This window comes from Camellia sinensis, chromosome 2 (genome assembly GCF_055761805.1).
Source record: "Camellia sinensis isolate YWXY chromosome 2, ASM5576180v1, whole genome shotgun sequence".
NCBI classification, from domain to species: domain Eukaryota; kingdom Viridiplantae; phylum Streptophyta; class Magnoliopsida; order Ericales; family Theaceae; genus Camellia; species Camellia sinensis.
Genome location: NC_138962.1, coordinates 45,149,680 through 45,221,768, shown reverse-complemented (window position 1 = coordinate 45,221,768; position 72,089 = coordinate 45,149,680). Strand labels below are relative to the sequence as shown.

The 72,089-nt window shown below is 40.2% G+C and overlaps 1 protein-coding gene and 1 long non-coding RNA gene across 4 annotated transcripts; one reads left to right on the top strand and one right to left on the bottom strand.

Moving 5' to 3' along the window:
* Positions 1-34,798: 34,798 nt before the first annotated feature.
* Positions 34,799-36,080, top strand: LOC145819533 (uncharacterized). The gene is made up of 2 exons (XM_082913514.1): positions 34,799-35,725; positions 35,833-36,080. Exons 1-2 carry the CDS (start codon positions 34,927-34,929, stop codon positions 35,859-35,861), a joined length of 828 nt encoding a protein of 275 aa, XP_082769640.1. The 5' UTR covers positions 34,799-34,926; the 3' UTR covers positions 35,862-36,080.
* A 23,316-nt stretch (positions 36,081-59,396) lies between these two features.
* LOC114284685 (uncharacterized) lies at positions 59,397-62,273 on the bottom strand. 3 transcript variants are annotated; one of them, XR_014360292.1, is made up of 4 exons: positions 61,579-62,273; positions 61,223-61,425; positions 60,640-60,762; positions 59,397-60,456 (listed from the first exon to the last, which is right to left on the bottom strand). It is a non-coding gene; the product is annotated as an uncharacterized LOC114284685 (long non-coding RNA). The 3 variants fall into 3 exon arrangements; XR_003636985.2 differs by having other exon boundaries at positions 60,637-60,762; positions 61,223-62,272; XR_003636986.2 differs by having other exon boundaries at positions 61,223-62,264.
* Between the last annotated feature and the right edge of the window lie 9,816 nt (positions 62,274-72,089).

Genomic DNA, 72,089 nt, shown 5'->3' with positions numbered 1-72,089 from the left:
CATTTCTTTCTCCCTTTTATTTACCAGCTTACGATGGTTAGTTTTAGGGCATGTTTCAATTAGCATCCTTATGCTCGCATGTTTGCATCCATTCATCTGTCTTGCATGCACCGGGCTCAGTGCATCATACTAACTGCATTGTATTTCAATTCATGTTTGAATACATGTATCAAATTTCATTTCACATGACATTTTAGAATAGCCGAGCCTATCTTAGTTGCATTTTGTATGTGTTGCATTAGGCATTCTTGACATAGCTAGGATCATGCATTGATTTCTAACATAGCTTTTGTTTTGGCTCGGAGTACTCGATAAGTGTTTGTACTTTAGCATCCTTGCATGTGTGTGAGTGACTGCCATGATAGCATGCTTGCCATGAGGCTAACAGCTTATGTGATATAACTGCCTGAATGCCTGTGGGTGAAGGTTGGATTATTTGAATTGGAACAATTCATTGATTGCGAGTTTTAAGCCTACTTGAGAGTGGCAAATCACCATGTTTTCTAAGCCCACTTAAGGGTGAAAAAATCCACATTTTAGCCTACTTGCGAGTAGCAAACCGCCTTAAAAAATAAACATGAGATGTTTTGTTCCAACTTAGGCGATCTAGTCTATACTTGTATGCTGTGTGCAGCACATAGTAATTCTAGGTTAATAACCGAAATAAGAGCACATGTGTTTTCAAAAACAAGATATCATGTTAGTAAAGGCCGATCTTTAATCGGACGAGCGGGGGTGCTCATTGCATGACCTTCCTCTCTCGTACCCAAGTTCCCGAGCTGATGCAACTTTTGTGATGACGGATACGTGGCTTTAGGCACGAGTTAGGGTTTCTTAAATTTCTCAAAAATAAAATATTTGGGTGGTGACTCTGTATTTGGCAAAGCAGTCCATGTTTGACACTTCTTTCTAAAAATCAGTTTTTCAAAACAATTTGCCGAATTTGGACTCTTTGGTGATTTATCAATCTCGCATTGCACTTTGCAAGATCAGATTAAGAACCGTAACATTGAGTCCGAACTATAATGAGCCCAATGAACAAAACGGGATTTTCCCAGGACATTCGGGCGCGTCTACACACCCCCACTCGCCCAATCAAAGATCGGCCTTTACTAACATGATATTTTGTTTTTGAAAACACATGTGTTCTTATTCCGGTTATTAACCTAGAATTACTATGTGATACGGACCACATACAAGTATAGACTAGATCGCCTAAGTTGGAACAAAACATTTCATGTTTGTTTGTTTGAAAACGATTTAGAGGTGCTACTCGCAAGTAGGCTAAGTCGCAGATTTTGCCACCCTCAAGTGGGCTTAGAAAACATGATTTTGCCACTCTTAAGTGGGCTTAAAACACACATTTCGATGAATTGTTCCAATTTAAACAATCTAACCTTCACCCACAGGCATTCAGGCAGTTAATCACTTAAGCAGTTAGCCTCATGGCAAGCATGCTATTATGTTAACACTTACACACATGCAAGATGCTAAAGCGTAAACACTCACAGTGTACTCCGAGCCAAAACAAAGAACTAGTTAGAAATCATGTATGATCCTAGTTCGTGTTAATATGGCTAATGCAACACATACAAAATGCAACTACAATAGGCTCGACTATTCTAAGATGTCATGTGAATGCAACTTGATACATGTATTCAAATTGGAATTGAAATACAATGCAGTTAGTATGATGCGCCAAGCCCGGTGCATGCAAAATAGATGAATGGATGCACGCATGCAAGCATGAGAATGCTAATCGAAATATACCCTAAAACTAACCATCGTAAGCAGTTAAGTAAAAGGGAGAAAGAAATGGGGATTGGAAGACATGGATCACACACACGCACACTTATTACAACAGTACGTCCTCTCGACGGAGGGTTCGAATAATAAGCTAACTAGCTAATCTAAGCTAATTAAACTAATTATTACAAAACAAAACTAGCTAATTAACAAGCTAACTAATTATTACAAATAAAGCTAATTAGCTAACAAGTTAGTTATTACAGCACAAATAAGTAGTTAAGCGCAATAACTACTTAAGTACAGAAACAAAGCATTAGCTAGCTAAGGAAAGCAGTAAAACAGGAGCCTTGAGGTGAGAAGTGTATGCATGCCCGGTCACCTCGCTCGGAAATCTATCGCGATGCCCCAACTTGCCTCTGCTTTCAATTGTTCTCAGAAACTTGCACCAAGCTCCAGATAGCTTCTAACTCACCTTGGGGACCCTCAGGAGCATGGCCGACCAGTTGTTGATGTTGTAGACCACCAGCCGACCACTTGCCTTTGCTGCAGACCAGAAAAAGTGGTCGGCCAGCTAGTTTTTCTAGTCAGCCGACCACTTTTTGCTGCACTTCTCTAGTTTGCTGCAACAGAGAACAAGAAGGGGCATGGCAATGTATTTGCAACATATGTGTGCACAACCACCCTCCCTATCATTTCATGAGTACAAGAGAGTGCGGCTCTCGACCCTCGGGCCACCAATCACGCATCTCGATGCATGATGGCCGAGAACCCAAGATTGCACGAATCAATGTGAAATGAATGCACACATAACACATAAAGCCTTAAACTCTATCATGCTTGATCAAGAGTATCGGCGACCGAGAATTGAGGCACGTTTCATCACTTCAAGTATGAAACGTCCCTCGTTTCTCGTGTTCGGATTAACACCTAATCCAAACACATGCAATGCAACAACAAGCATGTTAAACATAATGCGAACAGCAAGCATGCAAACAACATGCTATCCTACCAATGCTAATGGCATGCATACACAATGCAAGGTAACATGGCATACACAATGCAAACAACAACATGGCATGCACAATGCAAATAACAACAAAGCATACACAATGCAATGTAACATGATTCAAACAACATGCTCAATAGACTTACGCTGAATATGGATAAACCTCAATCATGCCCAAATCAGTGGTCATAATGCTGAAATGAAGGCATCAAATGCAAGACAATTCATGTACATGCATTGGCCTATCAACTAGGCCTAAGAGCACAACTCTCAAGAGTGCTCAAGGAGTGACAAATGTGGAAGTGTAACAACACTATAAGCGCTGAAATTAGATATGAAATGATGCCAAATCATTCAATCAATACAAGCAAGGCATGCAAGAGTCCTTAAGGCACAAAGCTACCAAGGAGGACTACTCTAGAGACATGCAATACATGGCACAAATGCATGAACCAAACATGGACAGAGCTCAAATGGGTCAAGACAATGACCAAAACATGCTGAGATGGGATCTCAAAGGCCTAAGCATGCATGTATACAAGCAAGGCAACAATGCACAACCCTTAGAGGCACTCAAAGGGTGAAAGAAATGGGAACATGGCAATGCTACATGCTCTGAAATACCATGATAATTGATGCCAAATCATGTACATGTTACAAATGAAACATGCTATGAAGCTCAAAGCTTGAAACTAGCATAGGCATTTGTACTATAGTAATGCAAAACATGAAGCATATGGCCAAGGTAACCCAAAACAGTCCTAGAACATGCCAAAATGAGTCTAAAACATGCATGAAATGAAGCCAAAACAAGCTAGCATGAAGGGCATAAGGCATGATGTATGCAAGGCCAAAAAGGAGGAGTACACTACACCTACTAAGACCAAGTATGAGATAGCTTAGCCAACAAAAATCAGAGTTATATCATGGCAAAATAACCCAAAAAACACACTGAAATGATAGCTCGCAAGCTTAGGCATGAAGGCATACACAATGACTCATGTTTAAGGTATAAAGCATAAACCTTCCAAAGCATGGAAAGAGTGACAAATACAAGTGCATGAACATGAAACATGGACTGAAATCACATAACAAATGATGCCAAATCATGTAAATAGCCCAAGCAATGCATGCTAGTGGCTTGGAAACTCGAAGCTAACAAGCTAGAATGCACTATGGCTATACAAAGCATGGCATGCATGACCAAAACAACACAAATCAGAGCTTAAGCATGATAAAACATGCACAAAAGCTTCTTAGAGTTGAGCCAAAAGCATGCTAGAATGATGGTCTAAAGCATGATACATATTAGGCTAATGAATGGAATTGCACTACAAGTGCATGGAGCATGCATGGGACTACCAAACCAAACTTTAACAGAGGTATATGATGGCAAAACAACACCAAGAACATGCTGAGATGGACTCAAAACATGCTAGAAAGACATGCTACTTCATGAAGCACACAAAGCTAGTTTGTGAGGATTACACTACAAGTGTAAAAGCCATGTAAGGGGTGACAAAACCAAGTCAAAATAGTGGTATGCCATGTCAAAATAAACCCAAATACATGCTAAGATGGAGCTAACACAAACTTAACAAATATGCTCAAACATGAGGCAAATGAAACAAGCATCCAAGAAACAAGGAGAGGGGATGACCCTCTCCTATTTGGGACCTCAAAACACCATTTCCACCACTAAAATTCCTCTAAGTTTTAGTAGTGAGAAGGTCAAGAAGAGGTGGTCCCAATAGCTTAAAAGAATAACACAAAAACAAGGCCAAGCAAGGCCTAAGAGGGAGTAGACCACCCCCAACACAAAAGAGACCTTAAACAAATATTACAAGAATGCAAAATTAGAACTTTTTTGTAGTTAAAAGTTGAGCCTAAATAAGCATGCAAATAGGTCCAAAAGCTTAATCAAAATGAAGCTTTAAAGGGCTAGTTGACTCACCCTTGTAGAACCACTTCAAAGCTACAACTCCAGTAGCTTTTCTAAGCTCAAACCAATCCAAAAACTCCAAAACCAGCTCCTAGGTACCTCAGCAACCAAAGGGTGGTGTTTCACTATGTGTTTGTGTGCAAAAGTGTGATGAAAATGCACTTTAAGGCACAAAACAAGAGAGGAATGGAGGATTATAGATATAGATGATATGTATAGCTCAAGCACAAAATTCTGAACCTAAGGCATGAGGGAGGAGGCTCCCTTATATATATAAAAAAAAGGTTCAAGCTTGTTGGACAAGCTTAAGGCTCTAAGCAATCCCTCTATACACTGTATGGAGCATGCTTTCTGTGCCCAACAGCTGGCACAGTTGGCAAGAAAAAATCTTCAGGAAGCTGAAAGAAAGCTGCCGACCAGTTGAAGTGGTCGGCCAGCTACTTGCATTGGTCGACTAACTACTTTTTCTAGTTAGCAGGAAGAGCAAGTGGTCGGCAGGTGGCTGCCAAGGCCAAAAAGTGGCTGGAAAGTTTCCAAATTGAAGCCCCAGAAGTTAGATTTCTAATGGCGCCAGCCTTCCATCAAAATTCTAACCATGCAAAAAGTTATGCCCGTTTTGGTGAAGCCGCGCGGTTTCAATCCAACCGGATTGATGCCCTACTTTAACCGACCATATCTCCCCCATTCGAACTTGGCTTTAGGAGATTCTTGAGTGCAAAATGAAGCCCCAGAAGTAATATTTCCAACGGTGGTGGCCTCATAACTGAAATCCAAGTATTCAAAAGGATAGGCCTGACTTAGCGAGGACTGCTCGATTAAAAAAACTAGCTGGCCGACCAGAAAACTGGCTGGCAGGGAGGAAAAGTGGCCTCCAAGGGGAAGAACTGGTCTCCCACCCTTATTCCACCCTCCAAGAAAGGAAAACAAGGTTTGTACTAAAAACAAATGAAAAAGGATGCAAGATAAGAATCCGGGGGACAAGGCGCGTAGCCGGAAGCCTCAAAAACTAGTCTACGAGCACCAAAAGTGGTCTACGAGGGAAAAGTGGTCTACGACCAAAAAAAGTAGTCTCCCAGACCTCAGTGTTCCTCTAGACCAAGGCAACAAGGCGTGGTCCGAAAACCAGGCCAAAAGGAGAACATTAAGCGGTCCCGAGACAAGGCGCGCGACCAAAGACTCTGGAAACTAGTCTCCAAGAGGGAAAATTGGTCTACGACCACAAAAAGGTGGTCTACAGACCTCCTTCTCCTTCCAGGGTCGGGAAACAAGGCTTGGTCCACAGACCAAGCCAAAAACACAAAGAGTTCAGAGGCCTGGAGGCAAGGCACTCAGCCAAAAACTTCGGAAACTCGAAACGAGCACAAACATGCACTATTACCGAATGCTCAATCGATGACGTCTGAGTCTTAAGGTCGGTCAAAAATGGGGTGTCTACACCACCTTTCAAGACTTACCATTTACTCCAAAAATCATTTCATGAAAACCCGTTTCCCAACATTCTTTTCTCAATGCAAGGTTTTCAAATCAACATTCAAAGCTCAACATAATCAAATGAATTGATATGCCTATGAAATGATTAAATGCAATACAACATTACTTCCATTTTCAATACTTCCGCACAATAATTCCATTGTGAACAAATCTCCCATTTCTCTTTTAAAACAATAATATCACAAGATGAATATATAAACTTTGATTTCCAATCCATCCAAGAAATAACATAATTTCCACATTTAGAGCATTCTCAATAATTTAGTCATTTCAAGACTACAACAACATTTCGAATAACAACTTCCAAAATCAAACTCTTCATATTTCATGAAACTCGTCATTTGTATAAATACAAATCAAGCTTTTCAAAAACATTCCTTCATTTTAACCTCTAACGAAAATATGGCTATTTTATTTATAAAATCTCAACATCTTTTTAAAACTCAAATTTCTAGGTTTTCTCACCAAAACCAACCATCTCCAAGATATTTGAAGAAATCTCCCCAAAAACAACTTCCATCAATCGTTATAGTTCAAAACCATAAATTTCTATTTTTAGAAGGAAAAAGAAAGTAAACCCACTTTCAAAATCACTCATCTTCTTGAATTAACAATCAATTTTCAAAACTAATCAAAGGATGATTTCGAAAATCAACTAGATCTTGCAAATATATATATATATATAACTAAAATAAAATCCCTACCTCAAGCTTAGAAGAGAAGATGAGCAAAACAAGGTTGAAACTCCAAAGATGTCCAAACCAACTTCTACTTTGATCAAAACAAAGCTCTTGACAAGATTTACACTTAATCTCAAAAGAGCAAGGCAAGGAGATGCTTCCAAGTGAGTAGATCCAAAGATCTTTGAGCAAAAAGTGATTTTGGAGAGGGAGAGAGTGACTCACAGCTTGGAGAGGGAAAAAGATAAGAAAAAGCAAAGAAAAGGTTAAGTGAGGAACCTATTTATAGTGCTAGGTCAAAATAAAATGAAGTCCCAAAGTCAACCCAAAAGATCAAGTCAAAATCTCCAAAAAGTAGGCCCAAAACCGGACTAAAATATGGAAAAAAATTTTTTTGCAGGGGTCGACCCTTGCAACACAGGGGTCGACCCTATGAAAAAAAGCTGGAACACTTATGTTTGACAGCAACACAGGTGTCGATCCTTTCCAGACTAGTGTCAACACCAAATTTCAGCAAGCAATTTCAGGACAAGGGTCAACCCTTCTCACACTGGTGTCGACCCTTGTGGCCAATAACAAAAGGAAGGTGTCGACACCACCAAGACCGGTGTCGACCCCAGAACAAGAAAACATAAACAAGCGTGAACGAGAAATCCCAACAAGTTTAAATCGATTTATACTCCTCCAAAACTAAGATACAACAACACTAAATATTCCCAAAATAAAATAAAGGATTCAAATACAGTTCCCAAAAGCTTTGAAGGACACAAGTGTTACAACCTCCCCACCTTAGGAAATTTCGTTCCCAAAATTACGAATCAAGCTCTAAAACATAATTGAACTATTCACAACCATGCTATTCTTACAAGTTCATCACTATGACCCATTCTCCGATCATTCATTTTCATCGACTTGATGCATAAGTCCCATACAAAAAATGGAATTTACAATTTCCCAAAACATTTACGATGTTTAAATCAAGTCCGAGTTTTCAAAACCTATATAGTATATACAATGCTTCGAAAAATGATTGAACATCACCACTATTCCATATTCTCAAAACATATGCAATGTTTATACTTTTCATTAACATAATCAAAATCTCAATACGTGTTCATGCATCAATAAACAAGTCCGAATATTGCTCTCGGACTCCCAATTCAAGTTCCCAAGTCGCTTCCTCGACCCCGTGATATTTCCACAATACCTTTACCAAGGGAATTGTCTTGCCTTGCAAGACTTGGTCCCGTCTATCCAAGACTCTCACTGGTCTCTCCTCATACAAGGCATCCTTAGCTACTTCTAAGTCGGTCCAATCCAACACGTGCGATGGATCCGGCTCATATTTCCGAAGTATACTAATATAAAACACGTCATGAACCCTGGAAAGTTATGGCGGCAATGCCAAACGATAAGCAACCTCTTCAATCCGCTCAAGGATCTCAAAAAGGCTAATAAACCGAAGGAACAACTTTCCACTCTTTCCAAGCCTCATCAAATCCTATCTAGGTGATATTTTAAGAAACATATGGTCACTAACTTCGAAAGATAAAGGTCGTCTCCTCTTATCGGCATAACTCTTTTGTCGGCTTTGGGCCGTAGGTAACCTCTTCCGAATGAGAACAACTTTCTCAGTTGCCTCCCTAGAAATTTATGGACCCAACAACGGTGCCTCCCCTACCTCGGCCCAACAAACCGGTGATCTACAAGGCCGGCCATACAAGTCCTCAAATAGTGCTATCCCAATGCTTTATTGGAAACTATTGTTATAGGCAAACTCCACTAAGGGCAAGTGCCTCTCCTAAGAACCCGTAAAGTCAAGGACACAGCCTCGAATCATATCCTCAAGGATCTGAATAGTACGCTCGGACTGTTCGTCAGTCAGAGGATGATATGCAGTACTAAAAGTCAATTTAGTGCCCAAGGTACTCTACCAACTCTACCACAACCAAGCAGTGAAACATGGACCTCTATCTGAAACAATTGTCACAGGGACCCCATGCAACCTCACCATGTCCCTAATATACAGGTTGGCAAGATAATTTACCAAGTCACTTACACGCATAGGAATAAAATGCGCCGACTTAGTCAACCAGTCAACGACCACCCAAATGGCATCACTACCCCGTTGAGTCCTCGGAAGGCCTACAACGAAGTCTATCGTAACATGTTCCCACTTCCACTCAGTTATCGGTAAGGGTTGTAACAAGCCTGCTAGCCTTTGGTGTTCAGCCTTCACTTGTTGACAAGTAAGGCACTTTGATACAAATAAAGCGATATCTCAGTTCATACCCCTCCACCAAAACTGACGACTAAGATTATGATACATTTTAGTGCCTTCCGGATGTACTGCAAGGTATGAGTGATGGAACTCCTAGAGTACTTCCTCTCTACAAGATTCTGGTACAAACAAGCGGTCTAGATAACCTACACTCATATCCGAGTGGACGTTCAAGCCTTTCTCTTCCTTCCCATTGGAAATTTTAACACGGATTGACTCCACCTCTTGGTCCTTTTTTTGTGCCTCTATGACCTTATTAATCAAGGTAGGTTGAGCACTCAATGTGAACAAGGTAGCACTCTCTCCGGACTCACCCAAATGCAAATCAAACTTGCCAATAACACCCAGCATATCCCATTCCCAAATGGCCACATTTGCCAAACTACTCACAGATTTCCGACTCAATGCATCGGCCACTACATTGGCCTTCCCCGGATGATAGTGTAACTCAAAGTCATAATCTCACCTCCGTTGATGCAAATTCAATTTTTAAGAAAAAAAATATTTTAAACTCTTATAATCTGAGAAAGCCTCAAACTTCTCACCATACAAGTAATGCCTCCAAATTTTCAAGGCAAAAATTACGGCCACTAGTTCCAAATCATGGGTGGAGTAGTTCTTCTCATGAGTTTTCAATTGTCGTGATCCGTAGGCCACAACCTTTCCCTCTTGCATCAAGATACAACCAAGAAAGACGGTGTAATCCAAACCCCTTTTTGGAATTATCAAAACCGGTGCGGTAGTCAATCTAGTCTTAAGTTCTTGGAATGATTTTTCACAAGTTTCACTCCACACAAACTTGACACCCTTCCTTTCAATCTAGTCAAAGGTGCGGCTAGTCTAGAGAAGTCTCTTACGAAACGTCGATAATACCCCACTAATCACAAGAAACTTTTGATTTCAAAAACATTTTTGGGTTATTCCCAATCCTGTATGGCGCCTATTTTTGAGGAGTCTATAGTCACCCCCTCGCTCGACACTACATGCCCCAAACACTTTACCTCGGTTAACTAAAACTTGCATTTCTCAAATTTGGCATACAAGCGGTGCTCCCTAAGTAATTCAAGCACTACCTGCAAGTGAGCCTCATCTTCCTCCTCGAAGGTTGAATAAATTAAGATGTCATCCACAAAGACGACCACAAAAAGGTCCAAGTATTCTCGAAAAATTCGGTTCATCAAATCCATAAAGGAAGTCGGTGCATTAGTTAACCCAAAAGGCATTACAAGGAATTCATAGTGGCCATAACGTGTACGAAAGGCCGTTTTTTGATTGTCCTCCGCCCGGATTAATGATTTGTTCCAATTCAAGTAATCCAACCTTCACTGACAAGCATTCAGGCAATTATATCAAATAATCAATTAGCCTTATGGCAAGCATGCTGAACATGGCAGTCAATAACAAACATGCAGTATGCTAAAGCGTAAACACTCACAGTGTACTCTGAGCCAAAACAAAGAACTGGTTAGAAATCATGCATGATCCTAGTTCATGTTAAGATGGCTAATGCAACACGTGCAAAAATGCAACTAAGATAGGCTCGACTATCTGGAATGTCATGTGAAATGCAACTTGATAACATGCTGTTGAACACGTATTCAAGTAAATGTATTGAAAAGTACAATGCAGTTAGTATGATGCGCCGAGCCCGGTGCATGCGATACAGATGAATGGATGCACGCATGCAAAGCATAAGGTATGCTAATCGAAATATGCCCTAAAACTAACCATTATAAGCGGTTAAGTAAAAGGGAGAAAGAAATGGGGGTTGGAAGACATGCATCACACACACGCACGCTTATTACAACAATTGGCCCTCTCGACAGAAGGTTCGAATAAGAAGCTAACTAGCTAATCTAAGCTAATTAAACTAATTATTACATCACAAAACTAATAAACTAATCCTAGTTAACTAGTTAAGATATTACAACACAAATTGAATAGCTAAGCGCATTAACTAATTAAGTACAAACCAAAGCATAACCTAGCTAAGAAAATTAGCTAAGTAAAGCAGTAAATCAAAGTCCTCAGAGGGAAAGGACTGCGTGCATGCTCGGTCGCCTCGTTCGGAAATCCGTCGTGATGCCCTAATTTGCCTCTGTTTGCAACTGCTCTCAGAAACTTGCACCAAGCTCCAGATAGCTTCTAACTCACCTTGGGGACCTGTGGGAGGGTGGCCGACCAGTTGTTGATGTGGGAGACCACCTGCTGACCACTTTTTGTTGTTGCAAACCAGAAAAAGTGGTCGGCCAACTAGTTTTTCTGGCTGGCCGACCAGTTGTTGCTGCACTTCTCCAATTTGTTGCAACAGAGAGCAAGAAAGGGCATGACAATGTATTTGTAAGATATGTGTGCACAACCACCCTCCCTATCATTTCATAAGCTCAAGGAAGTGTGGTTCTCGACCCTCGGGCCACCAATCGTGCATTTTAATGCGTGATGGCCGAGAGGCGAAGTTGCACAATTCAATATGAAATGAATGCACAAATAAACACATAAATGCCTAGAGCTCTATCATGTATGATCAAGAGCGTCGATGACCGAGAATTGAGGCACGTTTCATCACTTCAAGTATGAAACGTCCCTCGTTTCTCGTGTTTGGACTAACACTTATTCCAAACACAATGCAACACATAACATGGCATGCACAATGCTATGAACATGGAGCATGCAAAAATGCAATGCAACACAAGCATGCAAATATGCAAAATGACTTAAGCATGCAAACATGCAATGCAACATGAACAACCTAACAAGGCTAATGACATGCATACAGAATGCAATGTAATATAAGCATACACAATGCAAAGAACATGGCATATACAATGCGATGAATCAACATGCAAACAACATGGCATACTCAATGCGATGAACTACGCGGCATACACAATGCTAAATGGACTTAAACCAAAAGTGAACAGACCTCAGCCATGCCAAAATTAGTGGCCATAACACCAAAACAAAGGCACAAAAGGGCAAGGCAAACATGCATATGCCTTGGCCTATCAAGTAGGCCTAAGAGCACAACCCTCAAGGGTGCTCAAGGAGTGATAAACATGGAAGTGTGACAACACTAAATTCACTGAAATAAGGTAGGAAATGATGTCAAATCATTCAAACAAAGCAACCATAGCATGCAAAGGTCCTTAAAGCATGAAGCTAGTAAAGAGGACTACAAAGGGGGCATGCAATACATGGCACAAGTGCATGAACCAACCATAGACAGAGCTTAATTAGGTCTAAACAAAGACCAAAATAGGCTAAGATAGAGGCTCAAGGACCTAGGCAGGATGGCATACATGCTAGACCACAATAAGGCAACAATGCACAATACTCAAAGGCATTCAAAGCATGAAAGAAGTGGGAACATAGTCATGCTATAAGCTCTGACATGAAGTAGTAAATGATGCCAAATCATCTAAAAAGATCAAAGATAGCATGCATGAGTCATCAAAACACAAAGCTAGCAAGGCTAATTGCACTACAGCTATACAAAGCATGAAGCGTATGGCAAAGGTAACCCAAAACAGTCCTAGAACATGTCAAAATGATACTAAAACATGTATGGAAGGAAGCCAAAACAAGCTAGCATGAAGAGGATAAGGCACGATGAATGCAAGGCAAATAAGGTGGATTACACTACACCTATTAAGACCAAGCGTGAGATGACTTAACCAATAAAAATAAGAGTTGTATCATTGCAAAATAACCCCAAAAACACATTGAAATGATGGCTCGCAAGCTTAGGCATGAAGGCATATGCAATGACGCATGTTAAGGCATAAAGGGGGAAACCCTCCAACGCATTGAAAAGTAAAAAATGCAAGTGCATGACCATGAAACATGGACTGAAATCACATTATAGATGATGCCAAATCATTCAAATAGTCCAAGTAATCCATGCTAGTGGACTTGATGCACAAAGCTAACAAGCTAGAATGCATTATAGCTATACAAAGCATGGCATGCATGACCAAAACAACACAAATCAGAGCTAGAGCATTCTAAAATATGGACAAAAGCTTCTTAGAGTTAAGCCAAAATCATGCTAGAATGACATGTTAAAGCATGATACACATTAGGCTAGTTCATAGAAATGCACTACAAGTGCATGGAGCATGCAAGGGCCAACCAAACCAAACCGTAACAGAGGTATGACATGACAAAACATCACCAAAAACATGCTAAAATAGAAACAAAACAAGCTAGAATGATATGCTACTTCATGAAGCATACAAAGCTAGTTTATGAGATTTACACTGCAAGTGTGTTAGGCATGCATGGAGTGACAAAACCAAGTAAAAACAGTGGTATGCCACAACAAAGTAAGCCCAAATACATGCTAAGATATGGCAAACATAAGCTTAACAAACATGCTCACACATGAGGCTAATGAAACAAGTATTGAAGACACAAGGAGAGGGGATGACCCTTTCCTATTTGGGACCCCAAAACACCACTTCCACCACTGAAATTCCCCTGAGTTTCAGTGGTGAGAAGGCCAAAACAAGGTGGTCCCAAAGGCTCAAAAAGAAGGCACAAAAGCAAGGCCAAACAAGGCGTAAGAGGGGGTAGACAACCCCCAACACAAAAGTGACCTTAAACAAAGATGTTAAGCATACAAAAGCAGAACTTTTTGTAATTGAAAGTTAAGCTTAAATCAGCATGAAAATAGGCCTAAAAGCTTAAGCAAAAATAAGGGTTTAAGGAGTTAAAGGCTCACCCTTGAAGACCACCTTCAAAACTGCAACTCCAGCTAGTTTTTCAAGCTCAAACCAAACCAAAAACCTCAAAACCAGCTCCTAAGCACCTCAGCAACAAAAGGATGGTGTTTGAGTGTGCGTTTTTGTGTTAAAGTGTGATAAAACTACACTTTTAGGCACAAAAATGAAACAAAGAGAGAGATATAGAGATAAAGGTGTATCTATCACTCCCTCACACCAAAAACTCAACCTGGAGGAGGGAGGGGGAGCCTCCCTCTTATAGAGAACAAAAGCTCAAGCTTCTTGAAGAAGCTAAGGGTCCAAGGCCATCCCTCCATACACGTGTATAGAGGATGGTTCTGGTGCTTTCCAGCTATGCCAGCTGTAAAAAAAATGTCTTCAGGAAGCTAGTGAAAGCCAACCAACCACTTGAAGTGGTCGGCCAGCTACTTCTACTGGTCGGCTGACCAGCGGAAGTGGCCGGCCAAGGCAAAAAGTGGTCGGCCAGGTGGGAGTGGTGGTCTGCAGCATGAGACCAAGGTGGTGGTGTGGTGGCGGACCAGAAAAGGTGGCCCAAAGACCAAGAAAACCAGTTTCCCGACCAGAAAACTGACTGGCGGGAAGAAAAGTGGTCTCTAAGGAGAAGAATTGGTCTCCCACCCTTGTACCATTTTCCAAACAAGGAAAACAAGGTTTTTACCAAAAAAAAACCAAAACGGATGCAAGACGAAAGTCCGGGAGGCAAGGCGCGCAGCTGAGAGACCCGAAAACTAGTCTACGAGCACCAAAAGTGGTTTACGACCACAAAAGTGGTATCCCAGACCACAGTGGCCCTCTAGACCACAGTGGCCCTCTAGGCCAAGGCAACAAGGTATGGTTCAAAAACCACGCCAAACAGAGAACGTTAAGCAGTCCCGAGACATGGCGCGCGGCTGAAGGCTCCAAAAATCGAAAACTAATCTCCAAGCGGGAAAAGTGGTCTACGACCACAAAAGAGTGGTCTACAAGACCTCTCCTTTCCTTAAGCAAGGAAAACAAGGTTTGGTCCGCAAACCGAGCCGAAACACAAAGAGTTTAGAGGCCCGGAGGCAAGGCACTCAGCTGAAAACTCTGAAACCTCGAAACGAGCACAGCATGCGCAATTACCGAGCGCTCAATCGATGACGTCTGAGTCTTAAGGTCAGTCAAAAATGGGGTGTCTACAGTGACCATTTGCTAAACTTATGGCTTTTAATTCCTATTGGAAGTATTGTCTTCCATACCAAATCACCTTCATCAAAGCTAATGTACCCGACTTTCTTATTATAGTTATTAGCTGCCTTCTTGTTTTAGAAAAGAATACTATTTAATGCCAAAATTCTAACTTCATCCATATTCTCTAATTCCAAAAACACGCTTTAATGGTATTGCTCAGAAGTTAACTGGTCCTAGCCTTTTACCCTTAAGGATTTAATATTAATCTCCACAAACAACACTACATCATGTCCATATTCTAAAGCATAAGGAGTGATTCATGTACTTGACCTTGGAGAAGTTCTATAGTCCCACAACACATCTAACAACAAGTTATGCCAATCCCTAGGATTGTCTTCTACAACTCTTTGTATTCATGTTTTCAAGGATTTATTAAATTATTCAGCCTGACCACTTGCTTGTGCATAATAAGGAGTGAAATTAACAAGGCTAATTCCAAACTCTGTTGCGAAAGATTTTACCATCTTTCATCAAATACAGTCTCATTATCTACTGTTATGGTCTGTGGGATGCCAAACCTATGGATCAATTCCTTGATAAATCCTATAACTTCAGTCTGATCCACAGCCTTATAAGGCTTAGCTTCGACCCATTTAGTGAAGTAATCTGCGGTCACTAGAATGAAACAATGTTGCTTCGAAGAAGGTGGATATATTTTCTCTATCATATCCATTGTCCATCCTCTAAATGGCCATGGCTTTACTACTGCATGCAAATCAGCTATCAGAACATGTCTTATCATGCCATGCTTCTGGCATGCCTGACATCCTTTTGCAAACTTTATGCAATCCTTTAGGATAGTTGGCCAATAATAGGAATGCCTTCGAAGCAACCATCTCATCTTCACACCAGGCTGATGGGCACCACAAATTCCTTCATGTACCTCAGCCATAGTAGTCAATGCTTTCTTTGGCCCTAAACATTCCAGTAGCAACCTATCTGCTCCTCTATTGTAAAGAGCATTGTTATACACTATATATTGCATAGACTGTAATTTAATTTTCTTGTTGGCTTTCAAAGATGGGCCAGTTAAGTATTGAATGATTGGATATCTCCAATCATGCTATTCTAAGTTATTCTGGTTAACTTCTACCATGATAACCCTTTTAGCCAAGGGTGGTTTTAACTTCTAGTATGTTGCTTGACTTATATCCACTTGAGTATTCCCCTTTCTTTTGAAGTTCGAAGCCTTTTAGGCCACATCATTGGCCTTATAGTTCATAAATCTTGGGACATAAGTCACATTGGCTCTCTGAAATTGAGAAAACAAATGCAGTGCAACAACATAATATGGTAACATGCATGCACTTTGACACTTGAAGATTTCTTTTTCTTGGTTGATTACCAATTGGGAATCCCCAAATATATCAACTGCATGAGCTTGTAATCCAATAAGTATCTCAAGTCCCATTATTAAAGCTTCATATTTAGCTTGATTATTGGAACAAATGGTTTCATCTACTTTGAAACCATGTGTGGTTTCTACCCCCTGTGGTGATTTAATTATAACACCAATTCCAACTAAACCACTACCTTTTGATCCATCGAACCACATTTCCCATGGCTCAACATTGATCATACCAAGGTCCATTATCTCCTGACTTTCTATTTGACATGGATGATCTGCCAAGAAGTTAGCCAAAACTTGTCATTTTACTGCCTTCTGGGGGACATATTCCAGATGAAATTCTGACAAGGCTAATATCCATTTGTCAATTCTTCCTCTCACCATAGGTCTAAATAACATGTACTTAACCAAGTCTGTGGTTGCAATTACCAAGACAACAGTAGGCAAAAGATAATATCTTAATTTCATTGCTGCGAAGTACAATGCAAGACACAACTTTTCTACAGCTGAGTATTTACGTTCACAAGAATTTAAAAACCTACTAAGGTAATAAACTTCTTGCTCCTTGCCTTCTTCATTGTCCTAGGCTAGGAAAACTCCCAATGAATCTTCTGCTGCAGCAATGTATAACTTCAAGGGCTTGTCGCTCCTTGGTGGCATCAACACTAGAGGCTTGGCCAAGTAAGCTTTAATTCCTTCGAAAGCAACTTGATACTCTGTTGTCCACACAAAATTCTCTTCATCTTTCAACTTTAACAAAGATGAAAATACTTTAGTTTTAGAAATAAATCTTCGAAGAAAATTAACCTGACCAAGGAACTTTTGTACTTCTTTCTTACTTGATGGAGGTTTGGCCTTAATGATGGCTTTGGTTTTATTCTGATCAATCTGTATTCCCTTCTTGTGCACTACATACCCCAAGAAGTTTCCAACTAATACACCAAAAGCACACTTGAGAGGATTAAGCTTTAACTTGAACTTTCTCATTCTTTCGAAAGCTGCTACCAAGTGAACCAAGTGTTCTTGCATGGACTGGGACTTTACAACAATATCATCAATGTAACACTCTAGGTATCCTCCAATAAGATCATGAAAGATAGTATTCATTGCCCTTTGATATGTTGCCCTAGCATTCTTTAGACCAAATGGCATTTTTACCCATTTGAAGGTGTCAATATTCCCAGAACACCTAAATGCTGTCTTGTGGACATCCTCCTCTACAATACAGATCTGGTTGTAACCACAATGCCCATCTATCATAGACAAAATCTTGTGTCCTGCTGAACTGTTTACCAATAGATCCACTATAGGCATAGGGTATTCATCTTTTGGAGTTGCCAAGTTTAGATTTCAAAAATCGATGCATACCCTCATCTTGCTATTCATTTTAACCACAGGCACAATGTTAAACAACCATTCAACATACCTGGTTGTTCTAATGAAGCTTGAGAATTTTCTCCTTCACTTTCTGAACCACTTCAGGACTCATCTGTCTTGGTTTCTGCTTGTGTGGTTTGAAGTTAGGCTTCATAGTGAGCCTATGTTCCACTAATGACTTATCCAATCTTGGCAGTTCATTATAAGACCACGCAAAACATTCCTTATATTTCTTTAGGACTACCATCAACTGGTTCCTGTTAATAGAACTTAACCAAGCACTAATATAAGTGGGTTGTTGTGTAGAACCTTCCCCTAAATTGACTTCTTCCAAGGGGTTTTGTATTTGAGCACTTACTAATGCTTCTCCTTTGACTTCTTCTTCCTTGGAAGCAACTTCTTTGCTTTGTTCTGCTCCCACCTTCTCTGGTTCAATATCTTTGCCTTCTTCCTCATAGACAAAATCTGTCCATAAGGCTTCTTCTTCCTATGTTTCCTGGACTTTTGTTTCGATGTCCAATGTATAGTACTTATCAAGAGCCAAAGGCCTAACCTTTTGTTGCTCCTGATTACAGCCAACTATCATGGCTTCTCTCTCTTGTTTCTGAACTTTCTGGACGATTGACTTTATGTCCAATGCTGAAAACTTGACTAAGGCCAAGGGTCTGGCTTCTTGGGTCTTATCTTTTTGCCTACAACCAGGTATCATTGTCATCCTTGGTGATGAACTCTTCATCAACAATCTCTTGCACTAAGTGCTTTACGTGTGCTACTTCTTCATCAGCCATTACTTCAGCTGTTCCATCAGGTTCCTCAATATACTGAGTTGTGTCACTCCTTCAGCATATAACTTGGCCTCTGCAAAATTAGCACAAGCGATAAAGGGTTGAGGGTCTACGTTCATCTCCTCTGTCTCTCCATGGCATAGGGCCATCATTATTTTCAGATGTAGAAAGGAAGACACACATTTGTTGGTATGGATCCAATCCCTGCCAAGTAAAGCATTATACTTGGCATTACTATCTATAACAAAGAATGTTGTTATGCAATCTCTAGTTCCCACACTCAAGCTGATGGGTAGGATGCCCTAAGCCATCTGCTTATCCCCAGTGATGCCAGCAATGGCTGTGCTGGTTGGTATTAATTTGGGGTTTCTTTTTCCCAATTTCTTCAAAGAGGACTTCGAAAGTAGGTTCACTGCTGCCCCATTGTCCACTAACACCCTGTTCATTTGTATCCTATCGAAATAAGCCTTAATATACAGGGACTTAACGTGCTGCGTCATAGATGTTGTAGGGTACTCGAAAGGATACAAGAGATTAATACTCACCTCCTCACTTCTATCTTCAGTTTCTATTGGTGTGGCCACTTCAGACTCATCTTGAATCATGCTAACCTGTGATTCTTCACTAGAAACTGGAATAGGGTCATCTTCCTGACCTTCTTGGTTTCCATCTTCAGCCTGGAACTCCTGTGGTAGTATATATACCATGTTTACTGACACTGGAGGAAATGAGCCAAACTGAACTGCTGGCTGCACTTGTTTCTCTACCAAACTAACTTGTTCAGTTATTTTGGAAGCATCTTCCATGTTGTACTCCAGTACCTTTGTGCTAGCAGGTTCCTTTGAAACAGTCTGTCGGTGATTTACCTCTGTTGGCTTGTCAACCAAAAAGGTTTGTCAGCCATGAGAGCCTCAAATATTCTATCTTCAGCCAATATTTTCTCTTGGTCTAGTTCAGTCCCTTCATCCGTTTCATTGTCGCTTTCCATTAAAGCCTTTTCAAGGCCTGCTAAACTGGATTTTTCTTTGGCCCTTAGTTCACTATGAACTTTAGCCAACTTCTCCATGCTGGCACTCCTCTTGATCTTAGGAACAGGCTTTGAAGCTATCCCTCCATCTGTTTGATCCTTTGCTTGTGCCATGGAAGTGCTCTCTCCACTTTCTTTCAAATCCTTCTGATACTTGGTGTATCTTCATTGGATCTTCCTTCTTTGAGACCTAGAAATTATAGAAACTACATCTGGCTCCCTTGTTTTTGGATTCTTTAATAACACCCAGTTGTTTGGAGCCACCAAGAGAGGTTTGATCATTCTTCCCTAGTCTCCAAAACCTTTCTTTGAGTTGACATCTCCTTAGGTTTATTTTGCATGACAAACCAATCTGGAACTCCTGGAACCCATGAGCCCATTGGTCTGGCTACTGGATCTGCTACCCCACTTTTTGAAGCAGTCTTTGAAGCAATCTTTGGGGGCTAATTATCAATCCTGGTCCCACGCCTTGTACTGAATCCATGCCTCATTTCAAGTTGGTTATCTACTCTATAATAATTGGGTAACCTAGTTTCATACAAAAGCCTCTTTCCTTTTGACTGCATCCTGGTGTTTGGTGGGGTTACCAAAGACGAATGCTGTTTGATGCCAGTTGGATATAGCCTCTTGTTATGGGTGCTGGTTATTCGGTCCCTCTGCACCTCTTTGTAATGCTATTTCCCATTAATTGGGAGCCCTTTCAGCCACTTTTAACACATCCTGCACCTGGGGCACATCCTCTGCACTATAGTAGCTTCAAGAGAGTCCCCATCTAACATCTCTTCACTAAAGCTTTCTTTTATGATTGCAGAGCTTTGTTCATCAGCTAGTGAACTTCTTGTGTTCTTCCTGAGAGTAGTCTAGCTAGCTACATGCATCTGCACAATGACTTCCTCCAATTCTTCCAAGGATAGGTTTTGGAAATTTGGCATGTTAACATAGGCTGCAGCCTCTCCAATTTCTAGAAATGGGTTGGTGTCAATTCCCATAACCTTCTCAGATTTGGCTGGAAACGTTAGCCTCCCCTTCTGAATCCCTTCTTGGATCCTGGCTCGGATAACAACATAGTTTTTAGTTGAATGAGACCAAGAATTGTGCCATTTACAGTATAGTTCTCCTTTAAGTTCTTCAAGGGTAGGAATTTTGACTCTCTATGGTAACTTTAGGAAATTTACTGCAAGTAAATGATCAAAAATGTCATCTGCCTTTGTTAAGTCAAAAGAATACTTCGTATGCAGGTCTTATTTTTAAACTGTTGGTCTATTGTAATGTTTTTTTGAATTAATGCCTCACAAGACATAGGTTCTTTTCCTACTATCTCTGATGCATCAATTTCATAATTAGGGTCCCTATAGTAGGTCTTATATGATGCATTACTTCGATCTTGTTCTTCCTCAAGTAAAGTTTCATATCTAGACATCTTATATATTAACCCTACTAAGTCTCGAAACTCTGTTGAATCCAACTTCTTTCGAAGCCTAATTCCAAGCCATTCTGAGCCAATCTTACAAATTCAGGCTCTGGTAGCATGACCCTGTATTTGTTCCGTGCCCTTTTAAATCTGGCAATAAACTAAGCAACCTTTTCATCAGGCCTTTGGCTTAATCTTGCCAAGTCTGTTAGAAACTTCAGGTTCTGTTTGGAAAAATTGGGCATGAAAAACTTCCTCTATTTGTTGCCAAGTTTGGATAGAGCCAAGTGTAAGGTTTATGTACCATACGAAGGCTACTCCAGTTAGAGAACTTGGAAAAAGTCTCAGTTTGATGTAATCGTTATTAGTAAACTCACCACACTATCTTATAAACCTAGCAATGTGTTCTACTGTTGACTGATTTCCATTACCATAAAAGATGATAAAGTCTAGTATTCTAAACCCCCTAGGATACTCGTGTACCCTATTTATCCACTCTGGGTAAGGTTTTCTATATACTGGTGTCTGGACCCCCCGAGCCATAGGTCCACACATTTCTCTAACTATATCAACAATTTGGTCCCTTGGAACCATATTTTGTGCTGGTTGAACCACTACTGGAGGGACAAACACAGGGTTTGAAGGAACACCATGTGCTTGTCGGCCTCTTGGTCCATATACGGGTACATGCAGGGGCTCGTTGTCCTTGTTGTACTAGCTGTTATTGAAGGTATAGCTGGCCTCTTGTGGCCTGCCCTGCAAAAGGTCCTGCGAAAGGTACCACATGAAAAGGAGTAGGTGTTGCTTCTCTTCCAATTGTAGAAAATCCTTCTAACCCCCCGGGTGCAAACTCAAACACAAGGTTGGTGAAACCCCTTGTGCCAGGCATGTTCTCAAACATAGGATTTGGAAATGCCCTCATGCCATTACCCTGGGCTGTCCCAGACCCACCAAATTGTATGGTTTCGCTGGTAGAAAATGGCACATTTTGAGTGGCTATTGGTCTCGAAAGAGTTTCACACCATGACTGAGGCACAGGTGCTGGCCTCCCATGGTTGTGACTACTAGTCTGACCATTGATTTGTCCATTATTTTGCATAGGCTGTTTATCTCGAGCCAATCGTTGCTGAGGACTATTTACATTTTCTTCAGTTTGTCTTACAGCAGTTGGTTGATGAGAATTCATTTGATCTAAAAAGGTTGTTGCCCATCTTTCCATTGTATACATTAGTCTTTGTCCCATAACATCTACTAAACCTCCCACGGATTCAGTGGTTGGGTAGAATGAACATTCGAAGGTCCAATCTCATGGCCCTGTCTAGTGTGTTGGACATGTGTTGTATATTCTAAATTGCTGGTCTGTTCGACCATTTGCGGAGGATTTGATGGGATAGGTGCATCCATCGCATTATCTTCTGGGTTAGGTATTTCTACCTTTCCTTCCATACCCACTTCCAGTCGTTCATTTTCTCCTCTTGCTCTACATCTAGCCATTTTTAATAGTTCCACTAGGCGTGCCAAAAATATATGTTGGCTTTTTTGGCTTTTGAAGGTTAATAATGTAAATTTAAGCATGCCAACAAGGATTAATTGGTCCTTACAGAATATTAATTGCCAACCAGTTATCAGACGATTGCGTTATAGTTCTTTCAGCCTCAATGAAGAGGACTTTTACTGCTGGCTTGTTTAAGAGAAATTAGTAAATAATAATAAGTGAAGAACAATTTCACAATCTGGATTTCATTAAGTAAATGAAAACTTACAATGATCTGACTCAACCTTACAATTTCATAATCTGGATTTCATTAAGTAAATGAAAACTTACAATGATCTGACCCAGCCTTGTAGAGGTTCATAGCAACAAACTATTTGAAACTACTCCTAGGAAATGAAGTGCAATGCAGGAATTGAAGTACTGGAAATGTAAAGAACTAAAAATGTAAAACTGGAAAGAAATATAAAGTAAATGAACTAGTTTCTGGATTTGAATCTGAGTCTTTTTCTCTTTAGCCTTCTTTGCTATTTATACTCTTTAGTAATAACCGTCAAAGTAGCCTTCTAACCGTCAAAATACATCTCCATGATCTTTGGTCATGGCTTCGCTCAACTAGCTCCCACTACGACTTTTTTGCATTTAGGCTTTCCTTTTGAATTTGAATTTGAATTATAGGAAACCGTTAGACTATGTCATCTTGTGCCTCTTGACTATTTAGATGTCACGCAGATCCGATACTACCAATATGAACTGCCACGTGTCTGTCTTTGATTGGAGACTTGCATTAATTCTTCAAATTGCCCTTTAGGTGCCACGTGTCACTTTGCGATTGACTTTTACAAATTATATAGCCAACAGTTGTCCATTCGTCATGCGTTGTTAACATTTTGAATTGGAAAACATTACGTGCAAATCTAGATGGACCGAAACAAAATTCAAAAAAACTTACAAGGACTATTGGTGTAATTTATTCATTACACCGGTGGTCCCTATAGTTTGTTTTGAATTCTACATTAGTTCCTTTAGTTTTTTACGCAATCTTTTTTTGTTCAAAATTCTAATGGTCGGTAACAGATGGACAATATTGCAACGTAATTGAAAGTCTAAGTAGAGTTCAAATTAAAACTACACGAATTAATGTGACACTTCATTTAAATTACAAGGACTGATGTTATAATTTAATTATTTGTAATTGTGGGGATATATTTTCTGAGTACCAACACGTGGCCAAGGTGACGCCGACGTGTCAGCCGAGGTGCCATGTGTCCTGGTTGTTATGCCGAGGTCATCTCGGATAGGCCGAGGTTACCTCCGAAGATATCGGAATCCGAGATAAGCGGATGAGGGGCAAGAGGCCTAGAATGAGAGAAGACTTCAGTTTGTATTAAGATAAGACTCTTAGAGAGTTTATCCTAATCTTACTGGGAGTCCAAGATTAGCAGTAATCCTGAGTCCATAGAAGTTAGGCTTCTATTGGGACTAGGTTTATGTTGGCTATAAAAGAGAGGCACCCCCATGGGTCTAGGGTATGCTTTTGATACTCAAGCTTGTGAGTTTAGCACTTGATTTATCTTTGAGAGATATACTGACTTGATCGTCGGAGTGCTCCCAGGTGGACGAACCACCGCCAGAATCTTCTCTTTCTGTTGTAGGTCAGCCAAGTGCCATCTATTCTGCTGGTGCTCTCCAGCTGGTTACTAAGCGGGCAGTGTGGTCAGAAAATCACTCACACAATTTGGCGCCGTCTGTGGGAAAGAAAGAAAAATAGATGGCCAACGACGGACAAAAGGATCAGATTAGAGACAACGCTCCTGCTAGAAGTGGGAGACCTATTAACCTCGACGTTGAAGTGGATGACCGCAACACAGAAACTCGTGGCCAGAGTCACGGAGTGAAAGACGCCGGCCAAAAAGGTGACACACCAAAGACAATAGATCGAAGTGGATACTACAACGAAGATGACCTCCAGGTATGGAAGGATAGATACCTGCGGAGGAACGAAGACCCTTCCATAAGGGATGCAAAGACAGGAGGCATGAGTGCTCCCAAGGAGATAACATTCAAGTATAGAAGAACTCATCCTAAGTGAGTAGATCCCGAATTCCAGATCCTGGATCCTAGATCCTAGAAGACATGATCTCGGCCTAGATGAGTAGGTCCGAGAAGAGAAGAGCTCAACCTGAGTGAGCAGATCCAAGATTCTAGTAGACAAGATCTCGGCACTTAAGTCCGAGAAGAGAAGAGCTCAGTGAGCAGATCTCAGATCCCAGAAGATAAAAAAAGAAAACACACAAGGTTGGACTGCAGTTAGCCAGGTTGAAAACCTTTTATAAGGTTCGCAAAGGAGTATGTGGAAGCCATGCAGGGGGCAGAGAGAAGAAGAATATGTTTACCACTTGTTAAAATTTGCAGCAATTTACAAGTTGGTTAAACCGATATGATGTTTACCACTTGTTGAAAGTTGTAGCAATTTACAAGTTGGTTAAACCGATATGACGTTTACCACTTGTCGAAATTTGTAGCAATTTACAAGTTGGTTAAACTGATATGATAACGATGTTTACTACTTGTTGAAATTTGTAGCAATTTACAAGTTGGTTAAACCGATATGATGTTTAACACCTGTTGAAATTCTGTGTGGATTTACAAGTTAAAGTTAAACCGAGATGATATTTAACACTTGTTGAAATTCTGTGTGAATTTACAAGTTGAAGTTAAACCGAGATGATGTTTAACACTTGTTGAAAGTCTGTGTGAATCTACAAGTTGAAGTTAAACCAAGGTCATATAAAACACTTGTTGAAATTCTGTGTGAATTTACAAGTTGAAGTTAAACCGAGATGATATTTAACACTTGTTGAGATGATATTTAACACTTGTTGAAATTCTGTGTGAATTTGCAAGTTGAAGTTAAACCGAGGTCATATAAAACACTTATTGAAATTCTGTGTGAATTTACAAGTTGAAGTTAAACCGATGAGATGTTTAACACTTGTTGAAATTCTGTGTGAATTTACAAGTTGAAGTTAAACCGAGATGATATTTAACACTTGTTGAAATTCTGTGTGAATTTACAAGTTGAAGTTAAACCGAGATCATATTTAACACTTGTTGAAAATCTGTGTGAATTTACAAGTTGAAGTTAAACCGATGTGATATTTAACACTTGTTGAAATTGTGTGTGAATTTACAAGTTGAAGTTAAACCAAGATGATATTTAACACTTCTTGAAATTCTGTGTGAATTTACAAATTGAAGTTAAACCGAGATGATGTTTAACACTTGTTGAAATTCTGTGTGAATTTATAAGTTGAAGTTAAACTGAGGTCGTATCGGAAGAAGATTGGTTTAAACACTTGTTGAAATTCTGTGTGAATTTACAAGTTATAGTTAAACCGAGGTCGTATCGAAAGGAATATGGTTTAACACTTGTTGAAATTTTGAGAAAAATTTACAAGCTGAAGTTAAGCCGAGGTTATGATAAAGGATGATGGTTAAAACACTTTTTGAAATTTTTGAGAAAAATTTACAAGTTAAAGTCAAGCTCAAGCAATATCTGCGTACTTGCCGAGACTACCAAGTTGTCAAAATTTGAAATATGGAAAACTGAAGTCTTGATAGAAGACATTGAGAAAGTGACAAGTCCTAAGCAACACTTGTGAAAATATTTGTTCCAATATTTTCAAGTGTTAGGACAAGGCCGAGACGAGCAAGATTAGAAGTTGTGGCAGAGGTATTTTACCCGAAGAGATTGCACAGTCAAGGTGTACTTTGAAGACATGCAAATTATTCTAACTGTAGAATCATACAAGAGCAGAAAAAATTCATTCAAAAAAAAAAAATTAGAGAAACGCGTTTAAAGAAGAAAGAAGGCACTTCGGCCTGAATATTGAAAAATAAATTATTCAGACTACAAAAATGGCACATCGGCCGGATTAAAAGCATACAAAGAAGGACAAAGTACAAGGTGTAAAAGAAGGAAACAAAACTACTCGGCATCAATGGCAGGATATAGAAGACAGTTGGGAAGACTTTTCAGCAGCCTTCTCGCCCTCGAGCTCAGCATCGATCTCCCGAAGAGTTTGATCAAATCTCTTTTCGGCGATTGGCACCTCGGAGTTTGAAGGCAAGGATTGAAAGCAAGAATCTGAAAAAAGACATAGAAAACATAAACAAAAATATAATTCGTAATCAAGAATGATGATGAAGCTATCAAGAAATCAAGATAAAAAGATTGCACAGGTGTGTCAAGCCAAGAACAGTGGTAGAAATCAACAAATGTGTGAACAGTGTATATTCAAGAAGATGATTTGGAAACAACAGGTAAAACAACAATGGTGATTAACAATGAAGCAGAGCTTCTTGGAAAGCAACAAGAAATAAAACCAGGAGGAACAATGGCTTACCAGAAAGAGGGAAACCGGAATAAGAATTGTCGAAGTCTGATAACGGATGCGAAAATGACAGAATGACGTAAGCTTCACCGGAGGAGAGGAACGAAAACAGTTGCAGAGCTTGAAAGCTTCGAACAATGACGGATTTAAGCAAAAGAGCTAGAAAGAGAAAAAGTCTGAGGATTGAATGAAAAAAAAGAAAAATCAGAGTCAAGAAGACGACAAAGTTCAAGAATAAAGCCAAGTGCACAGGCACTAAGTAAGTATGTGAAGAACAAGAAAGTAATAACCTAGACACAATGCTAGCAACAGAAAGCGGATATGGCAAGAACAGTGCCAGGCGTTCAAACAATTCAAAACTTGAAAACAGACGAAAATAGAAGACAACAGAGGGCAAGTAAACGGATTCAGAAAAGTTATGAAATATTGAGCTTAATAAAAGAGTTTATGAACCTACCAAGAGAAATGAACGTCGATATGAAGATCGTCGGAGTCAAATAGATGACTGGAAGTCGGGAACCCACCGAAGTATGTGAGTGGAGCAGTTGCAAAGCTCTTGGAGTTTACGAATTAATGGAACAAGAACCTCGGCTAGGAGGTGTGATCTCGAGCAGCTTGGAAAGCATGAAGCTTGATACTTGATAGAAGTGGACAGTAAAGTCTAGGGAACTTTGAGGTCGGCGAATTTAATCTCGGACAGAGGGGCACAAATGAACGAATAGTGTAGGTTCCATCACCTCAGAATGCCGAGGTAATAGAACCTAGGGGACAGTTGTGGGGATATATTTTTTGAGTACCAACACGTGGCCAAGGTGACGCCGACGTGTTAGCCGAGGTGCCACGTGTCCTGGTTGTTATGCCGAGGTCATCTCGGATAGGCCAAGGTTACCTCCGAAGATATCGGAATCCGAGATAAGCAGATGAGGGGCAAGAGGTCTAGAATGAGAGAAGACTTCAGTTTGTATTAAGATAAGACTCTTAGAGAGTTTATCCTAATCTTACTGGGAGTCCAAGATTAGCAGTAATCCTGAGTCCATAGAAGTTATGCTTTTATTGGGACTAGGTTTATGTTGGCTATAAAAGAGAGGTACCCCCATACGTCTAAGATATGCTTTTGATACTCAAGCTTGTGAGTTTAGCACTTGATTTATCTTTGAGAGATATACTAACTTGATCGTCGAAGTGCTCCCGAGTGGACGAACGACCGCGGGTATTTTCTCTTTCTGTTGCAGGTCAGCTAGGTGCCATCTATTCTGCCAGTGCTCTCCAGCTGGTTACTAAGCGGGCAGTGTGGTCAGAAAATCACTCATACAGTAATTAATTTTGATCAAATAAATTCATTTGTAATTGTCCAAGTTTTTTTTTTTAAAAAAAAAAAAAAACTTCTATTGTCAAAAAATAAAAGACTTTGAAATATAGACTGTCTTGTCTCACAAATACATATGATAATAATGCGAACATTTGTGATGTCTCGAAGTGGGATTTAACACCGCAATGGATTTGATTGCTAAGAAAATCTAAGATTTGATTATTAAAATGTCATAAAAACAGAGGAATAATACTATATAAATTAACAAATATTATATATACATATAATTTTTATTTATTTATTTAACAATGTAACGCTTATCATATGATTGATGTGGATTATGTTTTAATTTCTAAAATTTCATTATTACATGACACATTAGTTAATTGAAATATTCTTACACCTATTATAACAAAAAAATATAGGGCCAGTTTGGTTTAGTTTTAAAATTATGATTTGAGTGTAAAGTTGTGTGTTTGAGTTTTGAGTTTTTGAATTATGATTTAAAAAGAGAAATTTTGTTTAATTATGATTTTTAAAAATAATTTTGGGATAATTTGTACAATTTTTTTTTGATTGATTAATTTATAGAATGTGAGAGGAGAGAGAGAGGGAGAGAGAGAGAGAGATAAGAGAGAAAAAGTGATTAATTAATTGATTATTAATAATAATAATAAAAGAAAAAAAAGAGTTTTGAATGTATTTTTAAAATTTTGTTTGGTTATAAATTTCGATTTTGTTAGCTTATTTTTCCTACGAAGGAAAATATTATAAATGCGAGCGTGCCAGTAAGGATTGAAAAATCCTTACAGATTAAATTCAAGCCAATTATCAAGCGATTGTGTTGACGGTTCTTTTGCCTCAACAAAGAGGACTTCAAAATTGCCAAAGTGTAGAGAAAAGAAAAATTAAAAGAAGAATGAGGGAGACGAAGAAAGATGATTGAGTGAACAATCAAAGTAATAATTACTTACCTCTACTCCTATGCTTCGAAAAGGAAGTGCATGAAATGTTTCGAAATGAAAGTGCTGAAAATAAATGCTTCGAAATATAAATCTATGTTAAACTACTCCTAAGATAAGGAAAATGACAAGAAATATTGAAATTAAGTGTCTTTGATTATGAATTCTGGATCTTTTACAATGTAGCCATTAATGGCTATTTATAGAGGAAAAAATACAGCAATAACTACTTAGTAACTACCCATTTCTTCCATCTTCATTCTTGTTTTGCCATGTGTCCTTCCACTCATCCACTTTGTCCTTCATATTCTCCATCATTTCTATAACTTCTTTTAACTTCCAAATGAATAAGAAGATGCCACGTGTCCTGCAATTATATAAATAATAAAAATTACAGATTTATGGTGCTAACAAATTTAAATTATGATTTGAAAATAAAATTAAGTTGAAAAAAAGCCTGGCTTTTTTGGTTAAAATAGCCACAAAAAACAAAATAGGCTATTGCCACAAAAAACAAAACATCAAATCCAACCCATAATCATTACAATCCTCTCTCACAAAAAAAGTCAAAAAATTCAAAAAGTCAAAAAACCCTTCCCAAACCAGGCTAAAATAATCCAAGTTAAAATAGCTAAAAAAACTAAAATGTCCAAAAAGTCAACTCACTTCCTAAACGGAGGCTAAGTATAGAAAGAGGGATTATGATTTTCTCCAATATCAACGATTTATGATGATTCTGTCAATGATGGCTAACTAAATTTAGATCATAAAACTTGGATTACTAAACTAAGTCAGTTGATCACTTGTGTATACTTCTAACTTGAAGGTTCGGGGTTAATTGTTATCAAACGTAAAAATGTATTGCGTTCTCTCATCGCGAGCTATTTCTTGTCTTTGTTGTATTTCTTGTCTTCGTTGATGAAAAAAATAAAGATAAACTTTCAGAATGTCATAATAATTAGATTTAATTTTTATCAAGTCCTATTGAAAATAAGTCATAATAAAATTACCACTAAAAATAATTTATTGTAATGATTTTTACACATGTCGCTAAAACTTGACAATTAGTGACTTTTTTTGTCACGATTTTTATAAATTGTCTCTAAAACTTACAATTATTGATGTTTTTCTGCGACGCATTTTTTAAACTGTTATTGAAAGTTGAAAATTAGTGACTTTTTTGTGACAATTTTTTTAAACTGTTGCTAAAACTTATAATTAGTAACATATTTTGAGATAATTTTTAAACTGTCGTTTAAAATTAATTATTAGCGATGTTTTTTTAATAATGTTTGATGAAAAACACCATTATTTGATTCTGATTTTCAGAAAACAGTTTTCAAAAAATTCTACTTTTTTATTTTTCTTATTTTAATGTTTTCAATGAATTTTTTAATATTTTAAACAAATTTTTTTAATTTTTAAACACACCTAGCATAGATACACTTAAAAAGTATAATATTTGTGATTTTTTTTTAAAAAAATAATAAATACCAAAAAATACAAAAATTCAATATTTTTTTTTGTATTTTTGTGTATTTATTAATTTTCTAAAATATTTTTTCACAAATATTTCACTATTTAAATACATCTAAATAAGGTGCATCTAAAAAAGTAAAAAAAAATGATTAAAATTTAAAAAATATTCACTAAAAACAAAAAACAAAATATGAAAAAAAAAATTAATTTTCAAAAAACTGAATTCAGAAAACTAAAACCAAACACATTAATTAATTCTCACAAAATCTATTAAACAATAAATTCACATATTAAGACTTACAAATAAATTCTTTTTTTTAATTGATTTTTTTGTCAAGTTCACGGCAATAAAGTTGATGACTGTTTTTTTAGTTGATTTTTTTGTCAAGTTCACGATTTTAGAAGCAATTATTACATATCTGAAAAGATATTTTTAGGTACATTGAAATTTTTTCAAGTTTAAATTTAAATGTGAAGGAATTTAAGAGGTTCGTGAGACTTATCATAAATTTCGTTTTAATGATTTGAATTATTTATTTTGTAAGATCCTCCATATATATTACAAATGGGGGGAAAAAAAATTGATTTGATAATCACGTAACCTTTTTATTTTAGGGTAAATTACTAATAGGTCTTAATAATTATACTTAATTCCCATTAAATTCTATTAAAAGTTAATTCTAGTAAAATTGTCGTTAAAAATAATTTTATATAATGATTTTTTACATATGGCTCTAAAAATTGACAATTAGTGATTCTTTTGTCATTATTTTTATAAATTGTCGCTAAAAGTTACAATTAGTGACATTATTTTTTGACGATTTTTTTAAACTATCGCTCAAACTCATAATTAGTGACTTTTTGTGACAAAACTTTCAAGTTGTCGCTGAAAATTAACAATTAGTAATATTTTTTTAATAATTTTTGATAAAAAAACACCGTTAATTATTAATAATTAGAAACATTTCATCATGGGGACAGTAACTTTGCAACAAATCGACATCGTAATCCATATCCACCATGCAAACACTCCGTTTGACACCACCTGTAGGGGGAATTGGATTGTCGTCAACGAAATCATCGTTGGATGCGACACTAACACAACTGCGTAACTGAATCATAACATCGATTAGATGCAAGCGGAAAGAGTGTGCAAGGCGAACCATATTTTGCATATCTACATCATTTTGTAAGGAGAAATTGTTGTAACCTAGAATCATGAAGAACAAGCCAATATTACCTAGCATAAGGCCATCAAATTTGTCACACACAAAAGTTACCAGCTCGACAAATGCGTACGGAGGTTTCAGATTATATGCAACATTAGTGGATTGGAAAGAGCACAACAACATAACAATGGCATCCATCCCTGCATACAAAATAGTAGGACACTGATTAGAATTTATTAAAGAAGTTACAAACACACAAACATGGCCGTATGTGTGTGGTCCACAAACACTCCATAATACATTTTGGCGAAATGGACATGACAAAAACAACATCGGGGATGGGTGGTGCCATAAACAAGGTGGGAAACAAATGAAACAAACATATACACAGGGAAACCATGGTGTGTACAACACCGATTCGAACGTCGACGACATACCTGTTGACGGTGCTACAGTGGCGACCTTGGTATAACCCTAATGAAAAATATATATGCGATTTCGTTATGCCGCACAATGACCTCACACACATGTGGAAATCTCTGTGCACCGACTATGGTTATAAAATCTTCCACGATATTCCACCCCTCAAACACAATCACATGTCATGATCCCTAAACTTGTATGACCCAATCAAGGAAAGGTGATGGATATGGACGTGATTCCTAAACTTGTGTGACCCAATCAAGGAAAGGGCATAAATGTCTATAATATGAACATACAAATAAAAAATGGGACTTACGGGTGATAACATTATCACCGATGGGATCTACAAGTGCATGTGTAAAACTTTAGGACTAAATGGGAAAATTGATGCTGATATGAGATGTTTGGATAATTTTTCCAATTATTAAACTGTATAAACTTTTTTTTTACTGATTTAAATTTTTTTTTTACTGTTATACTTTTTTGTTATTTCTCTTAATATTTATGATTCATCCCTACTAATTATTTGATTTCAACGGATTATTTCACTACAAGAAATAACACATTTGCCGACCAAAAAATTGGTTGCTAAATGCCCATTTTTAGTTATCCGCGACCAATTTTTTTGGCCGCTACTTTGGTCATCAATTGAGGGTCGGCAAAAGTAATTCGTGACCAAAATTTTGATTGGTCAGAAAAAGTTGGATTTGCCGACTAAATTTTTGATCGCTAAATATGTCATTACTGCGACTAATCCATTTTGTCGCTAAAATACTTTGGTCGCGAAAAGTGATATTTTCCCAACCAAATATCTTAGTCATTAATTGTCACATTCCACGACCAAAAAGTTTGGTCGCCAATTATCACATTTAATGACCAAAAAGTTTGGTTGCCAATTGTGACATTCCACGACAAAATATTTTTGGTCTCCAATTGCGACATTCTACAACCAAAAATTTTGGTCGCCAATTGTGACATTCTACGACCTCTTAGTTTGGTCGCCAATTGTCACATTCCACGACCAAACATGTTTGTCGCCAAAAGAAATGTTTGCGCAACTAAAACTTTAGTCGGCAATAGACCTATTCGCGACCAAATCCTTTGGTTGCCAAAATTAATAATTTTAACGACTAGTTATTTAGTCGGCAAAAGTATAACTTATCTTTCCCGATTAATCAATTGGTCGCCAAAACTAGAAAAACAAAACCAAAATTTGGTCACCAACATCCAACAAAATAAACCTGTAATTTATAATAATCCATCCAATTTATTCAATATAATTTGTAATTTGCAAAATGTTAGATAATGTCTCAATGGGATCACATAATTAAATGTGGTGTTATCATTTATAAGAAGCCTACAATTTAAGTGATTCAATTTAGTTAATAGGCTTAAGGGTATATGTGTTATGGACCTAATGTGTAGATACTAGTAGTATAATTTCTATTTCTATGAGGGGCAGAAATAGAAATTAAAACATATTAGTTAAAGTTGGTTTTCATTCCTTTTGAACTTCCACAACCTTTCAGTTTTGAAAACCAATTACAACCTTTAAAAGGTTATGGTCCCTATTCCTTCCCAAGTGGAAAATAAGAACACTACCATTTTTTTTTAAATCCTCTCAAGAAAAAAAAACATAAGGCACCAAAGGGGAAAGGATTAGAAGGCAATAACATAATCAATAACAAAGAGTTCACTGATAATCACGCTTCCGTTTAACCGTTCATCAATGGATTCAGGTATGTCATTTTGTCTTGATTTCTTGATAATACACATGGTAAATGATCCAAAGTGTAAGGTTTATGTTCTGAAATTTATGTTGACAATTGGTATCAAAGCATGCATATCATGTGTCTTATCAGAATTGATATACTTTATTCATTCTATTTAGTTTCCTGGAATCAGATTCTGAATTTTTTTATGGATGTAAATTTTTTTTTTTTCTCAAATGGATGAACATCATGTATTTATATATATATAGATATATCTTGCGATTTGATCGGTTCGGTTTAATTTTGAACATCATAAACATCATAAAAAAAAAAACTATTTGTTTTTAGACCCGTCAATTCTATTTATATATGTATATATATAATTGGAATTGCTTCAGATTATATAACATATACGGGGTCACAAATTTAGAAATCTTTAAATTTAATGTAATTTCATACAACGTCTACAGAAATTTAATTTTCTAACATTCTCAATATAAGTCAATTCAAACAAGATGTCACAAAAGTGATCTCTCTTGTCTAGATTGTTTTATACGGAATGTTTTGAAGTTCATGTCTGTGTATCTCATGCGGGTATTTATCGGTCCAAAGACATGATTAAGACTTGGCAGAATTACACACACATTTTGTGGTGATAAACATGTGCCAATTGTCAAGAAAACCTAATGTGAATAATAAATCCATCAAAAGATAGATTTGTTATTTGACATAACTTATTATCAATGTTTGATCATTACAACAAGAATACCACTTACAGTTAATATCACTACCTAAAGGCTTGGTATTAATGTTGTGCTAGGTATCTTGAGATGTTGTCATTAAATTAATTTATTTAGAGATTATCTGTTTGGTAACTTAATGTGAGCATAATTGTTTATTCCTTTTATTTTCTTTTCTATTCAGCTTTAATGTCGACTACTTCAATCTTTGCCAACATGAACAATGTTCCAATGTTAAATGGAACAAACTTTAAGGACTGGAAAGAGAACATATTGATTGTTCTCGGCTGCATGGACATAGGCTTGGCATTAAGGATGCCAAAACCGAATGCTCTCACTGCACAAAGTACTCCTGAGGAAACTGTGTACTTTGAAAAGTGGGATCGTTCTAACAGGCTAAGTCTTATGATCATGAAGCGTGGGATTCCAGAAGTTTTTCGGGGTGCAATAACAGAGGATGTTACCATTGCCGGTGAATTTCTTTCAGAAATTCAAAAGCGTTTTGCTAAAAACGATAAGGCTGAAACAAGCACGCTTTTAGCAAGCTTGATTTCAATAAAGTATAAAGGCAAGGGTAATGTTCGTGAGTACATCATGGAAATGTCTCATCTTGCTTCAAAACTTAAGGCACTAAAGCTCGACCTATCTGATGATTTGCTCATGCATTTAGTTCTCATCTCTCTTCCTGCACAATTTAACCAATTTAAGGTCAGTTATAACTGCCAGAAGGAGAAATGGACTCTCAATGAGCTCATTTCATTTTGTGTGCAAGAGGAAGAGAGATTGAAGCAAGAAAGGACTGAAAGTGCTCATCTGGCAAGCACCTCCAAGCATACGGGCAAAAGAAAGCATAAGGGAAAGGAAGTTGCTATTCCTCAGGGTCCGGAACCAAAGAAACAGAAAGTGCAGGATGGTTGTTTCTTTTGTGGCAAGCTCGGACACAGAAAGAAGGATTGTGCCAAATACGTCGCCTGGCGTGTAAAGAAAGGTACATTTCATGTTTTGGTCTGTTCTGAAATAAATTTAGCTTCAGTACCAAGAAACACTTCGTGGGTAGATTCTGGTGCTACTACTCACATATGTGTTTCTATGCAGGGTTGCCTGAACTACCGAAAGCCAACTGATGCTGAAAGATACATCTTTGTGGGTGATGGCAAGTCAATAGAAGTGCAGGCAATAGCGCACTTTAGATTATTACTGAAAACTGGTTATTATTTGGATTTATTAGACACTTTTGTTGTACCGTCCTTTAGACGGAATTTAATTTCTGTTTCTGTATTGGACAAATTGGGATATTATTGTTCTTTTAGAAATATGAAGTTTAGTATGTCTATTAATTCCAATGTTGTTGGTACTGGTTTACTTAATGTGTTTGATAATCTATATTTGCTCGAAACTATTGCATCTTATAATGCAACCTTACACGTGGAATCACGAGGTACAAAGCGTAAATTAACTAAGGAAAATTCAGCCTCATTATGGCACAAACGCCTAGGTCATATCTCTAAATCTAGAGTTGAGCGCCTTGTGTCTGATGGAATTTTGGACTTTCTTGATTTTTTAGATTTTGATGTCTGTGTTGAGTGTATCAAGGGAAAACAGACCAAAATAAAGAAATATGGTGCCCATAGCACTACAGATGTCTTAGAATTAATTCATACAGACATTTGTGGCCCATTCCCTATGGCGTCTTGGAATGGTCAACAATATTTTATCACATTCATAGACGACTATTCCAGATATGGGTATCTATTTCTTATCCATGAGAAATCCTAGTGTAGACACCCCATCTTTGACCGTCCTCAAGACTCGGACGTCACCGTTTGAACACTCGGTGATTATCCATGTTTGTGTTCGTTTGGAGTTCCCAGAGGTCTCGGCTCGCGCGCCTTGCCTCAGGATCTCCGAACTTGATTGTTTAGTGTCTGGTTTTACACCAAACACTTGTGTTTTGCCTTGGAGGGGCAGGGAATGCCTTGTGAGGCATCCCCACTCACCACCGGCAGTGGCTAGAGGCCACCGGCTGGTTTTTGCTGCCACCGGCAATATACATTGCCGGCCGGCACTATTTGTTGCCGGTCAGCACTATTTAGTGCCGGTCGGCACTCTTTTTTGCCAAGATGGCATTTTTGGCCGGCCGACTACTGTGCATCTGCTTTTGCAGATATTTTAAGACAGCTGTCTTGCTTTTGCTCCCCGTGTATGGAGGGATCTCCCTCTTATGAAGCTTGTCTTGTAAGCTTTACAAGACAAAAAGCTTCTATATAGAGAGGGACTCTCTCTTGTTGCAAAGGTTGGACAGTTTAGACATTTTAGGGAGAGAAAAACACAGACCAAGCTCTGGTTTTAGGGTTTGAGTTACATACACATCCTATCTCTATATTACTCTTGTGTGTGTTTTAGTCCATACTATTGCACACAAGCACCTAGTGTTTCACCTTCCTCTTGAAACTGAGGTTCTAAGGGACTGATTTTGAAGTTTTGGTGTTGGATTCAAGCCAAGGAGGGCCATTGGAGCACCATTTGTGAAGGGGTCTTCAAGGGTAAGAATATATCCTTTTTATTCCCCAATCTTGCATTGTATTTCTACCTATCTTAAAATCATTTTTGAGCTTAGTGTATAATACAAAAAAGTTCTGTTTTTAGGCCCTCTTGATTATTTATTAAGAGTGTTTTGTGGTTTGGAGGTGTTTGACCCCTCTTAGGCCTTGAAAGGCCTCATTTTGTGCTATTTTGTGCTAGTTTCGGGACTTTGGTGTTTGGGCCTCTTCACCACTGAAATCTTGAGGGATTTCAGTGGTGGAGATGGTGCCTTGAAGTCTCCAAAAGGGGAGGGCCACCCCCTCTCCTTGTTGTCCTTGAAAAGGGCATATTTTGGCCTCTAAATGGAGCCTATGTTTGAGTGTGTGTTGAGCATGTATAGACTGTTTTTCATGCTTATATTTCCATAATATAACATGATTTTAAATTGGTTTTGGTACTCCATGCATGCTTAGCATAGTTGCCATGTAATGCCTTGTGATCCCTTAACATATCTTAGGTTGTGTGCCCTTGTTTCTAGCATGTTTTAGGCTTACATTTGTGAAGACTTTGTGCTTATCTTGACATGTTTTAGGTCTGTCCATAAGTGTTTGGGTTGATCTTGGCATGCTTAGTATAGTTCCTTTGCATTCCGGCTTGTTGGCCTTAAGTATGTGCATGTATAGCATGACATCTTTGCATTGATTTGGTGATTTGGGGCCACCCTACATGTTATTTCAGTCCCATTTTCATGCCTATGTGTTTGCCTTGAATGCTTCTTTAATGCTTTGAAAGCATGTGTGGCATGTTCCATGTTTTGGCCATAGTGCATGCTTTGAAATTAAGCCCCTTAGATGCCATCTAGGGAGTCCCTTTTGCATGGTCTAGGTCTGTCTTGAACCTATTTTAAGCCCTCTTAGCCTTGTGAGACTTGGTTGGCTTAACCATGGTTCAAGTCCCCTTGGCCGGCTTCAAGTACTTGGACCATTTTGCATGATAATGTTAGCCTATCTTGTTGTTTGGTTTGACACCATCCTCATGCATTTTCAGAGCTTACGTTGCATGTTATTTGTCCATGAATGCCTCTTTCAAGTGTGCTTGAGGGTTGTCCAATTTATGCCTAAGTGTTGACCCTTAATTATATGTATGTGTACATGTGTTTTGGTCCTCTGTTTTGGTCATTTTAGCCACTGTTTTGGGCCTATTTAGGGCTGCCTAATTCATGCTTAAGTCCATCCTCTATTTGGTTTGCATGCTTACCTTGCATGTTTGCTTGTATGCTTTGCATAAGTACATTGCATTGTTCATGTTGCATGAATGATAACATGCTTAGGTTGCATTGCATCAACATGCATTCCTTGCCCCTTGATTTGGTGATAGGGATTAGGACTTTGGTTTGATTTGGTTTGCATGCATTTGAAATCAAAGTTGCATACTTGATCACTTGGGCCATCATGCATGGAAATGTGTGATTGGTGGTCCGAGAATCGAGACACATGCCCCTTTGAGTCACAAACATGATAAGGGACATGATTGGTGCATATATGCCTTGAATTGTGCTGCCATGATTTGCCTTGCACTCTGTTGCTGTCATTTGCAGATTCTGCAGGAACACTCTGCCGACCGGCAGTGTAAAGTGCCGACCGACAATAATTTCTCTGCCGACAGATTCATTTTGTGCCGGTGGCCACATCCCACTGCCGGTGGAAATTCCATACAGCCGGTGATGTCTCCCAACATCCAAGGAAGCAGTCCTGAGGTTTTGGCAGCCTCCAGAGGAGTGAATGAAGGAAAACAGAGGCAGCCTATGCATGGTGGTGCATTTCCCGAGGCGATTTCTTGTTTTCTTAGCTTAAGTTAATTTGCTTAGTTGATTAGGCAATTTGTAATATTTAATTAGCTTGCGTAGTTAATTAATTTGTATTATTTATTTGATCCCTCCGAGTGAGGGCAAATCTGTAATAAGTGTGTGTGAGTGGTGTATGTCTTTCAATCCCCACTTCTTTCTTCCCTTTTACTTACCTGCTTTGTTGGTTAGTATTAGGGCACGTTTAATTCAGCATACCTTATGCTATGCATGCGTGAATTCATGCATTTGTGTTGCATGCATTAGGCTCGGCACATCACGCTAACTGCATTTGTACTTCAATTCAAAATTGAATACGTGCATCAATTGATTGACTGCACTTCATATGCCATGTTTAGGATTAGCCGAGCCTATCTAATCGCATCCTGTATGTGTCACATTAGGCAATTTAACATGAACTAGGACATGCATGTTTGCTAACTAGTTTACTGTTTTGGCACGGAGTACGATGTAAGTATTTATGTTTTAGCATCCCGCATGCGTGTGAGTGTTGCCATGACAGTATGCTTGCCATGCGGTTAAATGCTTATATGATAAACTGTTTGAATGCCTGTGGGTGGAGGTTGGATTGTTTGAGTTGGGAAAACTCGTTGAAATCCGTGTTTCAGCCTACTTGCGAGTAGCAAAATCCAAAACATTTTCCAAAACAAACGGATGTGCAATGCTTATTTCCAAATTAGGCAATCTAGTCTATACTTGTTTGCTGCGCACATAACATAGTAATTCTAGGCTAATAACTGGTTTAGAACACATAAAGTTTTCAAAATCAGATATCACGGTTAGTAGAGGCCGGTTTTCAGACCGGGCGAAAGGGGGTGCTCATAGCTGACCTTCCCCGATCGTACCCAAGCTCCCGAGCCGAGACAACTCCGGTGATGACGGACGTGTGGCCTTCGGCACGGAGTCAGGGTTTCCTAAATTTCCCCATTAAAAAATATTTAGGTGGCGACTCTGTATCTGGCAAAGCGGTCCATGTTTGGCAATACTTTTTCAAAAATCTGTTTCTCAAAACGATTTGCCAGATTTGGACTCTTTGGTTCAAGATTAAGAACCACGACAACAAAATCGAGAGTCCGAACTGTAGTAGTGAAAGGCCCCCTCCGCGGGCGCGTCCACAGTTTCTGGCGACTCCTCTGGGGATTTTAGAGAGCTTGACTCGAGCTCGTGATATCCTGTTTTGATTTCGCCTATGTGTTTCTTTGCATTGCATGTGCATTAGTGCGCCTAGGAACACCGTGTTTGCCATCTGCCATTCCTGAACGGTTTGCCGGAGGCGTGTCTTGTCAAGGCATGACCATAAGGCTGATCGGTTATGGGTTCGGACAGTATGGGAACACAAACCCCGGTTTTACCGGGGCACCCTTTTCGACCATTTGACCTAGTGCATATTCGGATCCGTAGTGACCATTCCAAGTTAGGACAGGTTGCTTACCCGATGTTAGGTTGTTTGAAAACCGCTGCGTGCATAGTGAAACCCTAGCTCCTGACAAAATAGGACAGGGAAACCCTACCCCAACATAGGGGTGTTTTGGTTCTCTTTACTTGCTATGTGCTTTTAGAATGTATTTCTACAGGGAAAGTATATATCAGTTTGCAAGTTTGAGTATCAAACCTGAGGGAGCCAGTATCAGTATCAGTTATGAGAATCAGTTATCTGCGGGTATCGGGTTCAGTTTTCGGGAACAGTGATTTCTGGGAACAGTGATCAGTAGTAGAGTACAGTTGTTCAGCTACACCCGTGTTTGATCTGTTTGGGCTGAAATGCTGTTTTGTTTCTCCTTTCAGTTCAGAGTATCCAGAGCCGGTACAGAATAGCCAGTGTTCTCCCTTGCCGGGGCAGGGCTTATGATGACGCAGAATTCAGAAGAGATCGTAGTTATGACGGCTGCATTGGAGCAGGGGATCACTCTGCAAAGTGAGGCCAACACTGATGTGTCACATCCACCCAGGTCGCCTGTTGTGCACCCGTTCTGGGCACCCCAGTTATATCAGGCTTGCGAGCCTACTACATTCGAACTGATGGGGATGATAGGTGATCTCCAGAGGTCTGTGGCGGATCTCGCCTACGGAATGTCAGCTTCACCCCCAGCGGCACCGTATGCCGGGAATTTCATACCACAGGAGCCTCCGCTGCTGGGGCGGATTGTGATAGAGCTCAGCCAGCCAGAGGTGGCTTCCAGCTACAGCCACGACATGTCAGCAACAACCGGGCTTCGCTCTGAAGCAATAACCCAAACCCTTGACCAGGTTGAGGCCGGAAGAAAAGACAAAATGAAGGCAGATACCGATCATATTGAACAACTGCTGTGGGCAGTCGAGGCTTTGAAAGCCGGGGGGATGAACAAGCAACAGATATCCGCAGTTGTGGCAAAGACTGTGGAGGATGCTTTCCCCACTCCACCTGAGGGTAGTTCAAGCCAGTCAGAAAATCGGGATAGGCCTCGTCATGCCAAGGCAGTTCCTCCTATTCCCGCCCCTGCACCCGGGAAGGAACCGAAAGCTAAGGTGGCACCTGCCGACCCTTTCGCCTGTGCAGCTAGTAAGAGCGCTCAGACTCCAAAATACCTGCCCCGGGGGCGCAGGACTTTTCATGCTCTCTACATGCCTTTGTCCAAGGCACTTCAGATCCTTGCCGAGAAAGGGCACCTTAAACCCTTGGAGCCTCGGCCTCTCCCGAAAAATCACCCTGCAACGCATGATGCTGCTCAGTACTGCGCGTACCACCAGTAGACAGGCCATGCCACCGACAATTACTTCTGCCTCCGTCATGAGGTGCAAGATTTGATTGACAATGAGGTTATCCTCCCACCCACCTCAGCGAAGTCTGTTACTACCGAGCTGTTGGACTTTGAGGATACTGCAAGTATGTAATCAGAAAGTGAACCACCTGCGGGCAGCATCTGGATGTACTTTGAATGTGGCGTCTGGCACGCATTTTTGAGTGGCTGTGAACGCTAGTTTTGTAAATTCTGGCTTGGGTATCGAGTCAGTCTTTTGTTTTGAGTCTGTCTCTTTGTCTTGAGTCAGTCTTTTTGCTTAAGGGTCTGTCTTGTTGTATCGAGTCAGTCCCCTTTGTATATAATACCAGGTGATTCTGGGGTTGTTGTCCCGAACACCGTTTTGTCTTGTAATTACCTGTTTTTGTTTTTTTTTGAGTCTGTTTCTGCCGAGGGGCCAGTTACACCAACAAATCTGAATGAAACAGCTGTTGCTATCTCACTTTCATGCTTGCTTTCAGCATAAGTGCCAGAGAATTTGATTGGGCTGGCGGTACACCTCCCCTGCTCTCATGTGTGCCAAACTTATTACATTAACCTAAGTTTTTCAAAAAAAAAAAACCTTTTGAACACTGCGGTGATAAAAACGAAGAGGAAGGAATTCCTTGGGTTTTGCAAAACTTTGATCATTTTAAGAGAAAGAGAGGCGTGCTAAGCCCTTAATGAGTGAAATCATGCTTGTCGGAGTGAGTACTGAGGAGGATCCTGGCTTGATCCAGATTGATTCCACACTATCTTCGGCACGAGTGATTCGTCGCTTTCTTAAAAACTTTCAAAAACAAATGTTTTACACGGCCCTGTGAAGACCTGTGTGGAACCGCTCTTGAGATTGTGCAGCCTAGGATCGCTCTCAGCCTCAAGATTCAACCCATCCGTTTCAAACCTTGAATCCGTTCAGAAAGATCAAACGGTCAAACATCATGCAAGGTCTGTATGGCCAGATTGAAAGTAGCCCTCGAGAAAGAGGCACCAAAGCCGAATCAGAAGGAGTAGATCTCGCCGGAAGAAGCTCGTGGAGTAACCGGGATGGATTCTTCCGCAAATCATTGCAACAGCCGTTCTCCTAGACACAGAGGGGCTTCAATTTCAGGAACCATTTGGCATTGGACTTGTTACACTTTTACCCTTTGAGAGGCACGCTGGGCCGAAAACCCGGAAGGGCGGCCCAGGCAAAAGTTAGAGCAAGACAAAGAATATAGAAAAGAAAAGAAAAAAAAAAAGAAAAATACAAAAATACAAAAGAAGAAGAAATAAAAAGAAGAAAAATTCAAAAAAGAAGAGAAAGAAAAGCTCGCAAGGTCGAAAACCCGCATCGGGCGCCTTGGCAAAAGTTAGAGCCTGAAAAGTGAAGGTTAAAATACCCGAGTGTACCTTAACCGGAACTACGTGAGGCTTGATTCCCATGTCTGGGATACGTAGGCAACTTCATCATGAAGTCCAGCCCCTAACGCTTTCATAGCGTCTCAGTCCATGCAATGGTTTCGACTTCATCCCAAAGTCTAGTCGCCAACGCTTCTGAAGGCGACTGTGTCCATATATTTGTTGTGACCGTCTTCGTCATCGCTGTGTCCAAGAGCTCGACCACCGCCAACGAAGACTGTTTGTGGACTGCTGCGGCATCGTCCAAACAAGGGGCAACTTTCCGTTGCCACCAGTCGTCGCGAGCCGCCGTTCAAACCAGGGGCAACTTTCCGTTGCCTCCCACCCCCCCTTCAAACCAGGGGCAATTTTCCATTGCCTCCGATCCGAGGTTACGCGTTTCAAAGAGTAAGTTCCATGCCCGTTGAGCATTTACTGTTTGAAAAATAGTTTTTGAAAATTTTTACTCAGGTTGACTATTTTCTCGAAAACTATTCCATTTTCCAAAACTGGACCATTGTCTTGGATCCAAAAGGAAAAATTTCAGTGCTTACAGCCTGACTTGCACGGTTTTCAAATAAAAAATCGAACAAGTACGTTAATCCGACTCTCATTTTGATCAAAATTGTTTTAGTAGAAAACCAAAACGAAAAGAATGGTTAAAATGATGAACTAGGGGCACAATTGAGTTAGGCGTTCTGTCTTTCCCCGTCATCGACGTACTTGCCAGAAGAGCACTATACCCGCCAGAAGAAATAGCTGTGAGCTAATGGTGTTGGGCATAAACCCGTAACTTCCTATTCATTCATTAAACACCCCGGGGAGGGATGAAAAATGAGAGAATGAAGAATAGAGAGGTGTAAGTTGAGAGAAAAGTGAGGAAAAGGGTTTTGAGAGGAAAAAAAACCGAGCTTGAGTGCCAGAGTGATGTGAGAATCACAAATCAGAAAGGATGGGAAACAGTACCCAAAGAAACTGGCTCCTCGTGAACTGAGGTCCCCCGTTTTCGTTGACGCGTCTGCGTGCCGTGTCTTTTATTTTGTTTACCTCAACCTGTGTTTTAGGTCTTCTCCGAGCGTGTCTCGTTGTGTTTGGAACGTGTACCCTTTTTGTTTGAGTCCTCCCCGCTGTGTTCAGTTGTAGACTCGATACCCCGGTTTGAAAAACCCTCATTCAATTTCAGAATTGTTTATACCCAGAATGCGGTGCCATTCTCTACATTGGAGCATGCTTCAACTCCAACCGGTTCCATCTTTAAGCTCCGTCTTGTCAGATTGGGCCGTTCACTCAAGTTTGCGGTGTGCAGAATGAACCGAATACTGTGTTATGGGCTGTATGCAGAATGATCCCCAGTAGAGCAAGGGCTGTGTGTCCAGAATCAGGCAGTGGGTTGCTTGGGTTTATTTTGCTGTTGGCTGTTTAGTTATCTGATTATTACAGTGCAAGTGTTCAATTTTCAGGCAACCAATCAATTCCATTTACATTGAGGTGTAGCATGATGGAATGCGATGCAATATATGAGATATGTAAATGTAACACTTTTTAAGCAAAAATCTGTTCATTTCATAATTTTTCTCGAGTACAAAGTTTTGAGGAAAACAAAATCTGCCTGCGGCAGTACAAGGTAATCTAACTACCAAAGAAAAGAGGAAAAGTACAAGAAAGAAAAGAAAAACAACGAAAATCTATGTCCAGCGACTCCAGGGGCCGTCAGTCTGTCCTGGTCCTCTTCCTGGACGAGGGTCCAGGAGCATCATCAGCATCGTCGTCAGAGCCCGAGCTAGAACCGCCTCCGGTCTCCTCCTCCGATGACTCGGACTCCGCCTCTGCCTCCGCCTCTGACTCCTCGTCATCATCATCATCCGGGACTGGAGCTCGCGAGCTGCTCCCGACATGAGCGCGCCCCGCTTTGGAGCGGGGGAATACTCGGCCCTCCTCATCTCTCCCTCGGGCAGGGACGGAAGGTCCAGCTGGAGCACCTCCTGCCATAGGAATCTGAAAAGGAGGCTGAAAAAGTACACAAAAGGCAAATGCATCAGTATACCGTGAGCAGTGTATCAGTGCAGAATGCAGTGTATGAGTACAGTGTGAGGATGCCGTGAGCAGTCTATCAGTGCAGAATGCAGTATATGAGTACAGTATGAGAATGCCGTGAGCAGTTTATCAGTGTAGAGTACAATGCAGAATGCAGTGTATGCAGTGTATCAGATGCTGTGAGATCAGTGTATCAGGTGTTGTGCCAAGCATCAGAAGCAGTGTATGAATGGTTTGAGGCCAGTATCAGAAGAACATATCGGAATGCTGTAGAGGGCCAGGAGATCAAAAGTCCGTTGAAGCATCCCCATCATGGAGGCATTCATCTCCAATGACTACCGGGTGTATGCAGAAGAAGCCTGCAAAAGTATCAGATGCATCAGTATTCTGTGGAATATCAAATAAACTGAAATGAAATGACTGTACAAAAATGCAGTAATACATACCGGAGGCAAGTCGGGGACGCCGACGAACTCGTGATCAGCTGGCAGAGGGGCGAAGGGGATCTGATAGGTCGCTCCACCCTGCCCCTGGAAAGTCAGTACAGCAGGCAGGGCGGGCCAACCAGCCCCCCGTCCTCCCTGAGCTTCGCCCCTGCCACGGATTCGGGCCCTACTTGAAGCTCCCGCTCCAGCTCCTACTCCTGCCTCGGCCGCTGGCGCCGCAGGCCTAGCCCCCTCCGCTCGACGGCCCCCGCTCAGAGGTCGCATCAGGTACATCTGCACGTACTCCCGGTAGTCGCCGGTGCCTCTGAAGCGGGCCTCCTCCCAACCGATAGTGAAATCGTCCATCTGCTCGGTCGTGAGCCCCTCGGTCTCCCTCATATCCGCAGGAGGGTGAACCGGGACTATCTGCTCAGGTAACCCTAGGGTCTGGCATAGGAAACGCTCCCCCAGGTACCAAGCCCGACAGACCGAGCCCTCCAACAAGATCCGAAAACGTGAGGTCTCATCGGCACCGGCAAACCGATCTCGAGTCACAGCTGGCAACGGAGCCCACGGCTGCCAAGTGATCTGAAAATGACATACAGTTTGTTATCTACTGTTTTTGAAATATGCAGTGGAAAGGCGAAGCTTAAATAAACTGTAAGTAAAACATACCTCCGCGGGGGTAATGGTATCGAAGTATCGGCGGAAAAAGCTGAATGTCTCTTGTGGCCGCCGGGTGCATCTCCCGTCAAAGCGACGTGAAAAAGGGACGACCAGAGGAGTCTCTGTGACTGGTACGGAAGCGAGCCTAGGAAAGTAGACGTAAACCTACAACTGCAAAACAGATGTCAGTATGACTATCAGATAGAGCAGAAATGGCAGAGCCGTGTGTTGTGCAGTGTATTGTGTACAGTGTACAGTGTGAGCAGTGTACAGTCAGTGTAAAGCAGAATGTATGTGTGTGCCGTGTGTACAGTATACAGCAAGTATAAAGCAGACTACAGTGTGTGCAGTGTACAGAGTACAAAAAATATAGGGCAGAAATGAAAAGCGGAGAAGAAGTGTACCTCCCAAGCCCGCCAGTAGCCTCCGAGCAACTGGCCGCTGCCGAGCGAAGCCGAGCTCATGTACCCGTAGAGAGTGGCCAGAGCGGCGCCACCCCAGTCATAGTGCAGGATGTCCCGGACGTCCACCAGTGCGCTGAGAAGGCAAAGAGGCACTGTGTTCGCCCGGTCGGCGAAGATAGTAGTCCCAAACAGGAACATGAGGAAGCCGCGCGCATACCTCTCCACGTCCTCCTGAGTCATCTCCGCCTCCTCCTCCAACGCGGGCTGGACCCTAAACTGTACCTCGAACCAGGAGTATCGCACGAAGCCTGGACGAGCAAGAGGTGGGGCCTCCCCCAGTAGATGGACCTGAGCGGCGGTCCACTCATCCATGTCGATATCAAAGGGGATCGGATCACCCCCTACCCCGATGCCAGTGAGCATCGAGAAATCGTAAGGGGTCATCGTCATGCCCCCTGCTGCGGAGAAGTGAAACGAATCGGTGGTGTCCCACCATCTCTCCGCCAGAGCGGCAAGGAGAGGTTTGCAGGTAGAAAGCCTGGAGAGTCCTCGGCAGAAGGCGCCAAAGCCCGCTCGATCCACTATACGACGGACCGCGTCAGGGAGCTCGTCGTACCACTCCCGAGCGCTAGTGTTCCCATACCCGCGGATGGTATGGGAATCCTCCTGTAAATAGAAAATAACAATTGCAAGACAACATTCAAAATGCAGTTTTGAAAAAGCAGATGTGGCATGCGTGCAAGTTTAACAGGTTCAAACAAATACCGGGTGCCGGTGTGCTTACAGTGAACTACAACGTGTGATGTGTCAGCATGTTTAGATGGTTCAGAGCAGATATAGCATGTGTGCAAGTTTGTCAGATTTGAACAGCTACCGGGTGCCGGTGCGCTTACTGTGAACTACAGTGTGAGATGCGTCAACATGTTTGGGGGGGTTCAGAACAGATATAGCATGAGTGCAAGTTTGACAGATTCAAGCAAATGCTGGGTACCAGTGTGTATGCAGTGAAATACAGTGAGTGCAGTGTGTTTGAGTGATTCGGGGCTAGTGTAGTGTGTGTGCATGTGTCAGTCTCAAGCAGATATCAGTTGTATGTATGTCTACAGTCAACTACGGTGTATAGCATGTCAGATTCAAGCAGTTAAAGAGTACAACTAACTATGACAGTTTTGTATCCTACATTGCGGAAAGTAAAGCAGAAGAAAGAGAGTTACCTCGGAAACGCTGAAGGAAAGGTGGGAGGTAGGCTCGCGCAGTAGTAGCTCAGGCGCCACGTTCCTCTCGAAGCTCCGGAACTGACGCAGGCCGTCGGGGGGCAGAACATGGATCGCCGGCCGGTAGGTCGCCGGGTCGAACGGGCGCTCGCGCAAGGGCAAGAGCTCAACCTCGGGATCCATCTCGTGATCCGGAGGAGTCCCGCCACATGGAATGTCGTCCGCCATGTCAAGAATGATGTGAAAATGGCCGGAGGAAGGGAAACCGGGCTGGAATGCGAAGAGTCAACCGAAAAGTCAACTCCCGAGAGGGTCGGAAATGGCCGGAAAGGCCGGGATGTGAAAGGGCACGGAAATCAAGAGAAAAGCAAGGGGAACAAACTCCAAAAAGGTGGGAACGCCAAACGAGGCACCGAAACGAAGATGTGTTCGGTTGAAAATGTCCGAAACGCGAAGGGAATCGCGAATCCGACGACGAAACGGGCGTAGAACGCGAAGAAATGGGCGAAAGAGGAGAGAAAAACACTCTAGAGAGAGAGGGTTTGGGTTTTCGGCGGTGGGGAAGTGAGGAATTAGGGTTTGAAACCCTATTTTAAAACACCCAAGGTGAAAAGTCGAATCTGCCCCGACACAGCAACTTTCTGTCGGTCGGCAATATTTTGTGCCGACCGGCATTATTTTGTGCCGATGGAGTTATTTTGCAGCCGGTGGACAGCCGGTGGATTCCCCTCCCGGACGGTGGTGTTCCTACACCCTTTTTTAGGCCATATGAGAAGTTTCTGGTCTTCATAGCTCAAGAAAGTGCAAGAAAGTGCATCTCCGACGCTTAACCGGTCTCCGCTTTGACCTCAGGTCGTGTCTTCTGTGCGTGGCACTCGAATTTGTGCAAGGTGTATCCTTTTTTGTATCCTTTTAAATTCAAAAATTGCCCCGTGTGCGTTCCACGCGTTCGCCACACCATCTCAGTGTGTTACATCGCGCTATTACGCGCCTCACAGTTGCATGGTTATGCATACTACATGCGTTGTAACACGCACCCCTTGCATTGTCATGCACGTCTCTCGTGCATTGTTATTGCGTTTTCATTACTAGCATTGTCGCGTATTTCAAGACATACGTCGTCTCGCGCATCGTCTGCATTGTCGTGCATTCCGAAACACGTGCGTTGTTACGCATTTTAGTCCATTCCATGTGGCATGCGTGTCACACTTAGCATCATCTTACATTCCGCGTGGCATGCGTGCTACACTTGCATCATTTTGCATCTTATGAGGCATGCGTGTCTCATTTATTTCATTTGTATCATTTTGCATCGGCATGCGTGCCCCATTTTGTATCGGCATGCGTGCCCCATTTTGCATCGACATGCATGCCCCATTTTGCATCAGCATGCGTGTCCCATTTGCATCGGCACGCGTGCCTTATTTTCATCGGCATGCGTGTCTCATTTCCATTGGCACGCGTGCCTTATTTTCATCGGCATGTGTGTCACTTTTTCATTGGCATGCATGTCGTCATTTGCATAAAGCATGCAGTCCATCGCACTGTTTTGTGCATTTCAATCAATCGCACTGTTTTGTGCAGTTTAATTGTTCGCGCTGTTTTGCGCATCGCACTGTTTTGTGCAGTTTATTGTTCGCGCTGTTTTGCGCATCGCACTGTTTTGTGCAGTTTATCAATCGCGCTGTTTGGCACATCGCACTATTTTGTGCATTACAAATCACTCGCGCTATTTTGCGCACAGCATCGCACTGTTTTGTGCACCTCACTTGAATTTTGCATTCTGTGTGGCATACGTGTCACACTTGCATCATTTTGCGTCTTATGAGGCACGCGTGTCTCATTTGTTTCATTTTGCATTCCGTGTGGTATGCGTGTCACACTTGTATCATTTTGCATTTTATGAGACACGCATGTCTCATTTGTATCATCTTGTATCATGCTTCATTTGTATAGGCATGCGTGCCTCATTCTTGCATTGTTCCGCACATTGCCTCGGTCTGGCGAGACCTTAAACACACACGGTCTATGAGACATTAAATTCTTGGAGGTGCGAAACCTTCGGTGCATGGTCATGCATACATTTTGCATCCCGGTCTAGGAGACCTTAAATCCTCTGAAGGTGCAATTCCTTTGGTGTTTGTCGTGCCCGAACGACTTTCGGTGGTCTGGTAAAGCCACCTGCCTATGTTTGCGGTAAGTTCCTAGAAGACCAACTGGGACGGTGAAAACTAGAGTTCGAACGGCTTATGCCTAGAACGCAAAGGTTCGGGAATTTCGAGACTAAAGTCTGGTTTAAATACCCAGGGGTGTACCCTCGGCTTGAAAACTGTATGGAAGCCCCATAGATTGAGGCGGCGTGTCTACGCCTCAGTTCTGGATACTGAACCAACCTAGTATATCGCCTTGTTGGTAAGATAGGAAAAGTTGCAATCATAGTCGTTGCATCATAGTGCATTGTCTTGCATTTCCATTGTAGCTTGCATGCATTCATTGCATTTTCCCCAGTAGATCGCATCATACTGCATTGTCATGCATTTTGTAAATATCCATTCCATTGCATATTTGTAAGTATTGCATTGTAGTTTGCATGCATGCATTGCATCACGTCTTCCATCTATGGCTTGCGCCTTTCCATGTTGAGCTTGGTCTGGTATGTGCCCTTACTTTTCACGTTAAAACACAGTTCTGCATGTGTGCGCGCCTATTCCACGCTGGTATGTTGGTTTGAGGGTTGCGGCACCTTTTCTGTGTTAGACATGGCTCGTATGCGTACATGCCTTTCCTAGGCAAGATTTGGTTTGGCCCGCGCACCATATCCATTGCATTTTAGATTGCATGCATTCATTGCATCACCTTCCATCTATGGCTTGCGCCTTTCCATGTTGAGCTTGGTCTGGTATGTGCCCATACTTCTCGTGTCGAAGCATAGTTCAGTAGACCGTTCTATGTTAGACGTGGATTGTATGCGTACATGCCCTACCTAGGCAAGATTTGGTTTGGCCCGCGTGCCATATTCATTTCCATTACATGGTAGTATAATTTTTGCATCCGGCATTAGGATCATTGTCCTTTCTCCAGCGGGTCGTTTCCCCACTTATGTCATTCCACCCAATACTTGTTCTTGTGTCTGTCTACAATGCTCACAGTTCAGTTGACCGTTCTGTGGTAGACAGACTTGTTACCTCCATCAATCTATTTGACATAGGTGTGGTTTCGAACCACTCGTGATTGGATCATGATTCAATTGCTTTGCATTTTAGTTTGCATTGTTTCAATTACATTGCATCTTCATTTGCATTGTTTATACATTGTTTTGTATATATTGCATATCATTTTGCATCCATTCTTGCATTGTCATGCATGTTGCTAACAATATTGTACCTGTTAAGTTTGTTTTCTTTTCAGGCACGATATTGTATGTACGGTTCATTTGAAGCTGGTGCAACCAGACGAGCCGCACAGGTATTGTATCCTCCGAGTGAGACGTATTGAGAATTGCATAATTCTCTTACATCCTTTCTGCATTGTAGTGTAGTTTGGTGTATGCTAGCTTAAAACCGTCGCATGTGTGCTTCGTTACAGCTTTCTTTGCATGATCATAAGTTATGCTCGGCTTCGTGCATTGTCTTGCATTTTGCCCCCGCCTTCGGGTGCATATCTTGTTTGTCTTGCATGTTTGTCTGAGTCTTCGGCCTTGTCAAAAATGGGTCGTCTGTGGGCTTTGACATTCACTCCCGTCATTGTTATGACTTTCGAGTTTTGTCAAAGAGGGGCAACTGTAGACACCCCATTTTTGACCGTCCTCAAGACTCGGACGTCACCGTTTGAACACTCGGTGATTATCCATGTTTGTGTTCGTTTGGAGTTCCCAGAGGTCTCGGCTCGCGCGCCTTGCCTCAGGATCTCCGAACTTGACTGTTTAGTGTCTGGTTTTACACCAAACACTTGTGTTTTGCCTTGGAGGGGCAGGGAATGCCTTGTGAGGCATCCCCACTCACCACCGGCAGTGGCTAGAGGCCACCGGCTGGTTTTTGCTGCCACCGGCAATATACATTGCCGGCCGGCACTATTTGTTGCCGGTCAGCACTATTTAGTGCCGGTCGGCACTTTTTTTTGCCAAGATGGCATTTTTGGCCGGCCGACTACTGTGCATCTGCTTTTGCAGATATTTTAAGATAGCTGTCTTGCTTTTGCTCCCCGTGTATGGAGGGATCTCCCTCTTATGAAGCTTGTCTTGTAAGCTTTACAAGACAAAAAGCTTCTATATAGAGAGGGACTCTCTCTTGTTGCAAAGGTTGGAGAGTTTAGACATTTTGGGGAGAGAAAAACACAGACCAAGCTCTGGTTTTAGGGTTTGAGTTACATACACATCCTATCTCTATATTACTCTTGTGTGTGTTTTAGTCCATACTATTGCACACAAGCACCTAGTGTTTCACCTTCCTCTTGAAACTGAGGTTCTAAGGGACTGATTTTGAAGTTTTGGTGTTGGATTCAAGCCAAGGAGGGCCATTGGAGCACCATTTGTGAAGGGGTCTTCAAGGGTAAGAATCTATCCTTTTTATTCCCCAATCTTGCATTGTATTTCTACCTATCTTAAAATCATTTTTGAGCTTAGTGTATAATACAAAAAAGTTCTGTTTTTAGGCCCTCTTGATTATTTATTAAGAGTGTTTTGTGGTTTGGAGGTGTTTGACCCCTCTTAGGCCTTGAAAGGCCTCATTTTGTGCTATTTTGTGCTAGTTTCGGGACTTTGGTGTTTGGGCCTCTTCACCACTGAAATCTTGAGGGATTTCAGTGGTGGAGATGGTGCCTTGAAGTCTCCAAAAGGGGAGGGCCACCCCCTCTCCTTGTTGTCCTTGAAAAGGGCATGTTTTGGCCTCTAAAGGGAGCCTATGTTTGAGTGTGTGTTGAGCATGTATAGACTGTTTTTCATGCTTATATTTCCATAATATAACATGATTTTAAATTGGTTTTGGTACTCCATGCATGCTTAGCATAGTTGCCATGTAATGCCTTGTGATCCCTTAACATATCTTAGGTTGTGTGCCCTTGTTTCTAGCATGTTTTAGGCTTACATTTGTGAAGACTTTGTGCTTATCTTGACATGTTTTAGGTCTGTCCATAAGTGTTTGGGTTGATCTTGGCATGCTTAGTATAGTTCCTTTGCATTCCGGCTTGTTGGCCTTAAGTATGTGCATGTATAGCATGACATCTTTGCATTGATTTGGTGATTTGGGGCCACCCTACATGTTATTTCAGTCCCATTTTCATGCCTATGTGTTTGCCTTGAATGCTTCTTTAATGCTTTGAAAGCATGTGTGGCATGTTCCATGTTTTGGCCATAGTGCATGCTTTGAAATTAAGCCCCTTAGATGCCATCTAGGGAGTCCCTTTTGCATGGTCTAGGTCTGTCTTGAACCTATTTTAAGCCCTCTTAGCCTTGTGAGGCTTGGTTGGCTTAACCATGGTTCAAGTCCCCTTGGCCGGCTTCAAGTACTTGGACCATTTTGCATGATAATGTTAGCCTATCTTGTTGTTTGGTTTGACACCATCCTCATGCATTTTCAGAGCTTACGTTGCATGTTATTTGTCCATGAATGCCTCTTTCAAGTGTGCTTGAGGGTTGTCCAATTTATGCCTAAGTGTTGACCCTTAATTATATGTATGTGTACATGTGTTTTGGTCCTCTGTTTTGGTCATTTTAGCCACTGTTTTGGGCCTATTTAGGGCTGCCTAATTCATGCTTAAGTCCATCCTCTATTTGGTTTGCATGCTTACCTTGCATGTTTGCTTGTATGCTTTGCATAAGTACATTGCATTGTTCATGTTGCATGAATGATAACATGCTTAGGTTGCATTGCATCAACATGCATTCCTTGCCCCTTGATTTGGTGATAGGGATTAGGACTTTGGTTTGATTTGGTTTGCATGCATTTGAAATCAAAGTTGCATACTTGATCACTTGGGCCATCATGCATGGAAATGTGTGATTGGTGGTCCGAGAATCGAGACACATGCCCCTTTGAGTCACAAACATGATAAGGGACATGATTGGTGCATATATGCCTTGAATTGTGCTGCCATGATTTGCCTTGCACTCTGTTGCTGTCATTTGCAGATTCTGCAGGAACACTCTGCCGACCGGCAGTGTAAAGTGCCGACCGACAATAATTTCTCTGCCGACAGATTCATTTTGTGCCGGTGGCCACATCCCACTGCCGGTGGAAATTCCATACAGCCGGTGATGTCTCCCAACATCCAAGGAAGCAGTCCTGAGGTTTTGGCAGCCTCCAGAGGAGTGAATGAAGGAAAACAGAGGCAGCCTATGCATGGTGGTGCATTTCCCGAGGCGATTTCTTGTTTTCTTAGCTTAAGTTAATTTGCTTAGTTGATTAGGCAATTTGTAATATTTAATTAGCTTGCGTAGTTAATTAATTTGTATTATTTATTTGATCCCTCCGAGTGAGGGCAAATCTGTAATAAGTGTGTGTGAGTGGTGTATGTCTTTCAATCCCCACTTCTTTCTTCCCTTTTACTTACCTGCTTTGTTGGTTAGTATTAGGGCACGTTTAATTCAGCATACCTTATGCTATGCATGCGTGAATTCATGCATTTGTGTTGCATGCATTAGGCTCGGCACATCACGCTAACTGCATTTGTACTTCAATTCAAAATTGAATACGTGCATCAATTGATTGACTGCACTTCATATGCCATGTTTAGGATTAGCCGAGCCTATCTAATCGCATCCTGTATGTGTCACATTAGGCAATTTAACATGAACTAGGACATGCATGTTTGCTAACTAGTTTACTGTTTTGGCACGGAGTACGATGTAAGTATTTATGTTTTAGCATCCCGCATGCGTGTGAGTGTTGCCATGACAGTATGCTTGCCATGCGGTTAAATGCTTATATGATAAACTGTTTGAATGCCTGTGGGTGGAGGTTGGATTGTTTGAGTTGGGAAAACTCGTTGAAATCTGTGTTTCAGCCTACTTGCGAGTAGCAAAATCCAAAACATTTTCCAAAACAAACGGATGTGCAATGCTTATTTCCAAATTAGGAAATCTAGTCTATACTTGTTTGCTGCGCGCATAACATAGTAATTCTAGGCTAATAACTGGTTTAAGAACACATAAAGTTTTCAAAATCAGATATCACGGTTAGTAGAGGCCGGTTTTCGGACCGGGCGAAAGGGGGTGCTCATAGCTGACCTTCCCCGATCGTACCCAAGCTCCCGAGCCGAGACAACTCCGGTGATGACGGACATGTGGCCTTCGGCACCGAGTTAGGGTTTCCTAAATTTTCCTATTAAAAAATATTTAGGTGGCGACTCTGTATCTGCAAAGCGGTCCATGTTTGGTACTACTTTTTCAAAAATCTGTTTCTCAAAACGATTTGCCAGATTTGGACTCTTTGGTTCAAGATTAAGAACCGCGACAACAAAATCGAGAGTTCGAACTGTAGTAGCGAAAGGCCCCCTCCGCGGGCGCGTCTACACATAGTCTTTGGACGTATTCAAAAAATTTAAGGCCGAAGTTGAGTTACAACTCAACAAACGGATTAAAAGTGTCAGGTCTGACCGTGGTGGTGAATACTATGGCAGATATGATGGATCAGGTGAACAACGTCCAGGACCGTTTGCAAAATACCTGGAGGAATGTGGAATCATCCCACAATACACCATGCCAGGATCACCTAGCATGAATGGTGTATCTGAGAGACGAAACCGAACTCTTAAGGATATGGTAAGAAGTATAATCAGTTATTCTACTTTACCAGAGTCCCTCTGGGGTGAGGCTCTAAAGACAGCAACTTATATCTTAAATCGGGTGCCAACTAAAGCAGTTGTAAAAACACCTTATGAGCTTTGGGTTGGGCGAAAGCCTAGTCTAAAACATTTGCATGTGTGGGGGTGTCCTACTGAGGCGAGGCCTTATAAACCTCATGAACGAAAATTGGACTCTAAAACCATTAGCAGCTACTTTATTGGCTATGCCGAACGATCATGGGGTTGCAAGTTTTATGATCCCACAAATAGGTCAATATTTGAGACGGGAATTGCAACATTTTTTGAGGATATTGAGTTTGGGAGGAGAAATCCAGTTAGAGACATTGTCTTTGAGGAGGAAGCAGGAGTAATCCCACTTCCTACTACTACTTTTGACCAATCACAGGTTCCTATACCTGTCATTGCTCGAGAAGTAATTTCGGATCCTCAACCAAACAATGTTGTTCAAGATAATATAGTTCAAACCCCCATTCAAGATGAGGTAATTGTTCCTGAGGAACAAACTCTACAACCTCAACCTCAAGAATCTGTGCCATTAAGGCGATCCACCAGAGAAAGGAGATTTGCATTTTCAGATGATTATATTTTATATCTCCAGGAACATGAGGTAGAAAATGGAATGTCGAAAGATGATCCAATCAACTTTCGTCAAGCCATGGAAAGTTCCAACTCTCATAAGTGGATAGAAGCCATGAATGAAGAATATAAGTCTATGCAAGACAATAAAGTTTGGGAACTTGTCTCATTACCAGTTGGTGCGAAGCCCGTAGGTTGTAAATGGATATTTAAAACCAAAAGGGATTCAAATGGTAATGTGGAGAGGTATAAGGCACGTCTTGTAGCCAAAGGCTTTACTCAAAAAGAAGGAATTGACTTTAAAGAAACTTTCTCTCCAGTTTCTTCGAAAGATTCTTTTAGGACAATTATGGCGCTTGTTGCATATTTTGATCTTGAGTTGCATCAGATGGATGTCAAAACAGCTTTTCTTAATGGTGACATTAAAGAAACAATTTATATGGTGCAGCCAGAAAACTTTGTGTCAGGAGACCCAAAGAATATGGTTTGCAAATTGACTAAATCCATCTATGGACTCAAACAAGCTTCTCGTCAGTGGTACTTCAAATTTCATCAAATTCTCACTTCGTATGGTTTTGAAACTAATGTTGTTGATGAATGTGTGTATCACAAGTTCAGTGGGAGTAAACACATATTTTTGGTTTTATATGTTGACGACATATTGCTTGCCACAAACGATATAAACTTATTGCATGACACCAAGAGATTTCTATCTAAGAATTTTGAAATGAAAGATCTTGGTGATGCTTCCTTTGTATTAAGAATCGAAATACTCCGAGATCGTTCTCGGGGTATTCTGGGATTATCACAAAGGAGCTATATCGAAAAAATACTCAATAGATTTGGCATGCAAAATTGTAAATCAGGTGAAACCCCGATTGCTAAGGGAGACAAGTTTAGTCTCAGCCAATGCCCGAAGAACAGTCTTGAAATTCAAGAAATGCAGAAGATTCCTTATGCCTCGGCTGTAGGGAGTCTAATGTATGCTCAAGTATGTACGCGTCCGGATATTGCGTTTATAGTTGGCATGTTAGGCAGATATTTAAGTAATCCTGGCATGGATCATTGGAAAGCAGTCAAGCGTGTTATGCGATATTTACAAAGAACAAAGGAATATATGCTCACATATAAGAGATCGGATAAGTTAGAGGTCATTGGATATTCCGACTCCGATTTTGCTGGATGTTAAGACAGTAGGAAATCCACATCAGGCTATATTTATCTGTTAGCTGGCGGAGCAATTTCTTGGAGGTCTGCAAAGCAGACGCTCATAGCTTCATCCACCATGGCCGCAGAATTTGTAGCATGTTATGAGGCATCAAACCAAGGGATATGGCTGCGGAATTTTGTCACTGGGTTGCGTATTTTGGAAGGCACTGCAAGACCACTTAAGTTATATTGTGACAATAAGTCTGCAGTGTTATATTCCAATAACAACAGGAGTTCGACAAAATCAAAGCATATTGATATCAAGTTCCTAGTTGTAAAAGAAAGAGTGCAGAGTGGACAGATTTCCATAGAGCACATTGGGACAAACTCCATGATAGCGGATCCACTTACGAAGGGACTACCACCCAAGGTCTTTTATGAGCACACTGCTCAAATGGGTGTTGTTCTATTTGAGAACATTCTGGTTTAGTGGGAGTTTGTATTTATATTACTGCTTTATGTCAGCCTTGAGTTTTATCTGTGTAATTAGATTAATTTCTGCAGAAATGAAATATTCAGTTTATTACGCTCTGTTACGTATTGTGAAGTATTGATCTCAATAAAGTTAAGTAGGACCAGTTGGAAATAGGCATGTATGGATCACATCACATGTAATTTCCATGCTACGCATCCATGATTGATCTATGTCATTTAGCTGTATTAGTATACGTGACCATTGGTGGGTTGAGTTACGATTGATGTAACGAAGACCGCTTTGATCCTATATTAATATAGTTAATGGACAAGATTGTTTGGATACCCTCAAGTTATGATAACAAATTTCTGAGCTCACTAAAGTTAAGCACATTTTTCAGGATACATATGTGGTCCAGTGGGAGATTGTTAGATAATGTCTCAATGGGACCACATAATTAAATGTGGTGTTATCATTTATAAGAAGCCTACAATTTAAGTGATTCAATTTAGTTAATAGGCTTAAGGGTATATGTGTTATGGACCTAATGTGTAGATACTAGTTGTATAATTTCTATTTCTATGAGGGGCAGAAATAGAAATTAAAACATATTGGTTAAAGTTGGTTTTCATTCCTTTTGAACTTCCACAACCTTTCAGTTTTGAAAACCAATTACAACCTTTAAAAGGTTATGGTCCCTACTCCTTCCCAAGTGGAAAATAAGAACACTGCCATTTTTTTTTTAAATCCTCTCAAGAAAAAAAACATAAGGCACCAAAGGGGAAAGGATTAGAAGGCAATAACATAATCAATAACAAAGAGTTCATTGATAATCACGCTTCCGTTTAACCGTTCATCAATGGATTCTGGTATGTCATTTTGTCTTGATTTCTTGATAATACACATGGTAAATTATCCAAAGTGTAAGGTTTATGTTCTGAAATTTATTTTGACACAAAAATCATTCAAACCAACAAATAAATTGAATTATGAATAGTCAACAAAATACATATATCGACCATTTCTGAACCTGTTTAATTAAAGTCAGCAACTATTTTAAGTTTTCATCCACAAGTAATTCCAAACTACATATTTCATCTAGCATAAAAATTTAAAACATAACAAGTACTTATTGTTATGTTCTAAATTTTTATCCATGCGCATCAACCCAAAACTATAACTACTAGTCTACCAAATATTTTCCATGCACACCCATCCAAAAATATAACTACTAGTGTATCCAAAAATATAACTACTAGTCTACCCTAATATTTTCCATATACATCTATACAAAAATATATAATCCTTCCAAAAATACAAAAAAGTGCCAATTTGTCCTGTACAATTTAGCTTTGTGCATGAGTTCATCCATCTGTACCAAAGAAAAAGAGAAATAATGTCAAGTAAAATTGGACAAATAATGAAAAATGTCCATGAAAAGTTAAGGTCACATTAGCAAATTAAATGACTATCATTATCAAATTGAAAATAAAACAACAGCATTCTTATGTCTATAGCATTACCACTTTAGTATTTCATTGTTTAGTTTTTTAAACGGACTTAAATGTAATTCAAAGAAGAACAAGTCAAAAATAATTAAATAAAACAACAGTTCACAATAATATGTAATGGACTACTCAACTAGCAGAAAAGTGTGGAGTGCTAAACTGTAGTGTGGAGTGCTAATTAACCAGAAAAGTGTAGTTTTTTAGTTTTTCCTATAACTGTTGTAGTGTGGAGTGCTAAACTATTGTGGTGTCTGCCTTGCTATGCTTGGTTTGGGTTGGTATTGGTGTAGATGGGCTACTGATAAAAGGAGTAATCAATGGAGTATAATCAACAACAAAATGGAGTATAATCAAAAACCCAAGAAGTACATAGAGAGAGGATAGTAACTAATGCTTCGATTTTCCCATAATCCAAACAGACAACAAAATTAAGAATTCAATTAACTAATGCTATCTACTTGTACTACGCTAAGTTGAGTAAAACGTTTTACATTCCCAATTCAAGTAATGCGAAACCTAATAAATTCAAAATTTTCCTTCTCTTTGCTAGATTTTCTAGGAAACCAAATGGAGTATAATCAACAACCCAAAAAGCAGATAGAGTTAAGAATCCAATTAAAAAATCCTGTTTACTTCTAGGTGGTTGCTAAGTTGAGCAGAAACTTTTAAAATCCCAATCCAAGAAATAAGAAGCGCAATAAATTCAAAATTCTTCATTTGAATTTTGATGTTTCTGCTCAACTAATACATTCAACTTGGCCACTGGTTACAATTGAAAAAGGTATCTGTTTAAAAGCTTAAAGAACTGATAGAAGTGTCTCACATGTAAAATAGTTCCAGACTTACATCCATGTAGAGGCAGTGCAATGGCAGAAGGCTTCAGTGCATCAGCATAATCAGCAGGTTGATGGTAGCTTCACCGAGGATGGCAGATTGTGAAGAACCCTAATGCCGATTCAATTCAAGTTATCATAAAGTTAATCACTATGGGATAATGTGCGTAATAAGTGCAGAAAAATACAAGAGGCATCAGTGTATCAAGTACAGATAACTACCAGTACAGAAAAATATATTTATAAACAAAAGAACCAAAGTGAAGAATAAGAATCAATTTGAACTCTTTACTACTTCCACATTATATGGCATATTGGACAAGTTTGTTTATTCTTATCGGGAAGAGTCAAGACAAAAGATGGTCACATTGCTTTCTTCCATTAGAATCCCCTTAGCCTTCTCGCATAACACCCTAACCTACAACAGAGAGAGAAGATGTCAATGGAGAACCCTTTTTTATTACACTAAAACAGAAAGATATCCATTAAAAGGTGAATACTATAGCATAATAATAACAATAGTTTCATAACATGGATAAGGCAAAGTACAATATATAGATGTCCTGGGTAAGAGTCAAATCTAGGAGCACGGCTTAAATGCGAGCTACATATATAAAGGTTCCTTTTATAATAAATGGTTATTCATTCATCATAACAGAAGAATACTTAAGCTGTCATGGTTCTTCATTCCCCATTTTTCAAACAACATAAAAATGAGAAGAAGAAAGACAAATAGAGAAAGAAAGACATAATGAACAAAAGATGGTTATGGTTTCATCCTGTCAAAGATTTCATGAGTGAAACTTTTGAAATCTTGCTGCAATGTTATCGCAAAAGGCAACATTTTGAGAAGCAGAGCATGCAATTACTGCCTTAACCTTTTGGTATTGGTAATGGAGTGCTTCCCAGGACAAGCATGAGTGAACCACATAAACTAATTCAAAGTCATTTTCCAAACTTCTTAAGAGCTTGCTTCTAGACATCTTGCTCCATGAGATGTGTGGGATGGAGGTCAATTCCACTGGCTACTTTATGCTCTCAAATGAACATGTAAGAGACAATTGCTTGTTCAGAATTGCACCTACACAATAACTAATCAAAATGCTACTAAAGAAAATCAAAAAATGGTGACAAGTAGTGAATTCTACCACAAAAGCCTAATGTGCTTGTGCAATATGTGTATAATTTTATTAGCCATGTTTAGGTAATAATGCCCATGATTATGAATACTTACTTATACCACATGTTCGGTCATGATTGAGTAAATCAAACCATCTCATCCTGTCTGTATACTTCTGGTATAATGAATCTAAATCTGTCTAACTGCTCTGAACATCAATCGATTCTCGTCCCATGATGGCTGAATCAGAGATGCACATCGATGGCAAAGACACATCCATTTCCCAATCTTCATTGTGTGAATCAGACAACATCTCTCTTCTTTTCTCTCTCATACACATATTTTAGATCCAAATGAAAATAAGTCAGGATCTAAGAGCCTAAATCAATTAAATTGAAACCATAAACAATAGTGCTAGTGATTTGAACAAACTTGAAATCCAAAGAAGAACCCCATACCCGGTAGAAGAACCCTAGATCCAGATCCCAATCGGCCAAATCCAAATTAAACTCATCCAGATCTAAGAGCCCTACATCAAACAGAGAGAAGCGCATATCGAAACTTGATAGTCTTCAAAATCGATTCTTCAAAATTCAACAATCACACAAATCACAAAAAAAAAAAAAAAACTCAAACATAAATTGAACTCCTGATCTTCAACTGAGATAGATAAATGAGCTCTTATTATTTAATAATATTACTATTATTATACAGAATTCCTTCACATAAATATGTTCATAAAGATAGTGTAGTTCAAATTCAACTCCTGTATGATAAAATTTACATCTTAAAATGAATTTAGACCATACATTAAATATTCTAGGTATTTCTGTGTATGAATTTTGTGTATGTAGGAATGCTCATATAGAAGAGGTGGAGTGGACCCAAAACAATATTTGAAAGAGATAAGTTTGCCCTTAATTTAAAGGCAATAACATCATATGCAAGAAATACAACAGGGGCACCATTTTTATTTTATTTTTTTTAGTGTAAATAAGTTTGCAGGATGATCAAATAACTCAATCTACATAAAAAGTAAAACAAGCTGAGTTGGATAGAGAAGTTCTAGTGACATTAGTAGGATGAACGGCTTTTCTAAATCCATTATTTCTATTCTTTTTCTTTTCTTTTTTTTTTTTTGAAAAAAATGAAATTAGGATCAAGATGCATAAATAGATCCAAATTTTTTTGTGTGTGTTGGTTTTAGCCATAGAGAAGTTTGGGATTGGATTTTAAGAGGAGTCATGCCAAGGGAAAAATGCTATTCAACATACTACAACTCTTAATGTTGGTAGAGGAAAAAAGAAAAACAAAAGACAAGCTTTACCAATTGTCTGGTCTCTTATGTTTACTTGAGCATCTGCAGAATGAGGAATGCTGTAGCCACAGAAAGTCACTCTTGGACTACATAATAATATTTACATGAGCTAAGAAATTAACAAACAGAACCTCATCAACAACCCAATTAAATGAAGAAATTAAACACAAATAAATCTACATGGTTACAGAAATACCCAAAACTTAAGTTGGAACCAAAAATAAATAAATACAATGAAATTGTTACTGAAGAATAAGAGCTATGAAAGGCCCTTTAAACTATCCATATAGGAGGCACACAATGAAACTGAGCTTGAAAAGCATCTGATTAGAACATGAAGATCAAATACAATAGTTCAAATACAAAAAACTATTTTTTGAAACAAAGCATATAAACTAAGGCAATCACAAAAATCAGAGCTAGCATGGTGTGCACAAATGATTTTGGAAACAACATACGCAATTTATAACATGAAAAAAATTAGAAGAGAACTGACTGACTCTAGATTGAGAGTGAATCTGATTGAATTTGCTGGTGTATGACCCTCAGCAGCCAAAGAAAATGTCAATGTTGTTTGGTCCTGGAACGACCCGTGCTCCATCACCAAAAGCAATAATAATTCTGGGGAAAACAGAGAGTATAAAGTCAATCAACAAACATAAAAATAAAAATAAAAATTGAATCTTCATCTACTATTATGCAATTTTCTCAAGCTTTCTAGGCTCTGCATTAACACAAATGTTTATAATTAAGCCTCAATTACTTATGTGCATATACATATATGTTGGATTGAAATGTGTGTGTGCGTGTGTGTGTGTGTAAGAGAGAGAGAGAGGGAGAGAGAGAGGGAGAGAGAAAGGTTTACCTCGGTCGGTGTTGCCGGGTTTTCGTTTTGGGGCAAAATCCTAATAGCTCAATCGGAGGGACGAGTTGAATCGGCAAAGGTATCTGAGACGCTGCACCACTGTTGCCGCTGCTAGCTGTCGTCACTCACTACTCACCGTCGTCACTCGCTGCTCGCCATCATCCCCCCTTGTTGCTACTGCCACTACCACTGCTTGCAGACGTGTGTGTGTGTGTGTGTGTGTGAGAGAGAGAGAGAGAGATGGTGCAGTATTTTGGAGATTTTTGAAATTGGGGATTTTTTTGTTTAAGGGATTAGGGATTGGAGATTTGAGTTGGTGAGAAACAAATGGGGGGAAAGGAAGGGGGGAATTTAGATAGAAAGAGGAGGAAACGAAAATAAAAGAAGAAAAGAAAAGGAAAGGCGGTGTGAATGACGTGGTTTTATTTTTATTTTTTTGTTATTTTTTTTTGTTAATGATTTTTTTTATTTATTTTTTTCATTTTTTTTTAGTTATTAAGGTTGAAAATTTATTTGTTTCATTTTTATTTTAATGAAAAAAATTATTATTATTTTTATTTGGTAGAAGTTGGGGTAATATTTTAATGAAAAATATTTTCCATTAAAATAAAGTTAATTTTTTGTGGTCAATTAAAAACACTTTTCTGCAGCTCATTTTTTTTGGTTACCAAGAATCAGGAACTAATTTTCTATGGTGGAAGAGAGGGAGCGACAGTAGTAATGAGGTGGTAGATAAGAGGTGATGGTGGTAATGGTGGTGATGATGAAGGAAATTAGTGGTGAAGTTATGGTAGTGGTAGAGGAGATGGAGTGGCGGTGGTGGAGGAGAGGTAATGGTAGTAGTAGCGGTGGTGGTAGGGAAGAGCTCGAAAACCAGGAAACCCTAGCTGATGATGAACAGGAAGAAGATGAAGATTTTCGAAAACACTTTTGAAAAACATCCAAAGCACTTGGCCCATTCCTACAACTTTGGGTAATGTTCATGTTTTCTAAGCTATTTTTTGGACCAACTAGGCATTTGAGAGATCTGTTTGAAGTAGCAATCGAGTGCGACTCCGACAATGCAAGCTTGTTTGGTTGATTTCACGGCGATTTAGGGCTCGAAAGGGGTTGAGAGGACTTCGATCGAGGGTCGAGATTGAGTGGTTAGGTTAGGGTTTGGTTTGTTTTCGAGGGGTGTGGTAGAGAGAAGGTTGAGAGAGATCAAGAATTCAGACGATGACTCAAATCTGATTCAGATCTTGACGATCTTTCGAATCCGGCGGAGGCACCAGTAGAGGAGAAAGAGGATGAGCCCAGCTGGTGCAGCGGGTGTGATGAGTCGTTACACTCACCAAATATAAATCACTAAATTATACCAAATTCTATTAGAATAATGGCAAGTCCAGGTATCGATCCACAGGGACAAATGTGAAATTAGATTAATTCAATCGCAAAATTCCTAAATTAATTTTGATTAAAAAGATAAGATTGATTTTATAACTAAACAACAATTAAATGAAATTGAGGAATTATACTGACAATTGAAATTAGGGTTTGAGATATTAATTTTCGGGAAAAATCCTAGGGCAGAGAATTCACCACTAACCACATGAATGAGACTTAACATTGGCCAACAATTGCGATTCGGTTTGAACTACCCAATATTTCACAACTACAAGCTTGAAATATTGATCAAGAGGGTTGTTGCGTTCAACGTACAGGCACGAATCATCCCGAGTAGTACGAGTCGTTTGCTCTAAACTATGGTAGCAATACGATCCGTCTCTCATAGCATGACTCGTCTCATACTTTGAATACAAACACAAAGAAAACTAATGTATGGAAAGCACTAAACAATCACAGAGAGTAAAATGTTTGAAGAGATGAAAGAAACAAATATTAAGAACTTCTAAATCATCCGTACATCCATTCAAACCAATTCACAATTAAAGCTAATGAGAAATCCTATTACATGGCTAAGGTTTAATCAAAATCCTAGAAAAGACGACTAGCCACTCATGGAGGAGTGAGAAGAGGAAGAAGATGAAGAAGAAACCCCATGGAAGTGTTCCTCAAGCCTTGGTAGAATATCGCTCTCTAGAACCCTAGCCTCCCTTTCTCTAAATTAATTTTTCGAACCCTAGGTTTGGCTATTTTTTTGTCTTTTATTCATAGCAAAACAGGCCAAAAATTCTGTACACGCATCCCTAGGTGGGCCGCTCGTGCGCCCATATGGGCCGCTCGAGCGGTGGTGGGCCGCATGTGCAGTGAAGCTTGGACGCACGTGCGGTAGTCTGGCTGGCTCAGATTCTTCACTTCTCGCACGGAGAATGTACTTTCGCGCCCTTTTTTATCGAAGTTTCATATTTCCTGCCAAATCTGTACAAGTGCACGAAACACATCATCTCCACCAAATAAATAAAATTGAAAGACTAAAACTGTAACTTAAGTGGCCTCAATGTGGTACCTTTCGGCCAATATCACACCCTCCAACTTACATTTTGCTAGTCCTCCAGCAAAACAAAAGAAATAAGAAAAGTAAAATACTCTCAGCCACTTTCGTAGGGATCACGATTGCATTTAGCATATGCAACAAGCCTTTAAACCACAAGGTTACCCCAAGTGGATGAGTATAGTCTCGTGAGGGTTTTCAGATATAATACCCACAAACATCAACATATTCATATCTGCTCAACAACAATTAACCACATTACTCCACACAACAATCAACTTATGTGCCACTACAGTATGATATTAAGACATGATGAGTCATTGGAGACACAGTGGACAAGTATGAAGGAATCTATTGAGCCAAATCCACACTTCAGTTTATACAAAAATAAAGTCTCCTGTACTTGTGAATGCTAGTAGACACATCATTAGTACCCTCGGTGTAAAGTGCAATCTCCATATTAGTTAACTGTTCACTATAATAGCCCAGTGTAACTCATAACAACACTCAACATATACAGAAAAACTAAATTGTTACAACTAAGATTCTCAATTTTTTTTTATTTTTTATTTTTTTAACACAAAGAAAATAAACTATGAAAGCATGCTTTTTGACAAAGAGGTTAAATACAAAGCTTGCCATAAACCTCAAAGAACAAGCTAGGAATGGTTTAATAGGACCAGGGCCACAAAACCATAAGCACCCTAGAACTAGCTACTGGAACCACAAAGCAATAAGCATTCCAGAGGGAACTTAAATAAGACAAAAACCACAAAGTTCTAAGCATTTTGAATGTGGTTGAATACTTGATTTCCCATAAACCACAAAGCATAAATCAAGGTCTTACCCAGGCTAGGGAGGGTCCCTTCCACCCATACGCATACAATGACCTTTTTCTGCTACATTGCAACAGCATAGTTTAACAAAAACAAGAAGCACTCGCAAGCGTACATGTTTCAAGAAAATGGAAAACTAACTCCCAGTACCTAACAAAAGGCACCAGAGTTATGGCATAAAGTTGCCACTTCAGAATCCCCCAGGTAATAAAACCTAGCGTTGTTTATAGCCTTCGGGCTACTGACCAAAAACAACAATTAACAAATACAACATTTTTATTTATTTATTTATTTTTTTTAGTATAAATATATATAAATATATATATATTTACAAAAGATTAAAGAAAAGAGAATAAAAACCCAGTACAGCCCAAAGTATACTTAACCATTTCTACCTTCAATGACATCCAAAATAAATATAACATTTAGAAAATATCGGAATGCCTACAAAAGATATAATCTTCACGCGACAACCACGGGTACTACTTTTCTCTATAACTGTGTTTGCAACTTTCCCTATTCTTCAATAGGGTGACAGACTAGGTTGATTCGGTATCCAAAATTGAGGCGCATAAAGCTACCTCAACCTATAGGACTGCCATACAGAGTTCAAGCCGGGGTAGTTTTGAAGCAATCTCCACACCCCTGGGTATTTAAACCAGACTCTAGTCTCGGAAATTCCAAACCTTTGTGTTCTAGGCTTTGCCATTCGAACTCTAGTTTCTACCGTCTTAGTTGGTGTCCTAAAAACTCACTACAAACACGGTTAGGTGGCTATACCAGACCGTCAGATGCCGTTCGGGCATGGCTAACACCAAAGGAATTACACCTTTAGAGGATTTAAAGTCTCCTAGACGCAAATAAAGCACAACAAGAACAAATAAAAATAGAATAGAATAGAAGGGAAAGAAAGGAGAACAAGAAATCAATCTATCAATCATAGTAAAAAGGGTGCATCAAAGCAATGGACTCAATCATTTCCCCATTCCCAATCCCCTCTATATATGGTTTCAGTCTTTGGCCATTCACTTTGAAAGTGTGGCCATTCTTTGGATTTTGCACCTCAACGGCGCCATGAATAAATGCCTCAACAACCACAAAGGGTCCATTCCATCTAGATCTTAGCTTACCCGGAAAGAGTCTCAATTTTGAATTAAAAAGCCACACCTTTTGGCCGGGTTCAAAGGATTTTCTATTAATTTGCTTGTCATGAAATTCTTTAGTCCGAGCTTTAAAAACTCTCGAACTCTCATATGAATCATTCCGGATTTCCTCCAGCTCATTGAGTTGCAATTTTCGGTTGAGCCCAGCCGCGGCCATATCGAAGTTAAACTTCTTTATGGCCCACAATGCTCGGTGCTCAAGTTCAACCGGGAGATGGAAAGCTTTTCCAAACACCGCTCTATATGGTGACATCCCAATGGGTGTCTTATAAGCAGTACGGTAAGCCCATAATGCATCAATTAACCATTGTGACCAATCTTTCCTATCTGGCATCACCGTTTTCTCTATTATGTGCTTTACCTCTTTATTTGAGACTTCTACTTCGCCACTAGTTTGAGGGTGGTATGGAGTGCCAACTTTATGAGTGATAGAGTATTTCTTGACTACCGACTCAAAGAATCGGTTACAAAAATGCATACCCTGATCACTTATTATGGCTCTAGGAAACCCAAAATGACTAAAGATGTTTTCATGCAAGAATTTGATTACAACTCTATGATCGTTTGTTTGGGTAGCTATCACCTCCACCCACTTAGACACATAATCTACTACCAAGAGAATATACTCAAACCCGAACGACGCCGGGAAAGGTCCCATAAAATCAATCCTCCAAACATCAAATATTTCTACCACAAGAATAGGGGATATTGGCATCATGTCACGCCGAGACATTGAACCCATTTGCTGACAACGCAAACAAGTTCTACAAAATTGATGGGCATCTTTAAAAATTGTAGGCCAATAAAACCCACTCTGTAAAATCTTGGTAGCCATGTTATGCCCACTAAAATGACCGCCACATGCAGAAGAATGACAAAATGTAAGAATGCTATGCACCTCACTCTCCGGCACACAACGTCGGATCACTTGGTTGGAGCAATATTTAAACAACTCCGGATCCTCCCAAAAATAATACTTAACCTGCGAAAAGAATCGGTCTTTGTCTTGCTTAGACCAATTCTGCGGAATTTGCCCGATGGCCAAGTAATTCACAATATGTGCAAACCACAGAAGGCTTGCTCGTGACAGCCCAAAAAGTTGTTCGTCCAGAAACGAATCATGCAAAATAAGAGGGTCACTAGTATACTCAACAAGGATTCGGGAGAGGTGATCCGCCACAACATTCTCAGATCCCTTCTTATCTCGGATCTCTAGGTCAAATTCTTGGAGCAACAAAATCCATCTAATTAACCTAGGTTTGGTCTCTTTCTTTGATAGTAAATACCGCAAAGCGGCATGATCAGTGAAGACTATAACCTTGGAACCTAGGATATAAGACCGGAATTTGTCTAAGGTAAAGACCACAACTAGTAACTCTTTCTCGGTGGTAGTGTAATTCAATTGTGCATCTGAGAGAGTGCGACTAGCATAGTATATAGCAAATGGTGCCTTATTGACCCTTTGGCCCAACACAGCCCCGACAACATAATCGGAGGCATCACACATGATTTCAAAGGGAAATGACCAATCTGGTGATTTCATGATTGGGGCGGTGGTCAAGGCCATTCTCAGTGTTTCAAATGCCTTTAAGCATGCCTTATCAAAGATAAAAGGTGCGTCCTTAATCAGTAAACTACACAAAGGACGTGATATCTTACTAAAGTCTTTGATGAACCTATGGTAAAAACCTACATGCCCTAAGAAAGACCTAATTTGATGCATGGAATTGGGTGGAGGAAGGCCTGCAATGAGGTCAACCTTAGCCTTGTCTACCTCTATACCTTGTGGGGACACAATGTGTCCCAACACTATACCCTCACGAACCATAAAATGGCTCTTTTCCCAACTCAAAATTAGGTTTGCCTCAGTGCATCATTCCAATACTCTAGTCAAGTTCCTAAGGCAATCCTCAAAAGACGGTCCAAACACCGCAAAATCATCCATGAAAATCTCTAAGAATTTCTTCACCATATCGGAGAAAATGGCCATCATACACCGTTGAAAAGCCGTCGGTGCATTACATAGCCCAAAGGGCATGCGCCTATAAGCAAAAGTGCCAAAAGGGCATGTGAACGTGGTCTTTTCCTAGTTAGTAGGGTACACCGAGACTTGATTATATCCCGAATAACCATCAAGAAAACAGTAGAAACCCTGCCTTGCTAACCGCTCTAGGATTTGATCAATAAAAGGTAAAGGAAAATGATCCTTCCTAGTTGAGGAATTCAGTCTCCTATAATCAATGCACACTTGCCACCCAGTAGTGGTTCGTGTGGGGACTAACTCTCCTCTCTCATTCTCAACAATAGTGATGCCTGATTTCTTGGGCACCACTTGTGTGGGACTCACCCACTTGGGGTATATAATACCTGCATCCAACAATTTCAATATCTCTTTTTTCACCACCTCTTTCATATTAGGATTAAGTCTCCGTTGCATTTCACGAGAAGGTTTGGTGTCCTCCTCTTGGTGTATATAATGCATGCACACAGAGGGATCTATCCCTTTCCAAATCAGCCACTGACCACCCTATAGCACTCTACTGTGCCACAAGAACACTCATTAGCTGACTCTCCTGCTCTGTAGTCAAGTCAGATGCAATGATGACTGGTAAAGTCTCCTGGGGCCCTAAAAATGCATACTTTAGTGTGGCCGAGAGTGGCTTTAACTCAAGTGTAGGTGGTGTGACCAAAGATGGTATGACAGGCTCTCTCGACAGAGAAGGAAGTGACTCAAACCGGGCTTTCCACGGAGGAAAATCCGATGTAGAAAAAGCATTAAGCACAGCATTTACCTCCTCAACCGACCCGTCAATATCAAAATTTTCAAACCCAAAATGAGCTAGACAAGCCTCCAAAGGGTCCTTTACAAGAATGGAGGGCGAAACTTCCTCCACAACCTCATCCACAAGATCCACAAATAAGCACTCCTCTCTCTCATGGGGTTGTTGGGATGCTTGGAAAACATTAAGTTTCACTTGCATGTTACCAAATGAAACTTCCATAAACCCGGTCCGACAATTAATTCATGCATTGGCCATAGCCAAGAAAGGTCGACCTAAGATCACCGGGATTTGTTTCCTAGAACTGGCTACCGGTTCCATATCTAAAACCAAAAAGTCAACAGGGAAGTAAAACCTATCGACCTTCACTAGCACATCCTCAATCATGCCACGTGGCACTTTGAGGGACCGGTCAGCCCACTGAAGAGTGACAGTAGTGGGCTTCAACTCGCAAAGCCCAAATTCCTCGTACACAGAGTACGACAACAAATTGACACTAGCCCCTAAATCTAACAAGGCCCTATCAATGAAATGGTCCCCTATAATGCATACAATGGTTGGGCACCCGGGTCCTTAAGCTTAGGAGGTGTGTCATTCAACAAGATGGAGCTTACTTGCTCCGTGAGTAGGACCTTTTGGGACACATGTGTCCTAGATTTACGCTTTTGTATACAAAGGTCCTTCAGAAATTTGGCATAGGAGGGTACTTGCTTAATCGCCTCCAACAGGGGGAGGTTCATCTTTACCTGTTTAAAGACCTCCATCATTACTACCATAGATTCCGCCTTCTTATTAAAAGGGGACGGTGTATCAAGGCATTGGGGAAAGGGTGCCTTAGGCACATATGGTGCCGTGGGCTCATGTGAAGTGCTAGAGACTAAGTCATCCCTCTTAAGAGTTTCCCCCTCACCCTTGCTCTTATTAGGTGAACCACCGTGGTCACCCTTCTAAGCTCTAGTTGCATCAGACGCAACTAACTGAGGCTCTAACTCCCTACCACTTCTCAAAGCAACCACCGGTTGCACTTGTTCATGGTGCTTCCTATTCCCACCCGAACTCTCTACCCCGTATTGTCCCTTAGGGTTGGCCATAGTTTGACTTGGTAATTTTTCCTCCTCTCTTCGATTCATGTTGTTAGCCATTTGACCCAATTGGGCCTCTAGCTTGGCAAAAGAGTGAGTGTGGGAGTGAACTACCGGTGCTAACCCCTTAAGTTCTGAGAGAACTTC

What these genes read in the sequence shown, in the direction of transcription:
- LOC145819533 (XM_082913514.1), top strand. Translation starts at nt 34,927, where the DNA reads ATGTCGACTACTTCAATCTTTGCCAACATGAACAATGTTCCAATGTTA. An exon ending in CGCCTGGCGTGTAAAGAAAG is followed by an intron (nt 35,726 to 35,832) that starts GTACATTTCATG and finishes GTTTCTATGCAG; the next exon opens with GGTTGCCTGAACTACCGAAA.